This window comes from Periplaneta americana, chromosome 5 (genome assembly GCF_040183065.1).
Source record: "Periplaneta americana isolate PAMFEO1 chromosome 5, P.americana_PAMFEO1_priV1, whole genome shotgun sequence".
In the NCBI taxonomy this organism is placed as follows: domain Eukaryota; kingdom Metazoa; phylum Arthropoda; class Insecta; order Blattodea; family Blattidae; genus Periplaneta; species Periplaneta americana.
In genome coordinates this window covers 62,508,266-62,580,354 of record NC_091121.1, presented here as the reverse complement: position 1 = coordinate 62,580,354, position 72,089 = coordinate 62,508,266, and the positions used below count along the sequence as shown (strand labels likewise).

General features: G+C 36.1%; 3 protein-coding genes across 4 annotated transcripts; 2 read left to right on the top strand and 1 right to left on the bottom strand.

The window, feature by feature from the left end:
* Positions 1–24,262: 24,262 nt before the first annotated feature.
* LOC138699751 (claspin-like) lies at positions 24,263–61,371 on the bottom strand. 2 transcript variants are annotated; one of them, XM_069825866.1, is made up of 17 exons: positions 61,204–61,371; positions 58,685–59,364; positions 55,024–55,199; positions 53,365–54,741; positions 48,976–49,202; positions 46,064–46,474; positions 43,749–43,844; positions 40,301–40,464; positions 39,276–39,420; positions 37,516–37,690; positions 37,017–37,108; positions 35,264–35,558; positions 30,459–30,580; positions 29,015–29,145; positions 28,013–28,198; positions 26,819–27,001; positions 24,263–24,567 (listed from the first exon to the last, which is right to left on the bottom strand). In XM_069825866.1, exons 2-17 carry the CDS (start codon positions 59,336–59,338, stop codon positions 24,460–24,462), a joined length of 4,542 nt encoding a protein of 1,513 aa, XP_069681967.1. In that variant the 5' UTR covers positions 59,339–59,364; positions 61,204–61,371; the 3' UTR covers positions 24,263–24,459. The 2 variants fall into 2 exon arrangements, with proteins under 2 accessions (XP_069681967.1, XP_069681968.1); XM_069825867.1 differs by having other exon boundaries at positions 61,250–61,370.
* Positions 32,102–34,879, top strand: LOC138699752 (tigger transposable element-derived protein 4-like). The gene is made up of 2 exons (XM_069825868.1): positions 32,102–32,320; positions 32,546–34,879. Exon 2 carries the CDS (start codon positions 32,547–32,549, stop codon positions 34,491–34,493), a length of 1,947 nt encoding a protein of 648 aa, XP_069681969.1. The 5' UTR covers positions 32,102–32,320; position 32,546; the 3' UTR covers positions 34,494–34,879.
* Positions 61,372–65,211: 3,840 nt separating the features above from the next.
* LOC138699750 (lysophospholipase-like protein 1) lies at positions 65,212–71,714 on the top strand. Its single transcript, XM_069825864.1, has 5 exons — positions 65,212–65,391; positions 67,542–67,666; positions 68,829–68,976; positions 69,732–69,847; positions 71,221–71,714. The coding sequence occupies exons 1-5, from the start codon at positions 65,307–65,309 to the stop codon at positions 71,452–71,454; spliced, it is 708 nt and encodes a 235-aa protein (XP_069681965.1). The 5' UTR covers positions 65,212–65,306; the 3' UTR covers positions 71,455–71,714.
* Positions 71,715–72,089: the final 375 nt, after the last annotated feature.

The following is a 72,089-nucleotide window of genomic DNA, read 5'->3' as shown; positions in this document are numbered from 1 at the left end:
TTCTCTATATTATTATTATTATTATTATTATTATTATTATTATTATTATTATTATTATTACTGCTGCTACTGATAAAGCTATCAGTATTGTTATTAATATTATTATTACTATTATTATTATTATTATTACTATTATTATTATTATTATTATTATTATTATTAAGTCAATAACTAGTAAATAACTGATAATATTCATCAAAAGATTAAAAAAAGAAATTAAAATGGAGTTAGAGTAGTAATTATTTTATAATTCAAGGAAAAATGTAGGCCTAAGCCTATATATTGAGGCACGTATATAAGAATTATGGTAACACTTGCGGATTAAAAATAATAATAATAATAATAATAATAATAATAATAATAATAATAATAATAATAATAACTGTTAGCCCTGTGTATTCAGCGTAATACTCTGTAATGTCGCTTTTATACAGTGTTTCAAAAATACGGGGCATAATTTCAGATATGCATTTCCCACATGTAGACAATCAAAATAGTTCATTACAACATGTGTCCGGAAATGCTTTATTTCCGAGTTATGGCCTTCACAACATTGAAATTCACCGGAACGTTTTTCTTTCCGCAGGTCGTTGCCGTCAAAGGAGACATTAAGAGGGCACTCTGACAGTTCATTCCGAAGCGAAGGTTACATTCAGTGTTGTGTAAGCGTTAGACTGTGCGACATGTATTCAAATCAAGAGCTGGCATAGATACACTTCATGTACGGTAAGGCGGACGGCAATGCTGCGCTGGCTCGTCGTTTGTACCAGGAGAGGTACCCACAGCGACAATGTCCAGATCGGAAGACATTTGTACGTCTCCATTACCGTCTGTGCGAGTATGGAACATTTAACTCTCCTGGTTTGGGAAGGGGACGACCAAGATCTACAACTCCAGAAGTACAGGAGGAGATTCTGGAGGCTATGAACATGACTCCTTCTATCAGCACACGAAGGGTAGCGTTGCAAGTCAATGTTCTTCATACGACTGTCTGGAGACTGTTGAAAGAGTATCAATTGTATCCTTATCATTTGCAACGTGCACAGGCCCTGTCACCAGCAGATTACCCTGCACGAGTTAGGTTCTGTCAGTGGTTCTTGCAGCAGTGTGGTGTAAATCCGAACTTAGTATTATTTACAGATGAAGCACAGTTCACACGAGATGGCATAACAAATTTCCACAATCAGCATGTATGGGCGTATGAAAACCCACGTGCAACTGTTCCATCTCATCACCAGGTGCGGTTCTCCCTCAACATGTGGGCCGTTATCATTGGTGATCGATTAGTTGGACCCCATGTACTTGTAAACAGACTTACGGGGCAGGCGTACACAAACTTCCTGGAAAACACCATACCTCATGTTTTAGAAGACACTCCACTGATCAATCGTCAACACATTCACTTCTTGCATGATGGCGCTCCTGCACATTTCAGTCGTACGGCTCGCCGGTACTTGGATCGAAGGTTTCCTGATCGATGGATAGGTAGAGGTGGCCCAATTGCTTGGCCTCCATGCTCACCTGATCTGAACCCTCTCGATTTCTACTTGTGGGGCCATTTAAAATCATTGGTTTATTCGTCTCCGGTGCCTGATTTGGAATCCCTTCTGAATCGAATTGTGGCATGTTCTGAGGACATACGCAATACTCCTGGAGTTTGGGATCGTGTTCGCAGGTCAATGAGACATCGATGTGAGGTCTGTATTCAAGCAGGAGGTGGACATTTTGAACATCTTCTGTAATGACAACGACCTGCGGAAAGAAAAACGTTCCGGTGAATTTCAATGTTGTGAAGGCCATAACTCGGAAATGAAGCATTTCCGGACACATGTTGTAATGAACTATTTTGATTGTCTACATGTGGGAAATACATACCTGAAATTATGCCCCGTATGTTTTAAACATCCTGTATAATGCTACTAATTCAGCGGAAGACAGTTTCAGACTGTGTGACGTTCGTGGAGGAAGAACACATCCTTCAATTCGTGTGACGTCAGGTGAGAGCAGCGTAATGCAAAGTTGCCTACATAAACGGCGTTTCTTTGAGTTAAGAGAAGAAATGGGATTATTCATGACTAGTCTAAATCAGCCTGTCCCAGAGTTGCAAGAAAAAACCTGAATTTGTGACTGGCTTTCCATGCGGATTTAACAGATCACTTAAACGATTTAAATACCTCACTTCAGGGCAAGGGTCTCATCGTAACAGATATATACTATAAAGTTGAAGCGTTAAAATTGTCATTGGCTCTATGGATAAATCAACTGCTGGCTGAAAACTGCATTTTTCAAAGTTACCGCAAGTGCGTGATCCGGACATTAGTCTCCTTGAAGAATATGTGCAAATTCTACAAGATCTTCTTCGCCAGTTGAGTCAAAGTTTCAAGATGTATTCAGCTCTTTGCAACCCCTTATTCCCCAGATGTCAAAGATGTTCCTAGCAGATACCAATTGGAACTGTTAAATGTACAATGTGACGATTTGTTGAAGGACAAATATAAACACAACAAGGACTTGGTTGACTTTAACAGGAATTTCTACCAAGCCAGATTCCCGAGATTGTATGCATTTGCTGCACAGTTATTAATGTTATTATGTATGTTTGGTTCGTATAGTTGTATGCGAACAATTTTTTTCTGTTATGAAACTTGCTAAACCTAAGTCAAGAAGTACCTTGTCAGATCACAACCTAACATGCAGCCTTAATTATATATTGTCCAGTCATTATGTCCCAATATTATAAATTAGTTAAAGAAAAAAGAAACAAAAAATGCAGAAAAATGTCAACATGATTAATCGTTCTGTGCCTTCTTCCAAATTACAGAGAAACGAAAATGTAGTTTGTATGTATTTTTTCATAAAATACAGCAAAGGTTTCATTATTTCTAATCATTTTTAAACACGTTGTGTGATTGCAGTCATTATAAATAAAGCATATCTTGACGTACAAATGAACGTGCATAATAAAAACTTGTATTATTTTACTATACATTTGTTTCGCCAAATTAACTGAAATGAAATACTACGTGACTATTAGAAACAGAAAAGTGTCCTGCTTATGAGACTGTCTTTGCTATAGATTGATTTTCGCATAATAGAGCAGAAATTGAATTATTTATAATCAGTACACAAGATGTGCAACTGAGTTAACATTACCATTGGGATATCCAGGCATTAAACTGTGTTATGAACGCAGATCACTTTTATTTATCGCCTAAATCACTGCTACCTGCACGCCAAATACCCTCTCCACCCTCCCTGCAAACTGCTGTCCACATTTCACAGAACCTGCACAGACGTCGAATGCGAGACGGCAGAGCGGAGAGAGGTGACGTCACAGTGCTGTATCCTGTCCTGGTCTGTTGAACCGTTGAGCAAAGCAACATATTACATTTTCTCCGACAGAACAGCAAATAAATTCCTCTTCCCATTCTGTACGAAACCTTCTGTTCCTGCTCGTAGAGACAGAGGGTTTGTAGAGCGACATGGTACCGACACTGCTTACCATCAGTACGTTAGCGAGACAGAGTGCAATGTACAGAAAACTCCCCTTACTAGTATAAATGTCTTTGATTACACGATGTAATCACGATACCCACGATAATCACGATACTTTAGACCATAATATCTTTTCTTCCTTGAGTGAAAAATAATCATATCGGAACTCTTTTATTGGCGGCATTTTAATATATCTTCACAGTACCTACCTTCACTAGTTCACAACTGAACTGACGAAAGGATTACTTTTTAAGCTATTAGAATGCAATAAACAATACGAAACCCGCACCCATTAAACTCTGAATGAACAGAGCTCCCTTTACGTGACGTCTTTCATTTTCAATACGTGCGTCATTAAAGTAAACAGATAATATCATCCTATACCCTGTGTTCCTTAAACCCGTAGCCGCCTTTAGGCAATGTTTTGCTGTCTTAACTTCGTTCCCTCAGAATTTTCAACATAATTATCCCGTTTAATTTTAATAAAACACTTACATGTAGAAGTACAGCAAGCCCATCGTTGATGTCCACCACTAGAAGTCTCATGGAATCGGATCTTATAACCATTCACTGCAAACAGATTTGTTTCTCTCACTTGCCATGACTTCCCCCTTCCCAGTACGTACCTAGTACCGGTACCTTTCCTTCGGTTTAACTCTAAGCCTGACCTGACGGGGCGCGTACTAGCTTATCCAGTGACATCAGCTGAGAAGAGAGCGCTCTATTGGATTTAAGCGAAAGCAGACTATATTTTGATATATGTAGCCTAATCACATTATTTTCATATTTTCAACATTCGTATGTTTATGCACAAACTAAGCGAACACGATATTTTTCGCTATATTCATCGAATTAGTTCAATAATGACCAGGGCAAGGGATTTGGAGCACTATAGTAATATATAGCCAAAGATTAGTGAATTTGATCCGAGCTATTGCACTGATCAAGCAGTAGTATATTACAGTTCAGTCAATGAAAATTACACGAACCTTCTTGTAAAATTATTTCAGAAGAAATTAATGTAACAGTTCAAAGAAATACCTAGGCATACACACGTAATATACTTTTCATTTTGAACTAAACAATAACGTGTGGGTGAAGAAAGAATGATGCTGAAACTGATCAGGAAGAGAAAAATGAATTGGTTGGGTCACTACCTGAGAAGAAACTGCTCTTGCAGGAATAGCAAACGGGAGAAGAGTTCGGAGCAGAAGAAGATATCAGATGATAAACGACATTAAGATATATGGATCATAGCCTATTCGGAGATAAAGAGGAAGGCAGAAAGTAGGAACGATTGGAGAATGCCGAGTTTACAGTGAAGAACCTGCCACTTGGCAGAACACTATGTATGTAATGTATGTATGTATGTATGTATGTATGTATGTACGTACGTATGTATGTATGTATGTATGTACTGTATGTATGTATGTATGTAGGTATGTATGTAGGTAGGTAGGTAGGTATGTATGTATGTAGGTATGTATGTATATATGTATGTATGTATGTATATTTTATTGAACAACATGCTCCATTACAGAGTAATACCACAGTCTAGTATATACAGTCACGAAGCTTGAGTTGTGAGGGTGCTAGGAACAATAGACTGTGCCGGTACTATTTCGCATTATCTGTAATGAGATGATATTAGCGATCCTAGTGCTTAGCAACTATCTATGGATGCATATTTACTACGTACTGAGCTTCGTGACTGCATATACTAGACTGTGGTAATACTACATGTTTTTAAAGTTTTGCCTTTCCTACAATAAATATACATTTAGATTTGAATTGTTTAATTCGCCTAATTTAGTATGTATGTACGGGTATGTTTATTTCGTTTCCCAATGTTAATTAAATTGCAATTTGAGTTTTACAAAAAAATTAACAAAGTAGCGTGTGTAAAGTGACTATTGCGCCATTCTATTTAAGAGACTTTATAGGAAAAGAAAACTTGAAGAGAAAGATAATTCCTAGTTTAGTAACAATGTACCCAAACGAAGAAAGACTAATGTCGAATAAGTATGTGATTAAACTATAAACAACGCAAAGTTCAAGCACAATCATTACAAATACCTATGTAAACTTTTCCTGCACCTACTCCAATCATGTCCACACCTGTGGAGTAACGGTTAGCGCGTCTGGCCGCGAAACCAGGTGGCCCGGGGTCGAATCCCGGTCGGGGCAAGTTACCTGGTTGAGGTTTTTTCCGGGGTTTTCCCTCAACCCAATACGAGCAAATGCTGGGTAACTTTCGGTGCTGGACCCCGGACTCATTTCACCGGCATTATTACCTTCATTTCATTCAGACGCTAAATAACCTAGATGTTGATACAGCATCGTAAAATAACCTAATAAAACAAAAAAAAATAAAAATAAATACTTCAATCATAAGCAATAACAATAAAATTATAATCAACTAATTAATCATTTCAAAAGAACTTTACTGATATCCATTTGTTCTGCATGCAATATGATGCAACAGATTACGGTTTATGAATGCCAGGTAAAGTTATTTTAATACAAAACCTAATATTTAACGTTATCAACGTTAATCCTGAACCAAGGTTCCCTAACTACTTTTTTTTTTTACTTCCAGTTGGAATGGAATGGAATGGAATTTACGGGAGAGGCCCACTATGACCCAGCACTACGACCTGTTACGATACATTGCGCTAATTCTGAAGTTAGGCGCATTCCCAAACCCGCACAGGCTGACTACACTAAGGTTCGCTGCGCACCCAGGTTTCGAGCAGACAATCCCCCTCGTCCCTAGGCGAGTCCCCTCCGTGCGTCGCCATCCGGCGATCGGGAAATGCTATGGAATGATGATGAAATGGAGAAATGGTGACGAATTATGTAGATGCCTAATATGGGGAAAAACGGGAGAATCCCGAGAAAAATCCCGACTGCAATATTGTTCACCACAAATGTCACTATGGATTGTTCAATGAAAAATTCCAGATCTGACCGGGACTCGAACCTGGGCCACCTGTGTCACAGGCTGGGGGTCTGACCACTCAGCTACCGCAGGGGTTTTACTTCCAGTTACTTTTATTCTTCTTAAATATATTACTGTATTACCTTTCTGGCTATCGTTAGAGTTGTGAAACACGGGAGAAATTGAAACTTAATATTGTTCTTAAAAAACTATCGAAAAAGTATAAGAAAGTATGAAGACATCAGGTAATGAAACAACATGTTGCGTGACAGTTACGGGGACTGGGACGCCTCTGAAATATGCAGCGAAATTGTATCGACTAATATCGACTGCGTTGGTCTTTGCTCAACACCTGCTTCACGTAATTGTAACTGCGCTGGAAATCCGGTATTATTACTGCACTGCATTGTGATTGTGATTTCATTACAAATGGAAGATAATTTGACAGTTCTAACACAATTCAGAGACGTAATTGTGGTCTTTCAAAGAGAGACAAGACTATGAATTTATTATAATTATTATTCAACTTATAAATAAATTAAATATAACTGTGTTATGCCCCAGGGCTTAAGCAAGCCCTGTAGCACGATTTCTATTTGGACATTAATTTCGAGACAATCCAGGAAAACTTTCACGAAAGGTGAATGCATCCTATTTGTATTAAGCAAGAAACGCAAGGCAGTCCCAGCTTTTCTCTCCTGGGCACCAAGAGAGCAGCGAACTGCTTACTCGATAAAAGTTATGTCGCGCGTGCATTTGATCACCGACTATGATAAAAGTATTCTTATGCCACGAATCATAGCTGGACTAATCACATTGATCCAGTGAAATTAATCATGCATTTTAATTGGTTAAATTAAAACTCATTGTTCGAACTTTTTTCTTACGTGTAGTCCCTAAAAACCGACTTATTACAGTAATGCACAGAATCGATTTAATTTTAATAGATGATTGATTAAGATGGCATCCTAAAGTACGTATAAACGAAAAGATCCTAAAGCCCATCTCACCTGCTGGGTAGCGTGAGTGATGCCACGGCCGGGAAGCCGGTAAGAGAACATAAAAAGCGTTTTGTTAGAAGATTAGAGAACAGTCATAGTGGTGAAAAAGGCTGAAGGAAGGAAACTGATCGTGATGGCGTCAGCTCCGTCTAAAAATATATCATGTAAGCTTAAGTAATCCATCATGTTAGTTTGTAAATTTAATAAATCAAATATAGTTTTGTTCATAATTAATTCAATCTTGAACCTGAGTTTAGAAACCAAGTAGTTTTCCTATAATATCCTGAGAGAACCAGCTGATTCAATACAATCGTTCCTTTTTTATCCGTTATACAAAAATGGTGGTGTCAGAAATTATTTATTTATTTATTTATTTATTTATTTATTTATTTATTTATTTATTTATTTATTTATTTATTTATTTATTTATTTATTTATTTATTTATTTATTTATTTATTTATTTATTTATGTATGTATTTATTTATTTATTTATTAGGCGGCCGGGTAGCTCAGTTGGTAGAGCAGTTGGCTACGGACTGAAAGGTCCGGGGTTCGATCCCAGGTGGTGATAGGATTTTTTCTAGTTGCCAAACTTTCAGAACGGCCCCAAGGTTCACTCAGCCTCCTATAAAATTGAGTGCCGGGTCTTTCCCGGGGGTAAAAGGCGGTCAAAGCGTGGTGCCGACCACACCACCTCATTCTAGTGCCGAGGTCATGGAAAGCATGGGGCTCTACCTCCATGCCCCCCAAGTGCCTTCATGGCATGTTAAGGGGATACCTTTACCTTTTACCTTTTTTTTGTATTTATTTATTTATTTATTTATTTATTTATTTATTTATTTATTTATTTATTTATTTATTTATTTATTTATTTATTTAATTTATTTATTTATTTATTTTATATACTTGCTTATTTATTTATTTATTTATTTATTTATTTATTTATTTATTTATTTATTTATTTATTTATTTATTTATTTATTTATTTATTTATTCCTTTTCATTTATTAGTTATATATTTGTTAGTCTATATATTTATTCATTTATTAATGCAGTTTTCAACATTTTCACTCTTTTAAGTCACTTGAGGCGAATGAAATGGAGTGACTATAAATTGAGTGGATGGCGAACCAATTGACAGTATCATTCTGTCACCAACCAGAACACTGTGAAACCCTCTCCCATTAAGCAATAATCATTGCTTCCCTTTACAAAGTATCAATAACCTCTAAACGGAAATGCGACATTTTGGGAGGAATAAATAAGGACGATTCAAACTTGAATGACTGATCTGAGTTAGCGTGACTCAGTGATGTTAGTAATGCCACAAAGTAACTCACAAGTTACTTCACTTCAGCTTGTATAATGTTCATTAACAACATGAATGTTGTAACAAACTCCACAACTCACCACATCTGAACTATTCATAGAGCGACATCTGCGTATCTTTCACACTTGAATAAATTGTGTGCAGTTTAAAATTGAGAATATGTATGTATGTATGTATGTATGTATTTTTTATTTTATTGGGTTATTTTACGACGCTGTATCAACATCTAGGTTATTCAGCGTCTGAATGATATGAAGGTGATAATGCCGGTGAAATGAGTCCGGGGTTCAGCACCGAAAGTTACCCAGCATTTGCTCGTATTGGGTTGAGGGAAAACCCCGGAAAAAACCTCAACCAGGTAACTTGCCCCGACCGGGATTGGAACCCGGGCCACCTGGTTTCGCTTCCAGACGCGCTGTCCGTTACTCCATAGGTGTGGACTGTATGTATGTATGTATGTATGTATGTATGTATGTATGTATGTATGTATGTATGTATGTATGTATGTATGTATGTATGTATGTATGTATGTATGTATGTATGTATGTGCTTACGAATCACGCGTGAATGTATTGGTAATTGTAATTTATTGGTTGAGACATGGAACATTTCTAAGCACTGAGCCCAAGATGAGATGAATACCTCATAGATGAATATGAGTCGTCATTTCCCGTCAGAAGTGAAATTCTGAGGTGGAGGGGGAGGACACCTGTTTCTCTATACAAATCTATGAGTCTTGTAGAATTCAGCATTACTGCCACCTATCAATCTCTGAACAAACTGCGAAAACACACCACGACGGACGGCCGATTCGGAACAGAACAAACGCAAGTGGTGCCCTGTTTTCGAAACGAAGATCATAATGAAATGGGGAAACTCCGAAGAAAAACCCCACTGCCTTCGTTTTGACTACCACAAATACAACTTCAACGTCGTCAGGATTTTAACTCGAGTCCGTGGTTGTCGATAAGGTAGGTTCTGCCAACTGACTTACCAAGACGAGTTTTATACATATGTATGCAAGCATATACTCTGTCAGTATATATCGATGCATGCATATTTATAATCGGTCATTTAACGACTCTATCAATTGCTCTAACGACAATGGAATTGGCGACAGCGAGATATTTTGTCCTGAAGAATCTGATGATTCATGACATTTAGTGACCCGTGTGTAATCTGTGCATTAGTCTTACAAGTGGGAAAGCCTTAAGAAAAAAACCCAACCGAGTAATTAGCTCAAGTGGAAATCGAACTCACGCCCGGGCACAGTCTCGGAACACGAGTTCCGCTCGTTACACCTCGAGCACCAGAACAGGTTAGCATGTTAATAAAGAGAATGGATAATCCACTGGAATGCATAAGAAAGTTTGTAAAGCCGAAAGGTTATTTATTTATTCTTTGGTAAGAAATGGTTTAACAAATATAAGGACGAGGCAGAGAGAATATTCAATACCAGATCGCGTGATGAACTAGGGTTTCTTTTAATAAATGCAGTTATTTCTCCTTGCCGTGTTTCACTAATTTTAAGAACAGGATGGTCGCCGAAGGAATTGTCAATTTCAAATAGTGGATCCGTTTTCGATGTTAAATATCCGGATGTAAATCTTCAAGGGTCCCGCGCCGTGGCGTCGTGGTCTACGGCATCTTGCCTCGGACTCGCGTTACGGAATGCGTGCTGGTTCGAGTCCTCATGAGGGAAAAAATTTTCTCATGAAATTTCGGCCAGTGTATGGGACCGGTCCCCACCCAGCATCGTAATGCACTTGGGGAGCTACGATGGGTAGCCAAATCCGGTTGCGAATGCCAGCTATAACGGCTGGGGGATCACCGTGCTAACCACACGATACCTCCATTCTGGTTGGATGATCGTCCACCTCTACTTCGGCATGTGAGTCTGAGGCCAGCAGCCGGCTGGTCGGTCTAGGCCCTACACGGGTTGTATCGCCACTGATTTTAAATCCTGAAGGATTAAGTGGATCTTGCCGTGTACAAATGTGATGTTGGATTGGGGTCTTCTAGGAGAATTTCTTCTTCCCTTCACAGTTTTCTGCCATTTATCTATTCATCATTGTTCATACCATAAATACAGATTGTGAAATATGAACAAAGGGGAGAGATGAGAATTCACGCTTTTAAAATGCAGTTTCGAAGATACCGTGTTGAATTTTCAACATAAAGTCAATAAATACCCAAGAAGTTCTTTCAAAAACAATCGGATTATACCTTGTCGGACTACTACTAGTACGAGAAAAAATAATTTTTCCACTCCCACTGCCGTAAGTATGCTGTTATTAGATTGTTTTTAGGGAAGAAAGTGACTTAAGTCACATTACTTCTCTAGGGAATTAAGTGAGAATATGTTTCGTTCTACAGTCGCACAGGAACAAACAAAATAATACTCAAAATTCGAAGACCCTTCCAATACTTCTCATATTAAATCATGTAAAATGAAGAAATATATTTTTATTGCTGAAAATGTGGGAGTGGAAAATTCATTATATGCAATTCGTGAGTTATGTAGAATTTGCTAGTTTGGATTACTTAATTGCAGTCCTCGCTATCGCTCGACGCAAACTCGTCCTCGACTAATAAAAACTACTTAGGCTACCTCCTTCAATATATAAATAACTATTAGAGACTTGGGGTGCTATGCATAGACATTTCGCTAGCCCACGCTACGAGCGTGCTAAACTAGCCCCGGGTATCGACTGATTACTTGTACAGCATTCATATCATATAATATCGCTAACACTGGTTTATGAATACGAGAAACGTTAGGTCGCTGATCATCCACCGGAAGCCCGCGCTAAGAATGTCTATGAATATGGCCCTTGATGTTTTAGATCATTCGGTATCTCGTGAAACCTACCTGCGCGTGAGGAGAAGTGGACTGAGAAGCTTTCCTCTCTCGCTACGCTTCGACTTGCAAGTTGGCTAACTCACTTACCCCCATCATAAGGTTCTTACTATGAGCTACGGTGCACAAATGCATTTGGTTTTACGAGATAACGAATGACCTGTACCTCCCTTCTAGAGGAAATTGGTAAATATTAGAGAAACTAGCTACAAAAAATTTCAAGAATAAAAATATACTATTTATTACAAGACTTAAACATACTACATAAACATAAATTCGTGAATCCTGATAATGACATCGAATGAGAAAAGGGAACACTGCAGAATAAAATGCACATATTTAAACTCAACAGAAGAAAAAAAAGTGAGATCCAAGTTGAGCACTTATCTACATAGAAGACAGCAGAACTATACGTTGAGTGAATTTTAGATCATGGAGGCTATTTAAGAAGTAGATCTATGAGTAAGATCAGAATGAGATATGCTGAGGAATTAGTACCAAACATAATATCTACTGAAGGATGCACTGGAAGGAATGGTGAACGGAAGAAGAGTTCGGGGCAGAAGAAGATATCAGATGATAGACGACATTAAGATATGTGGACCATATGCGAAGACAAAGAGGAAGGTAGAAAATAGGAAAAATTGGGTAAAGCTGGGTTTGAGTGAAAGACCTGCCCTTGAACAGAACACTATGAACGAATGAATATATTTTAACAGGCTATGAGCTCTTCTAATCTTTAGAAAAAGCGATAAGTTTTATTTGCAATTTTGCATGGTTAATAGTGTTAAATTTAATTATATATTCTAGGCTATGATATAAAATTTCACAATACGAGTATTGTGAAGCAATACAGTAAGTAGCAGTAGATTTAAGTAAGCACTACAAAAAAGAATGTATTAAGATTTCGCGTGCATATGTACATCAGTATGTCAATAGAAATTACACATAGGACCGTATTCGAGATGGAGTCTGGTTCCCAAAATCACTATTAAGGTTTCGCGTGCATGTGTACATCAGTATGTCAATAGAAATTACACGTAGGACCGCATTCGAGATGGAGTTTGGTTCCCAAAATCACTATTAAGGTTTCGCGTGCATGTGTTCATCAGTATGTCAATAGAAATTACACGTAGGACCGCATTCGAGATGGAGTTTGGTTCCCAAAATCACTATTAAGGTTTCGCGTGCATGTGTTCATCAGTATGTCAATAGAAATTACACATAGGACCGTATTCGAGATGGAGTCTGGTTCCCAAAATCACTATTAAGGTTTCGCGTGCATGTGTTCATCAGTATGTCAATAGAAATTACACGTAGGACCGTATTCGAGATGGAGTCTGGTTCCCAAAATCACTATTAAAGTTTCGTGTGCATGTGTTCATCAGTATGTCAATAGAAATTACACATAGGACCGTATTCGAGATGGAGTCTGGTTCCCAAAATCACTATTAAGGTTTCGCGTGCATGTGTTCATCAGTATGTCAATAGAAATTACACATAGGACCGTATTCGAGATGGAGTCTGGTTCCCAAAATCACTATTAAGGTTTCGCGTGCATGTGTTCATCAGTATGTCAATAGAAATTACACATAGGACCGTATTCGAGATGGAGTCTGGTTCCCAAAATCACTATTAAAGTTTCGTGTGCATGTGTTCATCAGTATGTCAATAGAAATTACACATAGGACCGTATTCGAGATGGAGTCTGGTTCCCAAAATCACTATTAAGGTTTCGCGTGCATGTGTTCATCAGTATGTCAATAGAAATTACACATAGGACCGTATTCGAAATAGAGTCTTGTTCCCCAAATCACTATTTCTGTCCACAACAACTGTTATTTCAGAACATGGTGTTCCGATTATCTGTTCTTTTCCGAAAGTATGAAACTTTTCGGAACTTTTCCAAAAGAAAATGAAGTTGTTTTTACTACTATCATAATAATATTAACACAGAAGAACTGAAATCGTAGTAGCTTTAGACAAAGATTATTTATAGCCTATATTTTTTTTAATCCTGTCGAATCATGATTAATCACATGGTGCCACATTAATAGCAATTGTAATTATCTATATTTACATATGTATATATATTTTTTTAGGATATATTGAATCCGTAAGGACTGCCGTCAATGGGGGGCAGTTTGTAATCAATTAATTAATTTGGATTCTATAATTGCTTATTAATCTATTTAGTATTTTTCTCAAATGTCGCCGTTACTCTGATGATGTCATACACCCATTTTATAGTTCTTCACCACAAAGCACATAATGTGGTTTCGCATCACCGTACATTTTAAGCACAGAAAATCGCATTTGCATATAGAATGGTAAATATTTGCTTTAGAGACAGGAAATCTTCAATATTAATAAAACACTGTTGTATATCATTAGAATTTTCATGTAAATTGCTTTTTATCGAATGGGCTGTAACCATCGATTCATATTAAAAAAACGCTAATTATGAAAAAAAAAAAAAAACTAAAAAAACACAGAATTTTATATTTCTACTCGGAACGTCTGTTTTTCCGAACAGTTGTCCACGGCGGCGGTCGCTTGCATACCATAAGTACTAGTCGTTGTTCCCAAGGTTTGCATGTTCAAATCCGGTCGAGAACGATGCATTTTCAAATGGACAATAAAATTACTAGCATGGCTTCCTCTGAGAGCGAAGTGAAGCTGTAGATCACGTATTATAGATTTACGGAACGCAAAAGAACCCTGTTTTTTATAGAAGTCTCCAGTCCACGTACCGTTCAAGATGTCGTTAAATAAAATAATGATGATATTGATTATGAATGTCCAATTCGTACTGTCACTGCAATGCTGCAATTACACTCTATACCAGATGTCTTTGGAACAGATATAAGCAACGGAACGAAATGCAAGAGAGCGCGGTTCACACGATACTAAATATCTGTGTATGAATTAAGTCACCGATTACGTTCATATAACGAAAAGTGAAAATTAAAGTAATGTGCCTTTGAACATACCTTCTTGGGTTAGTCACTAGTTGTATTGCTGTCGTCTGCTCATACACCGCACAGATGCTAGACGCAATAGAACTGTAGTAGTGGACGCGTCTCTGAATACCGTCTCGTAATCAGGATATGCACATGCTAGTGTCTACAACACTCTCAGCTAAGTAATGACTCGCCAACCAATGGGAGCGAAGCGATAACATGAGATGCATCGAGACCCTTGTTATGGTCTGCTCCAAAGACATGTGGTATAAAGTGTAGAATTTCCAGATTTCCCGATTTTTGCGGGATTTCCTGAAATTTAGAGAACGTATATTATCATTTCCCGCTTTTCGATTCAAGATATTAATTTTCCGTATTTTCTCCTTTAAATTGAAAACTTTGCAAAAGTTAAATTTCAACAGTTTTAATTTTGCACGTTTGGTACCATCATTGTAATATTGTAAGTCAGTTCTTTGCATTGAATTCTGTGGTACGAGTAATCACTGGATCTTGATCATTCATCGAATATTCGCTTTGATTGGAAATGTGTCTTTGTCGTGTTTTTGTGTTTCTGTTGTGTGGTCCAAGTAATAAATAGTAGATCTAAAGTAATAGGTGTTTTGATTATGCTGTCTAAATATCCAGGGAAGAGAAATTCTGATCATGAGGATCCTCCATAAAAAAACATGTTACAAGTATTTAAAGCGGTGAGGAGACGATTGTATAATTGGCTTGTATCCACGTGGAATATCCCGCTTAAGCTCACAATTAACTAGAAATGATCAAATAGCAGGAACAGATGCGCCACTGTTTTAATGAAATCAAAATTGCTAGTTTGTGCCAATTCAAAATTGGACTCTAAGGATTTTCATAATGTTGTAAAAAATGTGTCACTGTTAAGAGATGCTAGATCTTCAGAGAAAAATAAACAATCAAACTGAGGTAAAACTTGAAAACATGCTTTCTTTATGAAACTTAACATTAAGTATCTTTTTTTTTTTTAGTTAGTTAGTAGAATATTAAATTATTAATAGCGTTATTTAGTTTAATAAACAGTGCGGTGAATTAAAAATGTGTAAAAATTGTTAAAGTAAAATCAAGAATTTCTCTAATTTTTACAAAACCTATCTGGCAACCCTAACCGCAATAGAGATGGGCATTGGATACGATACAACTGAGCTGGCACACTTATTGCTGCTCGTTGTGCTTTGGCTTTGCTTGGGAATTGCAGCGTTAATTACTTGAGTCGGTTGTCACGGTGAGGTTAGCTGCCACATCCTTTCCCTTTCATCTGGGGAGCGCACAATAGGCCCGTCTGCGGCAGTCGTGTGGAAGGACACGGGCTCGCCCCCTATTTGAATAACACAATGCAATGCGACTCGAGGGAGGGCACGCGGCACTGCGAATGTTTACCGACTCGCCGGGTCACCGGGACCAGACCAGAACAGATTTCGAAGCTCTTATCCTTTGAACACTACGCTCGCTTCCCCATTGAAACCAGAGCATCTCGCCTAGCGATAGGAGAGCGTGTGACATTCCAGTAAGCAACTAATGGTTAACAAGAGACAGATATCCATGTATTATTTTGCAGAAATGAAACAATCGACAATACATGAACTAAGGAAAACGCTGTTAAATTTTAATCTCAATTTAAAAAGTTTTTCTCCAAGGTTAGTATTCATATTAAACATTATTATCAAAACAATGCAATTCCCCAAAGAGAGAGAAGTTCAACATATGGGATACAGAAAAACGAATTGTAATGGTTTGCTCAATTTTTTCGGCTCTCTTGATTGATTCTATTCTGTAAAATAACGGGAGCTTATTACGCTGTGGAACGGAACGCGTATGCAAGGCAGACGCTGATAAGCTACCGGCGAATGCAGCTCGAGTTGCGGAGTGGAGTCCAGCAGTATAATAATCTCCCTGTATAATCTGTCGTTTACTATGTTTTAACAGATAGTTGAGCAGTATGTTTCTGCTAGCTGAATATTTCTGCCATTAATACAAGACATCTGACACTCATTCATTCATAGTTTTCTGCCCAATGGCAGGTCTTTCACTGCAAATCCAGCATTCTTCAATCTTTCCTATTTTCCACCTTCTTTTCAGTCTCCGCATATGATCCACATATCTTCATGTCTATCATCTGATGTCTTCTTCTGCCCCGAAATTTTTCTCCCGTTCATCATTCCTTCCAATGCATTCGTCAGTAGGCAGTTTCTTCTTAGACAGTGACCATCCAATTCCTTTTTATATTCCTGATCAGTTTCAGCATCATTCTTCATCCACTCTTATTAGCACAGCTTCATTTTCTATTCTGTCTGTACATTTCACACGCTCCGTTCTTCTCCATATTCACATTTCAAATCCTTCTAGTCGCTTCTCTTCACTTCGTCGTAATATACATGTTTCTGCACCATACAATGCCACACTCCGCACAAAGCACTTCATTAGTCTCTTAGTTCTTTTTTCAGAGGTCCGCAGAAGATGCTCCTTTTTCTATTTAAAGCTTCCTTTAACATTGCTACCTTTCTTTTGACTTCCTGGCAGCAGCTCATATTACTGCTTATAGCACATCCCAAGTATTTGAAGCTGTCCACTTGTTCTACTGCCTCATTTAAAATTCGCAAGTTTACCTCCTTTATTTTCTTCCGGTAATCGTGGTCTTCATCTTGTTTGCATTTATTTTTATCCCATACTCCTCACAGCTGACATTTAGCTCCAGTACCATATCCCAATTTGTAAATCATTTAATGCGCAAATTTAAAATAAGTTACCTACTAAAAACCACGTAAAAATGAAATATGTATAGTGAGTTGAAATGATTACAGGCCAAGGACAGTCTCCTCTTGAAACAGGTTTGATAGACTACATAACCGCCCTCACTGCTGCGGAGATGAGGTGTTTCCATGCGTCAAGAGAGATGTACTGCCCGAATCGTACGCTTTTACGTCTTATAGACTCTTATTATCATAGCAATCACTCTAATGCGGTATGATCAACTTACAGACATTAGAACAGCAACGGTAAGTATAACGTACCGCACCATCGTGCAAAAAGGAATATATTACACTACATGTAGGCCTATATATTTTAAAGATAAATGAACTCTTAAAAATAACAAAATAAAACAATATTCTCAATGCTTTAGTAGAAAGTTCTACATAAAGACAGACAGGGAGACATAAAGACAGATAAATTGTTTGGTGTCGTGGGTAGTTGCTGAAAATGTACATTTGCATTAGTCTCAATATCATTTTGCAACATAAAAGATACTACATATGACCAAGGGCGCCCGCAGGATCCAATCTCAGTGGTAGCAAGATGGTTAGAAAATTAGAGGAAACGGATGGACGAAGAGAGAGAAAATTGAGCATAAAAAATAGCCAGTTCTGAAATCTAAATTACCCTGCGCAGGCATTCATAATTTGAAGGACTCGCTTTTGTTGAATTGTTTACTGAGGGCTTGAGAAAACATGTATAGAACTCATAAAGAAAAATAAAATTTAAAAAAAAATCGTAGAAAATAAAAATCTCAGTGGTAGCAATTGCTACTACTGGCTACTCCCTGCGGGCGCCCTTACATATGACAAGACAATCGTCATCTTTATCAGTATTTTCATGAAGAACGCCATCAATTTAGCGAAATAAAGTCCTCAATTTGTTCATGTCTCAATTTAGAAAGTAAAAGCTAATTTGTGTGCAAAACATTCATACAACAGCTGGACTCTTCATGTTTAAAACACTTTACTGTAACTCTTGAAATTGGCCGTGTGGAAACAAGTGATATGCGGGCATGAACAATGACCTTGCTGTACCCGCATGAATATCGAGTGCGCACTTATTTCAAACTTTTAAATACCCATAGTACCCGGGCCACTACTTCGAGAGCTACCTACAGTGTGGGCCTACCTATACAAAAGAAATTGTACTCTTCAGAGTTTACAAACTGATTGAAATACAGAATACAACTGATATAGTTGACAACTTTGGCTAAAATTAAATGTGAGCAACATGAATAGGCCTATACTTCGTTTACAATAAATGATACATGAGACACATAATATTATTGCGAAGTATAACGCGTGATTAGCGTTGCTTCAACAGCAGATGTTCAGCGTCAATCAGATAATAAGATGCCGGTAATGAATTGGGAGGAGGGCGTACAAAGTAGACATCGCGATACCCCAAATAACTGAATCTTAATCATTTTTTCCAGAAATACAAAGCGCTCAAAGTGATTGTTAATTTTTATTATTTTTATTTCACACTGTAAAATCGGTAAAAAAAAAAAACCGTTGATATTCTTGAATATGCAACTGAGGACTTACACACAAAACAAATACAACGCCAACTTGGGAGCACCATGAAATTCAGATTTAATTTACTCAAGGCTTTTTGCATACATGAAAGAAAAAGTAAATATTTCATATTAATGGCTTCAGATACTGTTGTAGTATAACAATTTGAAAATATATTTTTGCTAGCAAGTTAATTTTATAATCATAATAATAATAATAATAATAATAATAATAATAATAATAATAATAATAATTAATAATAATAATAATCTGTGGCGCTACAGCCCGTGAAGGGCCTAGACCGACCAGCCGGCTGCTGGCCTCACGGCCACATGCCGAAGCAGAGGTGGACGATCATCCAACCAGAATGGAGGTGTCGTGTGGTTAGCATGATGATCCCCCCAACCGTTATAGCTGGTATTTGCAACCGGATTTCGCTACCTATCGTAGCTTCCCAAGTGCATCACGATTCTGGGTGGGCACCGGTCCCATACACTGGCCGAAATTTCATGAGAAAATGTCTTCCCCCACGAGGACCCGAACAAGTGCGCATTCCGTAACGCGAGTCCTAGGCGGGATACCTTAGACCGCGACGCCACGGCGCGGGACAAGTTAATTTTATACTTTACTATAATTTTATAATCGTAGGTGAACTTTAAGGACTATTGTATTAATTTAGTAATTACGTTTTAAAAGCAATACATTGAAAGTTTAATAAATAAGTGTTGGAATAGTAAAATAACATCACACAGATCAGTTTACAATAATTTATAAAACTACTTACTTTCAACTTGAAAGTTTCAAGTGTATATGTAGGCCTACAGAAAAGCCTAAAATGTGCACACGATGGTTTCAAGGCCGGGTTGAGAGGTGGGGGGAAGTATTTCTAAGTAAAAGCATTAGATTTGTTTACATTTTATGGCTCCAAATTCAACTTAAACGATTATAATTTTGGTGTGCGTGTTATTAGATTGTATACACATAATTGCACTAAATGCCTGGCGGATTTTTTACTCATTATAAATCTACAAAATATATTTTCACACACTCGCTATTCTGTAAGGCACTGCCATCTGTTGTTCAGTCACCTCAACAACAAAAACGCATTGGTGGCGTGCTCTCTTATTCGCTGACTAAACTATAGCAAGTCAAAGTTGGCTACGAAAATGTATTTCAAATCTATAAACATGAGTAATAAAACAATGTGTGACAGTCATGACTTAAATCATCCTCTTATTGTATCCTCCTTTCGGAAGATCGATTCCAAGTATGTCGTCATTCGGCTGTCTTCCCAAGCTTTTTTCTTGTTTATTTTATCCCACTTGTATCACTTGTATCCCCATTCTTGTAAGTTTTCTGAATTTGATCTATCCACCTTTCGCGTGGTCTTCCCATTGGTCGTCTTCCTTTCACTTTTAAATTTAATATTCTCTTTGACAGTCTTTCCCTCTCATTCTGTTAAGGTGCCCAAACCATTGTAATCTACTATTTTCCAATTGTGTTGTTGCCTCCCAAAGTCTGACCCCATGTCCACGTCATGGGAGGTGGGTAGCTCTATTAAGGTATTGCTTGCTGGGGTGATGCACAACTGGGATTATGTCCCTGGCACTTCCAAAGTAGATGAAAAGGCACAACAAGAAACCTGAACGAGTGAGCTAAAGGGGCTCCAGTGAAGTTATGTCAGGCCTAGCAAGCCGGTGGATAAAAGTTTGCTTTCGAGAAACAAGTATGCCTCATGACTTAAATTGTCTATTAAATTAGTGAAAAATGCAATAATCATGACGTAAATATTTAGTGAAACACACATTTAAGAACTAGAGAAAATTAATTAAAATGAAACAAATCAAAGCCAGGTAAATAACTTCGGATATTCTTAACAGAATAAAAAAAAAAATTGAAAATTTGTCATTGAAGTACTGAAATGTTATAAAGTTCTAACTTAATACGTGTTGTTTTTGCAGGAAGTATAAGAACTCTATGCAGAATGACCTGTGGGAAGCACTGATGTCTTAAGATCATATGAAATGGTTTGACCTTAATGTAACAGTAAAATATATCATGGACATGACAGGATTCCTTGTAGCCACCATAACAAGAGATTACATACCACTGACTTAGTTTATCTGCAGCAGATGAGATTGGGGGGGGGGGGGGGGGAGAAAAAATTGAGAGTTTAAAAAAACCAAGGCCAATTCTAATTGTATATATATTATTTTAATGTACCGAAGTACATATGATATTTCCATGCAGATATTCTGCGTCATCATACAATGAAAGAGTAATGGAACGGAGAAAAATTCTCTCCGGCACCGGGATTTGAACCCGGGTTTTCAGCTCTCCGTGCTGATGCTTTATCCACTAAGCCACACCGGATACCACCCCGGCATTGGACAGAATTGTCTCTGATTAAGTTCCAACTCTTGGGTTCCCTCTAGTGGCCGCCCTCTGTACTACGTCATAGACGTCTATGAATGTAGGACTGAAGCCGGAGAGAATTTTTCTCCGTTCCATTACTCTTTCATCGTATGATGACGCAGAATATCTGCATGGAAATATCATATGTACTTCGGTACATTAAAATAATATATATGATATGCGTAAATCACTCTGTGATTTAAGACGGCGCTTATTCCGTCAGATCCCGGCCAACTAGTCACTCATAACGAGTGCACCTCAGCACATGTGTGGACTTCGGTCCTACATTAATAGACGTCTATGACATAGTGCAGAGGGCGGCCACTAGAGGGAACCCAAGAGTTGGAACTTAATCAGAGACAATTCTGTCCGACGCCGGGGTGGTATCCGGTTTGGCTTAGTGGATAAAGCATCAGCACGTAGAGCTGAAAACCCGGGTTCAAATCCCGGCACCGGAGAGAATTTTTCTCCGTTCCATTACTCTTTCATCGCAATTCTAATTGGTTGAAAAATATAATTTCAATTTAAATATAACCACTTTAAGATCCTGTCAGAACGTAATTTCTTACTTACTACAACTATCTAAAGCTTGCTGAAGTATATCCTCCCAGTTAAAAATCTCTGAAAAAAACTGTAAATATACCATGTAACTACCAGTTTACAGTGTGTCCATAAAGTGCCTATCTGTTATATAGAAATAAGCGAAAAATTAAATAAAACACATGAGGACATAATTTCAAGAAGACAATGACGAACAAGCATAAATTCTTGCACAGATTTACTGCCTGTGTCTCGTTTCCTGACCTTTCTTTGCAGACCGAGATGCAGAGGTCTTACATACTGTATGTACAGTTAGTAGCCTACTACCCTATGTTCAACACATCAGCCTTTTCAGGATTCCTTTCGTCAGCTATGGAGCAAGATCTTTCATCAACAAGCAAAAGTATAAGCTATCCCCTCACAAAACAAATTATGTCCTTCTCATCAGTTCCTGTAACTAAACACTAATACCAGTGGTAGACTACAATCTCTACTCGAGATTATCTACCTAATCACGATCACGGTTGTCACACAGTCTAGTATATATAGTCACGAAGCCTGAGTTGTGAGGGTGCTAGGAACAATAGATTGTGCCAGTACTATTCACATTGTCTGTGATGAGGCGATAGTAGCGAACCTAGTAGTTAGCAACTATCTATGGATATATATTCCCTACATATTGAGCTTCGTGACTGTGTGTGTATGTATGTATGTATGTATGTATGTATGTATGTATGTATGTATGTATGTATGTATGTATGTATATATATATATATATATACTGTGGTTGTAGTCTCATTTCTACTTCCGCATTTTGTCTCTTTCGGTATTTTGTTTTAGTGGACACATACGTATGGAATCCAGTGATGAAAGTGGTATTATATAATTTCCGTTTTTCCGAGATGTTTAATAATAATAATAATAATAATAATAATAATAATAATAATGATGATGATGATAATAATTATTATTATTTATTTATTATTAATATTTGTGTGCTGAACAACAGCCATAGGCCAATTATAGTTCAGCACAATACACAAACAGAAGATACAAAGGTGCAAAAACAAATAAATAATATCTTAAATAAAGAAAAACATACATAAATAAAATTGAGAACAAGAACAGTAAATACTAATAATCAAAACGAAACTATACCTTAAAAGGATCTAAATTGTGCCCATGCAAATTGGCATATTTTATGCATCTACAGACTGGAGAAAGTGATTTTGAATTTCTGTTATAAAAATTTTTTTGAAATCTTAAACCTTTTGCAGGAATACAAAGGCTGATCTTGTTTATGATAGACTCACAATCAATATCACCCGTAATAATAATAATAATAATAATAATAATAATAATAATAATAATAATAATAATAATAATGATAATAATAATAATAATAATTTTTATTTATTTATTTATTTATTATTAATATTTGTGTGCTGAACAACAACCAGAGGCCAATTACAGTCCAGCACAATACACAAACAGATGATGATAATAATAATAATAATAATAATAATAATAATAATAATAATAATAATAATAATATCATCATCATCATAATCATCGGTGGTTTCATGTTATTATGGGTTCATATTTTCGTAATATTTATATATTTTTATAGTATCCACTACATATAAAATAGCCACCAATGCAGCTCAGTCGGCTAAGACACTTGCCTACCGATCCAGAGTTGCACTCGGACGCGGGTTCGATTCTGATTATCTGGTTGGGTTTTTCCGAGGTTTTCCCCAACGTAAGGCGAATTTCAGATAATCTATGGTGAATCCCCGGCCTCATCTCACCAAATACCATTTTGCTATCACCAATCTCATTGACGCTAAATAACCTTGTAATTATAGTGTCGTTAAATAACCAAGTTAAAAAAAAAGTATAAAATAAAATTTAAAATCACGGAACCCCAGCAACATACTTTGAGAAATGCTGCCTAGTGTAGACATACATTTTCGGAAATCGTCATGAGAGATAATAGTGATAGTGATAATCACGATTAGTCTCTCCAGTATTATAAACAGTAAAGACCCCTGCAATGCCATAGGATAATGTTTTCAGAACATGTAATATGCTAGTGTGCTGCACACTGCAGCTACCATGATGATCCAAGCAGACCTAAGAGGCATGGCTATCAGCACTAGAGAGTTCTCAGCTCAGGAAATGAGACACGGGTAGTAGGTTAAACTCAAAATTTTCGGGGAAACCCCAAACTGGCATTCACTCTTATCATCAGAGCTAATGAATAAAATTCTCCCTTCCCTGTCAGAAAGATAATTCGACTCTGTGGCAGACCAATAGAGTTAAGAAAATCTCAGTTGGCCATTTCCATATATGCTTACTTAATGACTGGAAGAATAAAGATCATACAACTGATAAAGGAGAAAAGTGAAGTGACATCTCACTGTTGCTTAACTTTATTCAACATCACAGAAACCAAACTATTGTCTTTTATTATATTTCATTCTATAAACACTATACAGCAATTTTAACAAGTTTCGTTATAAAATAGCTACTTTCCAATGATATTTTCAATTCGAAAGTGAAAAATATGAATATAATTAAACAAATTTGTAGATGATAGAGCTTAATCAAGTCAAGAGGTCGAGCAACCTCCGCCCTCTTGAATGTTCATCTGAGAGACGGAGCTTCTTGACAATGGGTGGCGTCACTCCTAGGTCTTGCTTTCTTTTCTTGACCTGCAATACAAAAAGTTACTTTCATACTTCCTCTTTCCATCTGCTACATAAAAAAGTATATTAAATGGGATTAATGTGCAAAAAGAAAGCATATTACAGATGAATTTAAATTTATAGTTTTATAATAATCACAAATGACGTACAGGTACTTAAAGGATAACATTTCAGAACATATGTTGTAGTGTCGCACTGGCAGAGGTAGATTTACCAATAAGCTAAGAAGGCCATGGTTTGTGCCATGTTTAAAATGTCTTTGCCTATAATCAACAACTCTAGATATTAATAATAGAGGATGTGCTTAAGATAACAAAATCATCAACATTCTCAGAGTACAAGAAATTCATACAGTAAAACCCCGTTTTAACATTTCCATTTTTAAGGAATACTCTGTGAAGTCCCAGTCAAATTATCATAAGAATAATGTAATTAAATCGCGCTTTTAAGGAACCCAGTTTCAGGAAAATTCTGCTTTTAAAGAATACTTTTCAAGTGGATTTTGTGATAATGAAGCCCGAAATATTGAATCGACTTTCAATAATCAATAGTACTAGCATATTCAATAGTGCATCTCAATTGATAGTAAAGCAGCACCACATGGCAGCATTATTCTATATAGTTCTTTATGGTCTTGCTTTGCGTTACTTTCAGAGTGGTTGCTTTGCTTGCTTTGTTCTCGCGAGTTGTGGGGATCCTGCTTCCAAGTTTTGTTTATTATTATTATTATTATTATTATTATTATTATTATTATTATTATTATTATTATTATTAATTTTTATATATATAATGGCGACTAAACAGAAGAAATTAATTATCAGACAGAAAGTGAAAATAATAAGGAATGTCGAGGTTAATCCTCAAATAACACTATCGCATATGGCATGGTTTGTCAACTACTTCATTATGGGAAATAATGAAGAAGAAAGAAGAAATTTTCAATGCCGAGTTTGTGTGGTTTGGGTTCAACTAAACGAAAAAACATTCGTGCCTCACCATTTGAACAGTTAAAAAACATTACAATGAAATGTATTGTAAATAATAATTATTGTAGGCCTAATTATATATAATTATAATGTTTCGTATATAACACACATGTTAATACTAGTTATTTTAGCCTTTCCTTCCCATTTTATGAAAATCCCCAATTTAAGGAAAAAAAAAAGTAATCCACAGATTCGTTAAAAGAGGATTCTATTGTACATTGTAATTCACTGTGGGTGAATACAATTTAAAACCTCCCTGGAAAACGATATAATATCAAAATAATGAAATACGAGTATATTACTTAGGGAGGAAAAAGTATTTTGAAGCTTTTATTTATAATAAATGATAGCATCCAATAGCCGAATAAACTTGTATCCATGATTAGTCAAATGATTCTGCTAGTAAATATAGGTCTAACGAAATGTGCCCCTGAAATTATTTTCTTCTCTCACGAAACTTGTATTGTAGATTTGTTGCTATACCCTTATTCCGGTAAGGTCTTCAATTGACTGTAGGTATAGTGTCTCTTCAAGTAATATGACGTTGCCACTTCTTATCAATAACTGTAACATCAGTCTTATATGAGCTTTGGAAAGGAACCATACAAAATAATTATAGTGACGATATTATCAAATCGAGACATTGTTTTCAGAACTTATTGTAATCCATGTATGATGGAGTTTTCGACTCAGAAATGTTATTTTTCTCTGACGAAACTGCAACATGTAAACAGTCATAACAGGTGCTGAAAATTCACAAGCCCTCTTCCTTTCTATAAACTATCAAATCTGACCGGTATGTAAATTTTCGAAGAGCTAATACTAAAAAAGAAGACGTACAATTATTTTACATAAGATAATCTGATTGCGCATACTATCAATATTTTTATGTGCAAACTAAGAAGAGTTATCAATGATCATGTGATTGAGTAGCCTCCATGGTTTTCAGACTTCAAATTCTTGAAAGATTTACATATTTGACAAGTTAAAGGACAAAGTACCTGCAAACAATTCCTACACACTCAACTGCCAGAGCTACAATTTCGAGAACTTCGTCAAGTGTTTACAAAGAGTCTGTTCATTTCACTCACCTTTATAGAGACTTCCTCTACTACAGTCCATTGTTGTACCACCTTCTCTGGACTCAGTGTGTTTACAAAGAATCTGTTCATTTCACTCACCTTTATAGAGACTTCCTCTACTACAGTGCATTTTTCTACCACCTTTTCTGGACTCAGTGTGTTTACAAAGAGTCTGTTCATTTCACTCACCTTTATAGAGACTTCCTCTACTACAGTGCATTTTTCTACCACCTTCTCTGGACTCAGTGTTGCAAATACAAAATTGCGAGTGTTCTTTGGACCCACAACAGGGCCTCCAGAAGAATTCTGGGTGATCTCAGCAATCCTTGCTAATGCATTCTCACCTCGAGCTAAGAAGGAGCCACGTTTTGTCTATTTAAAAAAATTCAACAGCGAAACTGCGTTAGTCTTGTATAACATTTTATGAGATATAAAAAATTATGCGAAATGTTCAAACATAAACAAAAGTTTATAGTTTCCATACTGTAAATCTTAAAAGAGGCTCCAAGAGATATAGGACTGGAAATTAATATTAATAAAACACAATCTATGATTCAGACCAGTACAAAAATTAAGTAGACAATCAAATAATCATTGGCGAACCTGGGATTAAGATGATTAACAATTTTATCTATCCAGGCTCATGTATTATTAACAACAATGTTTAAAAAATTGAAATTCATAGAAGACTAACATTAGCGAATAAAGCATACTATTCATTATATAAATATATAAATTAATGAAAAGTAAAGATGTTTATACCTTAGTCAAACTAAAGCTTTACAAGATATTAGTACGAACAGTCCTCTCCTATGGATGCGAAACATGGTGCCTCACTAAAGAGTTAGAGGAAATTCTACTCAGATTTGAGCGGAAAATACTGAGAAAAATATTTGGACCGGTAAACACCAATGGTCAATGGAGGATAAGTCACAATACTGAATTGTACGAAATGTAAAAAGAGTCCAATAATCACTTATATAAAACTTAAACTGTAGGACTTGACCGTATTCCAAAGAAAACATTGAGAGCAATTTTTTTTGGAACCTGTAGAGCTGGTAGGCCAATAAAGAAAGATGCTGCCAGCCTGCTTCATATTAGAAACTGAAAACTGGCGCGCAAAATAGAGCAGCATGGAGGCAAAAGCTTTGGGAGGCCAAGACTCAAGAATGAGATGTAGTGCCATTGGCTTGGATAGTGTAAATCTGATAAACTTCAGTTTCAACAAGTAAAAGCATGGATAAGCATTTCCATGATGTTCACCCATAGAAACGTTACTCTTCTATGTAGAACATGATTAACAAACTGTTGAGAACTATGTAGATCATGCTCTATTCCACAGGTTGGAACAAAATAGTGCAGTAGTGAATGTGTGTAACTCACCAGTAATTTGAATGGATGTTTAGGATCAGGTGACACTAGGGGATCTGAGACTGTTCGCTTGACAGGGGGTAGTCGTTCAGACTTGTCTTGTGAATTAATCCTTTTGAGGGCAGCTCGGCCCAGTTTGATCAGTTGGCTGTCTGACGTCTCACTCAAAACATCCTCAGTCTCAGTTCCAGCTTTCATCTGCAAATTTCATTCATTTATAGTAAATCCGGTTGTTCTATAATTGCTAATTGCATATAAAATTATTCCAAATATTATTTTTCACTTAATTAACAATTTATTGTAACAATTTTCTTTGGGACATTACGAAATCAACCACCACAGAACAGGAACATTACAGTGCAGCAAAATTAATAAAATAAAAGCAAAAGAAGTTGAATTAGCAATAATGAATTAAGAAGCCTGATCATAAATGGCATCAAGTCAAGTAATACCAGACTATTATTATTGCTAGCAATATCAAAGGAAGCTTTCAATGGAAAAAGGAGCATCTTCTGCGAACCTCTGGAGAAAGAACTAAGAGAGAGATTAGTGAAGAGCTTTATGTGGAGTGTAGCATTGTATGGGACAGAAACATGGGCGTTACGATGAAGTGAAGAGAAGTGACTAGAGGCATTTGAAATGTGGATATGGAGAAGGATGGAGCATGTGAGATGGACAGACAGAATAAGAAATGAAGCTGTGTTGGAAAGAGTGGATAAAGAAAGAATAATGATGAAACTGATCAGAAAGAGGAAAAAGAATTATTGGCTGGATCACTGCCTTCTGAAGGATGCACATTAAGATATGGATCATATGCGGAGATTAAGAGGATGGCAGAAAATAGAGAAGACTGGAGAATGCTGGGTTTGCAGTGAAAGAGCTACCCTTAGGCAGAACACTATGAATGAATATTACTACTGTACATTGTAAAATAATTTTCATCCTTGGAAATGAAAATAAGTAGCAAAAAGTTGAAGAATACATGCTGTTCTGCAACCAAACAAGAACATGAACCTTATGTTGTTGCAGGAACATTTCACGTTCGTGTCTCAGACGACGCCAGGTCTCCTCATCTTCATTCTCAACGTCCTCATTGCCTTCATTATCTGAATCACGACGTTGCAGATCATTATCATCTACATTATCTGGAAGACAAAACAATAATGCAGGGTACAGGACATAAAGCTTGCAGAATTAAAAAGAAAAAAAAAAAATGTAATCAAGTTCAACTATTTAACTAATGCAGTCCTAGGAACAGGCCTTGGTTATACTGGGCGTTTCAAAATTCAACTGAAGAAATTTAAGGGGTTGTGGAGAAGTCCTAGGTAAGTAATAGGAAGCTATGGATTTGCGGAATCAAACTTGCACATTATGGCATGAAGTATTTTTTGGGTCAGTACGTCACTGATTGAGGTATTTGGATTAAAAATCTCGAATGTATTACCTTTTGGCTTGAGATCCATTGGCATATTGTCCCTTTGTAAGGCGACAATTTTACAGATTCTGTGAAAGCTAAATTTTTAAATCACGGTTTATTAGTTCTTAACAGGCTTCATCCAATCTCTAATAAGGTTCGAAACCATCCCATATCATTCAATATCCCTATTTCATTTTCATGCTGGATTATGAGTATCAAATGTAATCAATTTTAACAACTGATAACTCAGATATTTTTCTTCAGAGACCCCTGGCTTTCCTATCTAAAATTGCTTGTCTACTACCCCTTTATAACCAGATAAATTTCTTCAGTTGAGTTCTGAAACATCCTGTATAATATCATAGTATACAGAAATGAATAAAATCTATTATAGTTTTAATGGGAAGCAGATGCGTTTTCATTGTACTATGTCCAATTTATACATCTGAACAAAAGTACACCATACTAGTAACTTTTCCATGCTTCTCATTAATACAATATAATCTATCATAATCCTTTTTATGTGGAATTTTTAAATAATGATCAGATAACATATTGGCACAACCAGTTTCAATGGTTTCATTGAGTAGGTTCAACTCTCTGACATGAAGAATGTTGAAAAAATGTTATGTTTTATTTAACGACACTCGCAACTGCAGAGGTTATATCAGCGTCGCCGGATGTGCCAGAATTTTGTCACGCAGGAGTTCTTTTACATGCCAGTAAATCTACTGACATGAGCCTGTCGCATTTAAGCACACTTTAATGCCATCGACCTGGCCTGGGATCGAACCCGCAACCTTGGGCATAGAAGGCCAGCACTATACCAACTCGCCAACCAGGTTGACTCTGACATGATGATGATCTAAGACAACCCTAATCCTCAAAACACTGTGTTGTTGAAACACATTATCAGCAATAGAAGTAATACAAAGAAAACCAGTTATTAAATGTCTGTTATATTGTAGTTCTTCAGACATCTCCTATTATATTGTAAGAGGGAAGATAAATACAAGTGAATATAAAACAATGGAAACTTACTGATATTTTTCCAACGAAATTTTCGCTCCCGTCCTCCACCTTCTGAGTGCAGCTCCCCATCCTCCAGCAGTAACTCCTGCAGCATGCGTACTTCACGTCGGTCTTCATCAAGCAGTCGACGCCTGATGCATCAATCCATGTTAGGCATTATATTACATTTGAAATGAGGTACAGCTATCTATATGCATTCAGTCTGTCAGAATTTTTACGTCCCTAGACATGTAACTTAGTTCTACATTTTCAATATAAGTTCTAATGATCTTACAGAAGTCTTTCAGAACTTAGGCAAAAAAGCTAGGATCTCATCCCTGTTTTTCTGATCTGAACATTTGAAACCTTTGCAGTCTCACAGCTCTACCTAAACATTTGTCCATAAAAAACAGGACACTTGGTTCAGGAACTATCAGCCAGTAACTTTACTTAGAGCCCTTTTAACTCAAGGATCTTCTTTGGAGGTTCTAAATTAGAAAATAAAGTATTGGATTCATGTAACGGATTCACTGCACGTGAAAGTTTATTGCATATGCAATAAGATGAATAAACGAAAAAAATTTATAATAAGGCCTAACAATACTCTGCTAGAAACATTTGGTAATAGATGACACAATAATAGCAATTGTGGTCCACAGCATTCTATGTGCAAGAATATTAACCAACATACATGCATGAGATGAACGGTTCAAAACTGATATCTACAAAGCAGAGACTATCGAGAAGAGTCACTTACGTCAAACACTTAGCAATGAGAATCAATCAAATTGTTTATTCAGGGATAAATCTCTTTCAATGCCATAAATCTTTAATAAAAACTTCACAGCTTTATTTTCCTTAATAAGAAAATGACTTTCTTTATCATTGTTAAAATTCATCAACCTCAGGTGAGTGTGAATTAGTGTCCATCACATTCAACAGTACAGTGCCTTCTAGACGACCGTTTTCAAAATGCAGCCTCCCAAAATTATTCAATATGTGACATAATCTATAACTGTGGAGGTTGCAAACAAAACCGGCCATTTCCACCGAAAACAAAAAATGAGTTTACGGTTTCAGTATGTTTAGAGAGGCATCTTTCTGAGTATGTTACTATTTTTATTCTAACTCGGCCATTTCCATGAGTAACAGTATGGTAAAATCAGTATTTTCAATCAAAATCGGATAATTTCATATCATACTAATGCCAATATTTTCATGGTCTTTTCTTGTATCAAAAACAGACATTTCTAACATTTTAAGTGTTGCAATTACCAATCCATTCAAAATCGGTCATTTCCACTTCTATGTGCAAGAGTGATAATATTTTACTGCTAATTAAAATTATTGTAGAAATGTTGTACTATATTCATTTTTCCATGATATAGTTGAATGAAAGTGAGGGATATCTAGGGAGATGTGTATGTTTTGCTGTCATAAATGTCAAATAGCTTTTTTTGAATAAAAATGAACATTTTCCTCTTATTTCCAAACAAAACCGGATATTTCCTAAATACTTTTGTCTGTAAAATGCACAGAAAATGACTAAGATCATGATTATTGAAACCATTACAACAACGGACGTAACATGTACAACACAAAATCGTCGTTCACTTTGGGGTAAAGTGAAGGTTCGATACAGTTTTTTGTAATTCCTGATAAATAAGGGAGACTGGGGAGGTTTGACCATAGGGGAGGTTTGACCCATCTCTATAATTTGAAATCCCGCCATTTTTATCTCTGCTATTTGTCATGGTTCTCTTTGCTTTTAATGTCAGAGGTAATATTTATGCTCATCAAGGCAGTGAAACCAAGAACAGCTGAGATTCTACTTCCTGTTTGATTTGTTGCTTGCTGATGTTGGTTTGATGCTCTTGTTTATAAGAATCCAAGTAAGTAATTGCAATCTTAATGGTAATAGTGATAGTTACATTTGATTCTACATCCTTTTAGGTTCAATTTCATATATTTATTGTGTAGTTTTCTTTATTATTAAGTATATAAATATTTTAGTATATACAAAAAGTCCCATGAGGGAGGTTTGACCCAAAATTGCAGGGAGGTGTGACCCATGTTATGGTGTGTGATTTCATAACATTTTTTTTATTTCTTAATAGGATGCCTTTCAAGTGGAAACCTACTGAAAATCCAAGGAAGAAAGTAGATCCAGGAGTAATGAAAGCTGCTGTAAAGCGTGTCCTCGATGATAATGTGAGCATTCGAGCAGCTGCAGTTGAATATGAAGTTGATAGGAAGACTTTAGGGAGGTATGTTACTAAAGTAAAGGAAGGAAATGAAACAGCTTTCAAGGCAGACCACAACAGCTCTCAGATTTTTAGTTCAGAAGAGGAAAATGATTTAGAAAAGTACCTTCTAACAGCAGCTAGGTTGAATTATGGTCTTACTCCTAAAGAGTTGCGAAGATTTGCTTATGAATATGCAGTCGCTAGAGGTAAACCAATCGGTGATAATTGGAAGAGAAACAATCAAGCCAGTTATGATTGGGAGAGAGGATTCATGCATCGTCACCCAAGACTGTCACTGCGGAATCCCCAGGGAAAAAGTCTAGGGAGAGGGACAGCCTTTAACCCAACAAGTGTAGGCGAGTTCTTCCAGAATCTTCGTTCTGTGTATCACACCAATAAATTTGGCCCAGAATCAATTTACAATCTGGATGAAACTGGGGTAACAAATGTACAGAAACCTGGCAAGGTAATTGCACCAAAAGGGGAAAAACAGGTCTCAAAAATGACATCCGCTGAGAGGGGGACACTTGTTACACTTTGCTGTGCAGTAAGTGCAACAGGAAATGCTGTTCCACCATTCTTTGTCTATCCAAGACAGAGATTAAATGATAAAATGATTGATGGTGCTCCTGTGGGTTCTTGTGCTGGTGTTAGTCCAAGTGGGTGGATGACTGGAGAGACCTTTGTTCATTACTGGGAACACTTTATCAAACACACAAAGTGCTCTAAAGAACGTCCTGTGCTTGTCATCTTAGACAACCATGAATCTCACGTAACACCACAGACACTTCAGATCGCTAAGGACAATGGTATCACACTAATAACATTGCCACCCCACACAAGCCATAAAACTCAACCACTTGATAGAACTGTATTTGGGCCCTTCAAAACTGTTTACAATCAAGCTATTGATGACTTCATGACCACTCATCCAGGAGAGACTGCAACTATCTACCAGATCCCAAAATTTGTTGGAAATGCATTTCCTGTTTCTTTCACTCCTGCCAATATAATCAGTGGCTTTAAATGCACTGGGATCTGGCCATTTGATTCCACTATTTTCAATTCTACTGATTTTATGAGCTCATATGTAACTTATCGACCAAGTCCTGCCAGTGAAGATGCAGCAGCCATAAGCAAAGAACCCCATCCAACACTGATTACCCAGCCAAGTTGTAGTGGAATTTCACCAGAACAAGTAAGACCTTTCCCGAAAGCTGGTCCAAAGAAAAGTAAAAATGGCCGCAAAAGGGTTGTTAGTCGTGTGTTGACAGACACACCTGTCAAAGCAGCTATTGAGAAAGAGTACGAAGAACGCGTCAATAGGAAGAGAAATCAGGCTACCCTTCCTTCCAAAACTATTAGGAAAATATTTCCTAATGACTGTGAGGACTCTGTATCAATTGAAAAGGAGAGGAAAAAGAGAAGAGAATCTCACTTTACTCCTACGGCTGATGAGGACGAGGCTTCTGAAAATATAACTGATGATGACGACTGCGAGGAGGTGAATAATGAAGATTGGGGAGTGATGTCTGCTAAAAGTGGTGATTTCGTCTTGGTTAAGTTCTGCACCAAGTCGACAGCATGCCATTATGTTGGAAAAGTTATACAGATCAGAGAATATGAGTGTAAAGTGAAATTCATGCGGCGCTACCGATTCGGGTCAGACTGCTTTGTGTATCCTGATGTTGAAGACACTAGTTATGTGCCATTTGAAGATATGAAAATTCTTCCAAAACCAGTTTTTCAAGATGGAACTGAAAGAATGTCTTCAAAACTTAGGTTCTCAGTGAGATTTATTAATTTAAATGTGCGTTAAGTGAAAACAGTGCTATTTCTCAGTGGAACTTTCACTATTTTCTATATTTTTATAATATTTGTGTTTGGTACTTTTGTTAGAAATAGTGTTCTTTGTATTCATGTTCCTAATTTATTTAAATATTGCAGACTTGTACTGTTTTGTAGGCTTGGGTCAAACCTCCCAACATGTGGGCCAAACCTCCCTTATGCGGGGAGGTTTGACCCAGAAAGTAGTATAATTAAAAAACATATATGAAATTTAATACATTAAGAATAGGCTGTTCTGTAATTTACCATATATGTCTGAGATCTTAGTCTATCTAATGGTATGTTTTCATCACCTCTAAGGAAATTTATTTTTGGAAATAAAAATAAAATAAAAATAATGGGTCAAACCTCCCCAGGCTCCCTTATACTATTTTGGAAATGACCAGTTCTTTTCGAAACCTCCACAACTGTAATATATAATCACAGTTTCTTGATAATTTCACTCTTTTTTCACTAGCCTAGTTGACTACCTTAGTAACTAGAAGATAAATGCTTATTAATATTTTACAAGCTTCCTTTTATTTATTTTTTAGTGAAAATGCTTTATATTCCTTCAAGATATCTTTCACTATTATGGGGTCTTGGTATCAATTATGAAGTTCAGACAGTTGATTAAACAAACAGCCACCTCTATCTACATGTGGCTGAAGATTAGTAGGCCATCGAGCAAGGACAGCATTAATCCATGTTACATACATAAGCAATACATGCAAGCAGAAGATGAACATGCAACTCTCTCACATATGTATTTTGTCGAGCTGTGCCTTCACTTTGCGTTGGTCCAGATTCTCAGCATCACCTTCCTCGAACTCTAGAGTATCAAGGTCCTGCTCATCCTCGTCTTCACTGCCCCACTCAGATTCTGAGAGCTCTGCCTCATCTTCGAAGAACTCTGCTGCTGACCGTTTCTTTGGCTCATGTGCTGGCTTAATTATCTCATTCTCCTCTGAGTCATAATCCACGAGCTTTGGTTCTTCATCTTCATCTTCAACTTCGGCAGTCACATCACTTCCAGCATCTTCGTCATCTGATTCATCTAGGAGAACATAATCTAAGTGACTAACATATTGCTTGTGACAGTACAAAACTGACACGAGATCATACATAATAATGTGCACAAAGACATTTCACATGCTTTTTTCAGACACAATACACGAATATTTCGCCATCTTTTAATCTTGCCTATTCCTGTCACAGCTAACAGGAGTATATAAAATACGAACACCCCACTTGTTTGCCAGGTTTTCAGCATTGAGACAGATTGTGCCTATCAAGTCAATGGAACAGTAACATTCCAATTACCATATTTTCTCAAATATCTAGCGCACTTTTCTTTCGAAATATACAAGTAAAAAATACGGGTGTGCGGCTTATTCAAAATGAAGTTGGCGACATTGTCCAATTTTCCTCTTGTGCAACTCCTAAGGTGGCAGCACAAGTCATCATCTTTCCGCGTGGATATTTCAATTGTTAACATTGTTAAATGACGTTTCAATTAGCAGTACATGTGTCAGAATCAAGTTCAAGTGTGATAAGTGTATAGTTTGTGCGTCTTATATTTTCAATTCTGAAAATGAGTACCGTTGAAGGTATAAGATTGTGATTCTTTACTTGTACCGAAAAACTTAAAATTGTCAAAGATGTGGAGGAACACGGAAACCAATAGCAACAAACAAAATGAAGGTAGTTAATTTACTGATATATGCTATTAATGTTGCAGGATATTGTGTAAACAGTCGATTAAGCAAGACAACTGACGTGAGTGCAGTGAATGTGCACAGGATGGGTTTGAAATGCATCCTGTTCCAAGATATAATTTTATAATTTATTGTTAAATGAACTGAAATTCACAAAGTAGTTAACCATATAATGCAAATTATTTCAAATTTTCTATAGGACAAATTTCATACTGACCTAATTATTTCATATGAAACAGTTTCAGATATTTTTAACATTTAGCATATTGTCAATTGTATCACAACTTTATGATAAGTTGTTAATTTAAAAGGTTCATACTCATATGTAACATTTTATTTCGCAAATATTTTAAAACAAAGAACCTGTTAAAGCAGAGTACTTAAGTATTGGCCAAGAGTAAAATTTAAATAACCATAGACACCATTTCAGATCATTTTTAAATGCAGTAAAGATGCATTATTTTCTGAATTTCAATCTTGTTTTGTTTAAAATATGCATCTATCAGCAGCCACCACGAAAGACATTATCTATTAAATAAATTTTCTAGATCTTACGAGATAAAATAGTGAAAATGCTTTCTCCAGAGGAGAAAACATTTTTCAAGATGTCTTCCTGCATCATTATACAATAATACTTCTTGGCAGAACAATGTATGAGCATATGTGAAACAGAATTAATGAAGACAGGAAACAAAGTGAATAGTACAAAATACAATCCACAGCACCAGATCGAATCCCTCTCCTCTAGTGTTTTTCCCTTTGTGGTCTTTACATAGATTTTTGCAGTAGTTGTTTACCTGAGAAGTCCAGTCTTTTGTGCCTCTTCTGAACTCTGGTTTCCACCACTTCATCTTCCTCATCATCTGTAAAAGGCTGCACTTGTTTTGATCTGTAAACAGTACATACATAGAGAATCTCAAGAGTATGAAAATGTAAATAAGTCAAAAGATGAAACAATTTTACTTTACAATAAAACAGAAAAAGAGAAATATTAATTTTCATAGCGCACGCGCGCGCACGCACACACACACACACACACACACACACACACAAAACGGTATTAATGATATACATATCTTAAAAAAAAAAGACTATGAGTTTAAAATAATAGCTAGAGCAAGTAGAGGATTTTAAATAAGTTGGTACCGCTTCACTTTCAAACACTTTTCTTATTTACTCTCCTAAAATTAGGGTGTATGGATTATTTGATGGCGCAGAGTATTTGCGTATTTATTATGGTACTGTAGATTGAGACAGTACTGTGCAGGCCTTTTTAGTACAAAAACTGATACTAACTTTGATGGGCTCTCTGTATGTTGTGTGTTTGGCTGAGTCAGCCCTTCATCCTGCTCGAGGCTGTGCAAATTCACAGGCTGGGTGTTGAACTTTCCCGAGCAAAGACCTAGTAATTCATCTTCCAAGCCTTTGTGATTCACATCCATTGAAGGGTCCACTAGGCGACCAATACTTCCTGTATGAGAAGGAAAAGGTGGAAGACAGATAAACGAGACAGTACTGATAAGTTCTTAGCCCAAAACAGAAAAACATTACTGTATCTCAAAACAAATTTTTATTTTCATTAAGAGTACTGAATTAATGCAAATTTATGACAAAAAAATAGTAGATTAATGAGAAAACTGTGGTATGGATCATGACCCAGTATTTATAAGAATCCAAGTAACATACATGAAGCAGCATGAATTAGAATCAATATTTCAACTCATTATATTTCATAAACAAGAAAAAGCAAAACAAATGAATCACCACATTTCTTAATAATCCAAAATTAATTAAAATATGTATTATCATTAAAATCCAGTTACCTGACCTTGAATGGTTCTCATGTAAGTGAACTAATATCCAAGTTTGAAGATTCGCTTGCTATTGATCCCAATAGCTCTATATTGTTATTTGTTTGCTAATCCTCTTGGCTTTAATGCCATCTTACATTCCAATAATATTGTCCATCTTGGATACGGAACAACAAGTTTTGATGGAGAAATCATTGCAATAAGTGAAAGTCTCAGGAATCTTCTATGCCACATCAATAAATTTAAGAATGCAGTTATATTGTCAGACTCCAAAGCAGCTATTCTATCAATAGTCTCTAAACACACACCTTCATCTCAAACAGCAGAAATAACTAAAATGTTCTCTCAATTAATATCACTCAATAAAAGAATTGTATTCCAATGGATACCATCCCATTGTGGAATCCTGGGAAATGAGAATGCGGATGCTTTAGCAAAGAAGGGCAGCACTGCTACTTACAGACCTGTTACTAAATCTACGTATTACTCTGTGAAAAGATTTATTAAATCTACATACTTAAACTTCAACAAACAAAATTTGATAATACAATCTCAAGGGAAAAAATGGAACTCTCTGCATCATAATCCACAGTTAATTCCCGATTTACCACGAAAATCGTCTGTAGCTGCATTTAGATTGGCAACAGGCCATGATTGTTTAGCCAAATACCTGCATAGAATTGGAATATATCAGTCCCCTAACTGCCCATTGTGCAACTCAAACCAAGAAATGGATTCGGAACACCTCAAAATCTGTGCTTCAGTGGCTGACCAGGATAATATCTTTGAAAAATATTGGAGTGCAAGAGGTCAAATGACTTTATTGTCAAACGCCTGGCATTAGAAAACAACAACAACATAACTCTATTAAAAAGTTAAAATGGTCTCGGAAATGAAGACGTACAAAAGGAAGATTTTGAATGCTAGGTAACAGGTATCCAGACTTTGTAACAACATGAATTTAAAACTTCAGAAATGAGACTTGGAAGAAACGAAGACTGGAGATACAGGCCGGAGAGAGACCATTCAGGAGGGATTATAGAGGCAATCTTAAGCTACAATGTGACAACTGACTTTTGCATATTGTACAAAATAGAAAATTACCGAGTGAATTAAAATCAGATATCAATTTAAAATTAACATATAGCTTGTTGAATACAGAATAAGCTTAACTTGCTTCAGAAATTTTATACAGCATTATCAACAGATGCATCAGTTTGCAAAACTAATACAACTGACACTAACCTGTGAACTGTCCTGAGCAGAGTCCCAGAAGTTCGTCCATGTTGTCTTGTGTGTTCATTGGCTCTGCTTCAGTAAACAATTTTTTAGCCGTACTGCTGGACGTGCCATTCAGTGTACGAGCCGTCAGAGGGGATGGGTATTCAGACTGCAGCATAATATAAAATTTACAACTACTAGTACGTCTAAACAATTAACATTTGGAATCAATCAATGGAAAATCAAGCGGATTATTATTATTATTATTATTATTATTATTATTATTATTATTATTATTATTATTATTATTATTATTGTTGTTGTTGTTGTTGTTACTATTATTAGTATTATTATTATTATTATTATTATTATTATTATTATTATTATTATTATTATTTTAGTGGTAAGTTCTTGTGACTTTCATCAGTAGTACAAGGGTCAATATCTCTTATAAAATTTTTAATTTCATCACTGCAGCTATTTTTACAGTAAATATAGTAACAACCAACAAAATTACAAACGCACATGATTATGTCATGAAGGATACCTACGAAAGTTCATAGGGATATAAGCTGTACATTTTCATTATTAACATACGGCAACAAAGTGAGTAGATTCCTTTCTTAGTTCAGATGTTAACCTTATTCATTCCACAGAGGAAATGGTAAAGCAGCACTGTATTGGCCAATCAAAACAAATATTCAACTAATCAGTAATCTCTTCCTCTTCCTTGACAGCCCACTGTCATGTCTGCATGTAGTCTTTATTTGTAGGCTATGTTGCAATTTACCCTCTTAGTTCGGTCTCATCAGAAAAAAAAAAAAGTAAAGGTGCTAAATGCGACAACACTGCAAAAGTAGGACTAATGTGAAAGTTGCTTTGTATTTCGAAGTTTCATAATGTTCTGTGTCGAATTATCAATATTGCACTGTGTATCACTGATAGCAAGTTCTCTGTGCAACCAATCTGCAAGTGGATTAACTGAGAGCAGGGATGCCATGTTCGGGTTTCTCTACAATCTATTCACACAATAGATAGACAATCCTAACCTGTGTAGAAGGCGTGCTTCTCAGAGATGGCAAGTTGGAAACTGGAGAGATGAGGTCCAGAATACGTGACTTGCGGTTGTCTTCTGCATCCACACTAGGAGTCGCTTGCCTCTTTCTCATGTCAAAGGGCTGGTATGGTGGGATCATTGCCAAGTCCAGCTCACCTGGGTAAAAAAAATATAATAAGCTGTTATAAATAAAATATACAATTATGACATAAAATTTGGCTTGTAAGAATCTATATGAAAAAAAAAAAAAATAATTACAACAAAAAAACTATTCTGATTGCAGTAAAGTTACTTCACTATTCTGCCCGACTTCCAGCTGAATCTATTTTTAACTCCAGAGAACATTCTCAAAACAGCTCGTTATTCTGTGACTACTGAAGGCTATATAGGCCTACTCATCATTTAACAGTAAGCATACAATATCGAAATTAAATGTCATTTCTCCTGGGGAAAAAAGCAATGATTTGAAACAATCCATAAAATATTACAGAAATATCACATTTTTATTATCCTGAAAATAGATTGACGACTCATAAGGCATATTTTTCCTAATAATAAAACTCATCCTACAGATGCAACTTACTATGAGTTTATGTTACTGATACATACATCAGCTACTGCCCATGTCTCACGTCCTGAACTGAGAGCTCCCTAGTGCTTATAACCACGCCTCTTAGGTCTGCTCAGACCGGCACGGCAGTTGCAGCATGTGGCACAGCAGCATATTACATGTGCTGAAAACATTATCCTATGCCATTGCAGGGGTCTTTACTGGTTATAATAATGGAGACTCTAATCGTGGTTACCAGTATCGCTATTATCTCTGATGGTGATGGCTATGTAAGTACACACTAGACCATTCTTCGTTCAGTCTGGACAATTGCTGAATTGCCATAGAGCAGCATTTCTCAAAGTATGTTCCGCGGTTCCGTGAGCCCTAGGCTATATGATTTTAAATTTTATTTTATACTTTTTTTTTACTTGGTTATATCAACTACTAGGTTATTTTGCATCGATGGGATTGATGATAGCCAAATGGTATTTGGCGAGATGAGGTCGGGGATTCGCCAAAAATTACATAACATTCGCCTTACGGTTGGGGAAAACCTCGGGAAAAAAAATCGAACCAGGTAATCAGCCCAAGAGGGAATCGAACCCGCGCCCGAGCGCAATTCTGGATCGATAGGCAAGCCGCCTTAGCCGACTGGGCTGCTCCGGTGGCTATTTTATACTTAGTGGATACAAGTTTTGATGGAGAAATCGTTGCAATAAGTGAAAGTCTCAGGAATCTTCTATGCCACATCAATAAATTTAAGAATGCAGTTATATTGTCAGACTCCAAAGCAGCTATTCTATCAATCATCTCTAAACACACACCTTCATCTCAAACAGCAGAAATAACTAAAATGCTCTCTCAATTAATATCACTCAATAAAAGAATTTTATTCCAATGGATACCATCCCATTGTGGAATGCTGAGAAACGAGAATGCGGATGCTTTAGCAAAGAAGGGCAGCACTGCTACTTACAGACCTGTTACTAAATCTACATATTACTCTGTGAAAAGATTTATTAAATCTACATAATTAGACTTCAACAAACAAAATTTGATAGCACAATCTCAAAGGAAAAAATGGAACTCTCTGCATCATAATCCACAGTTAATTCCCGATTTACCACGAAAATCGTCTGTAGCTGCATTTAGATTGGCAACAGGCCATGATTGTTTGGCCAAACACCTGCATAGAATTGGAATATATCAGTCCCCTAACTGCCCATTGTGCAACTCAAACCAAGAAATGGATTCGGAATACCTCAAAATCTGTGCTTCAGTGGCTGATCATGATAATATCTTTGAAAAATATTGGAGTGCAAGAGGTCAAATGACTTCATTGTCAAACGCCTGGCATTAGAAAACAACAACAACATACTTAGCGGATACTATAAAAATATATAAATGTTACGAAAATATGAATCAATAATAACATGAAACCACCGATGATAATAATAATAATAATAATAATAATAATAATAACAATAATAATAATAATAATAATATTCCAAGAATATGCGTAATAACAATATGTTTAGGCGTAATGAACATCTAAAACAGAAAATACCCATAATACTTATCACTTTCATCACTGGATTCTCTGCGTATGTGTCCACTAAAACAAAATACCGAAAAGACAAAATGCAGAAGTATAGCATAAATGAGACTGCAACTTTCCGCCATAAAACCAGACTGCAGGCTTAAAAAGCAAATACATTCGTCCCATTGAACAGAATTATTGAGATACTTGCTCTCACTTGTCTGTTAACTATTAAATACTAATAAAATATTACCAGGATTCCGCAGTTACACTTTAGATTAAAAGGGGTTTTGCGGTGGAAAAACGTTTGAGGAACACTGCCATAGAGGAAAGAGTTTACGGATGTGTACACGTGACAACCGTAATCGGCATTAGGTCGATAAGTAGAGACTGTAGTCTACAACTGGTATTAGTGTTTAGTTACAGGAATTGATAAGTAGGACATAATTTGTTTTGTGAGGGGACAGCCTATACATTCGCTTGTCCATGGCTGATCTTGCTCCATAGCTGATGAAAGGAATTCAGAAAAGACCGATGTGTTGAACGTAGGGTAGTAGGCACATGCAGTACCCAGGACCTCCCACTCACCCCCTCTGCGTCTCGCCCCGCAAAGAAACAGCTCAGAAAGTGAGGCACGGGCAGTAATTCAATTTTAATCGGTTTATTTTACAATACTTTATCAACTGCTATGGTTATCTAACATGAGTGAAATGAAGGTGATAATGCCAGCGAAATGAGTCCAGAATCCAGCGCTGAAAGTTAGCTAGCATTTGCTCTTAATTGGTTGAGAAATAACTCCGGAAAAAACCTCAACCAGGTAACATGTCCCAACCAGGATTTGAACCTGGGCCTGCTCGTTTCACGATCAGACAGGTAACCATTACTCCACAGTGGTGGATGTCAGCTAATTAAAGGCTAAGGCTAAGTTAAAAAATTGAATTGAAAATTGATGCAAAAAAGATTAAACCTATGGAAACACACTATTCTTCAATCCACATTGCTTATTTACTTCAGCCATGACTGCTTAGCTCCAAAGGATTAGTTAGAACTGTTACAAGTCTAGCTAGACTGTTCTCTTTGTGATATCATATATTAATGCACACTATCAATCTACATCATAACTAAGTATACTAAAAAGTACTCTCCTGTATGAATAACAATGAGAAGTTGCGAGGTATATGTTTTAACTTCCTTTTTAGTCATGTGTTTAAGTCATAACTCATAACAGTACTAAGTTTCTTAAACTGAACTGCAAAACGAAAATGTTGTTGCTATGAATTTCTTCTATGCATGTAACATATTAAAGCGCAATGAAGCTTTCAAAAAGTAAGATTCTCACTCACATACCTTGAGTAAAATCCTCTTGAGAAGCAAACATGTCAAGAGTCTTTGCTCGTTCCAATTTCGTTTTCTTTGGTGAAGCAGTAGAAAAAGCAGTTTCACCTAGTAAGACAAAGAATAACTTCTACTTATGAATATACTAATTTTACAGAGTTCCTGTAATAAATGACAATAATAACTCTAGTTCCACGCAACTACCAATTGCCACAGAACTTCGTGCTCTAAAAGCAATTCTATAATATCTCATGGTCTAGTGGTCAGAGCTTCTGGCTATAGTTCATGAGGTCCCGGGTTCGATTCCCGATTAGAGCACAGGAATTTTTCCTTAAAGGGGATTATTCCTGTGTTCGTCCATGGTCTGGAATTTAGGTTAAGTTTAGATTTAAGACCTCTCCTGGCACCACATAATCATCCTATCACATCATCGGGGTAATGTAACTCCGCCTTCCAGGCGCCCCAACCTCAGAAGTGGGTTACAACTAAGCCATGGCCAGGAGAGAAGACCAGAAATGTCGAAAAGTCAACCTGGTGGCATTGGATAAAAAATAAAATAAAAAAAAATAATATCTCTAAGATCCAAACAAAATAAGTTGTATCTTCGCAGATAGCAAATCATCAATGGTAACAATTATAAACTATAAAACAAGGCAATATTTTCACCAGACTGTTTATATAAATCAAAATCTCCTCAACGTCCAACCTCAAAAAAAAATTATATTTCAGTGGGTCCCTGGCCATATTGGTATTGGTGGTAATGAAAGGACTAACATTTTGGCAAAAAAGGTTTCATGTCCAAATTCGAAACAAATGATTCCTCTTATTCACGCTTATAACGTGGTATAAAAACATGCAACAAAAGCCTGGAAATGTCAGTGGTAATCAGGAACATCAGGAAAAACATTGCGATAAGTTAAAAAAACTCCAAATGATATTATCTATACAAATTTCCATGTTCAGTGCAGAACTTTGAGGAAAGATCCTGCACCAGATGATAAATCACAGAAGAATATCTTTACAGATTCAATTTAACAGTCATCCATTTGCAAAGTATGGCATACTGAACCCGAATATCTTAAAATATATGCTTCTTATTTTGAATGTACAGAATAAAGAATATAATTACAAACAAGAGAAATAGAAATAAAATAATGCAATCAATATATATAAAAAGAAAATTCTAAATTGTACTTTTGAACAAGACTGAAGAGCTAAAGTAATTTCAAATTTGGACAGTAATTCCATATAAGAAATAAACATTTTTGGCTAACTACAATCAATTTTTAGTCACTGGCTGCAAAAATTTCAAAGAGACATGATAACATCAGCAGAGTTGGACTCATATATTTTTGCCCAACTTTAAGACTTTCTAGGTCTAAGTGGAATTGAAAGAAAAATTAATTATTAACACATTTCTCTGGCCTCATGATGAAAAAAATACAACAAAAAAGTAAATCGTCTGTAGCTGCATTTAGATTGGCAACAGGCCATGATTGTTTGGCCAAACACCTGCATAGAATTGGAATATATCAGTCCCCTAACTGCCCATTGTGCAACTCAAACCAAGAAATGGATTCGGAACACCTCAAAATCTGTGCTTCAGTGGCTGATCATGATAATATCTTTGAAAAATATTGGAGTGCAAGAGGTCAAATGACTTTATTGTCAAACGCCTGGCATTAGAAAACAACAACAACATATATTTTGAAATAAATAGTAGGTTAAAAGCTCTAAATCATTTAAGATCCTCTGTAAATTTAACGAACTATTACAATGAAATCCCAATAATAATAATAAGCATAGATTAATGGAGTCATTACAATGAACCAAGGGCATGACGTCCATATAAATACTGTAATCGCTGCTTCCAGTTCAAAACAGCTAAAATAATGCAATTTTCATCAAGTACAGAACAGTAACTGTGCCACTGTTTAATATGCCTCAAATATTGGGAATATTGAAGTTTGCATGTTTGAGTTGTAAACAGACTTGAAATGTGTTTACAAGTGGTCAATACTCTCACTATGTGCATGTGTAAGTGGGTGGTCAGCTGGGAGCAGAATGGAACATGTGCTTGCTTATCACTCTCTATGTAAGCATTTAGCAAGAATGTTTCTGTAAATTTATACCAGGTTTGCTCTATTCACTGCATCAATGGAGAAGTGGAGAGCACACCATACATCACAACAGAGAAAATACAGTGAATGATCATTGCTGAAGGAAGGATAAAAGCACTGGCACATCATGATGTGATACACTTAAGAGTTTTCCATGTACTGTAATAACTTACTGTAGTTCAAGTAATTATAAAGCAATCACTATACCTGACACTTGTTGCAACTCAGATGTGAGCTGTCCCTCTTCAGAAGATTTCTCAATCCCATTCACAACTTCTCCTGATGTAGCTACTTGGTCATCCTCTCCGATATACTCTTCATTTTCATCTACATCATCGTCATTTTTGTCATCATCTGACTGAAGCTCGTTCAGTTTACTTTCTTGCAGTTTGCTATTAGAAATTTCTGCAGATTCTAACTCATCATCTTCATCACTTGATTCATCAATATCGTCAGACACGTCAGCCTCATCATCTAAAAATGCACTCTTTACTCTCTTCTTTTCTTTGAGTGGTGCTTCCTCTTCTTCTTCTTCTTCACTCTCGGTTTCAGTCTCTGTCATTTCTGCTTCAGGCTCGTTCTCATCTCCCATGAAACCTCCACAGTCTGACAATTCCCCTGGAATTAAGCATATGGATAACAGGACATCAGATTATGCTCTTAGTTGCCTTTGTTACTTAAGAAATCAAATCTTGAGCTGACACAATCCAGCAATACTAGGGACACTACACAGTGTAGCTTATTTTGTTAGTACAGTGGACTGACGCCAGAGAAAATGTGAGAAAGAGATGTCACAAAGTGATCTGCAGGTAGTAATAATGATCTTCGAAATAATCTGTCAGCATAATATTTACACCAATTAATGATTTCAAACATATTTTTATCCAGTGGAAAGTACTTGACTTTATGTCATTCAACCAAGTATCCCCATCTATGAGTGATGTACCAAAGCTGTAATTCTTTTTGCTGCTATAGGCACTGCCCTCAGTGCAACACAAGAAGTGAACTACAATACACAGCACCACATGATAATAATGATTAATGGAGCAATGGTGGAATGTTAGTAGAGAAAACGGGAGTAACCCACAGACACCTACCACCAAGCACAGTTTTGTCTACCACAAATTCTACTTGGATTCAAAGGGATTCGAACCCGGATTACAGCATGGAAAGCTGATACTATAGCCATTCAGCTAATAGTGCGCCTACGATATGAAATAGTATACAAGCCACTATATTTTGGTACGATATATGCACCCAGTAACTTCAAAAACTTTCGCAAACCAGAACTGCCACATATAGCAAACTAAATTTTAAATCAGTATAATGTAATATGGCCATGTATGGAAGATGGAACACGGACAACTGCTGAAAAAAGTAATAAGTTGGATACCAATGGAAAAAAACATGGAAGATCTAGGCATATATGGGAGGAAGATATAAAGAGAGCTGTGCAGGAATAAGGTCTAAAAGAAGAAGACTGGACAGAGGTGAGATTATGGATGCTGAGAATCGGAAAATGTCGAAAGGCATTATGAAACCAGATGAGAAGTAGTTGTTTCATATCAGAAGTTAATGTCACTGTTTATGTTAATAACACTTCACAGTTTCATATTTATAAGTTTATAAATTCAGCTTAAAAATGAATACCTACAAGAAATGTTAATTTCTCACCAATTCAACACACAAATGCTAATTTCTTTCTGCGTAATGTGAAAGAAACATAAGGTTATTTAATGTCAGGTGTTAATGACATAATGACAAAACCAGCCGGCATTCTTTCAGTCAGAAGATTGTAATATTTAGACACAACCATGTATTTATAGTACAAAAAGAAGCAGTGTAGATTGAGTACATTGCTATATTAACTCATTTTGAAACAAAACAGAAATACATAGAAAGTACTAACAGTTATCTAGAGATGTGGCATATACTAAATACTGAATCACAACCCTTAAAAGTTAAACAGTTGTAACAAGAACAATGGAAACACTTTTTGTTTAATAGTGTCAGGTGTTGGCACAACTGCTTTGGAGAAGTCCTGTATTTTGACAGTTCTTCGAAACATGTCACTGAGCTGATGCAAATGCTTCATAACATTAAAATGGATCACTTTCTTCCAGCCTAGTACACAGTAAGTATGTCAAGAGCTGGCCTATTGTGCAAAGAAAATTTCGGCAATAACTATACATATTCTAACGTCTTTCGTTTGAAATCCATGATTTATGTGCAATTTCAGTTTTGATTACGTATACCTCAACTGGCTAGAGAATATATCTAACAGTTACCACACACATCAGTTACGGTTAGCTGACTTAACAAAAACTGATGCATTATTAACAGAAAGGTGCCGAAAATGCTACCGGTATATCATCCTAAAACTGTGCACTTCATGGAATGATTAAGGAAATAAGATCATTCCCCGGCCATTTAATCATTTAAGTTGGGGAAGAAGTTGACACAAGTTTGCCAACATTATAAATGTTTCAAGAGGTATTCTCTGGCCAGCTGCCTTGATGAGGACTTAAAATTGAGAGGAAGGGGATGTTAAGAGTAACTGACATCAGAAATCACCACAAATGACACTAAAATATTATCTATGGCAGTAATAAAGAGTCCCTTATAAAGAAAGATGGTGTCTGATTTGGTATTACCTGATTATTTCATAAACTTGAGAGATCACTAAGAACGTTTTCAAAATCAATTAATGGGAGGGAAATCAATACTTTTTACACGTATTGGAATGGCTGTTGCTTAACATCAACACTGGTAGTACACAGTGAATTGATAATAACTGGCAGGTCTCATTTTGTGATTTTCAGTAGCCTGTCTTCACAAAGTGAAGTGATATACAGGTAAATGTTTAATTAAATTCACCAACAGAATTAATTTGTATGAATGTGAGTGTGATTGTGAGTGTGCCGGGTTAATATTAATTAACCAATTATCACAAATATAAAAATACATCAGGACTGTCGCTGGGCAGTAACACACGTTTCAGCGTCACATTGTTGACAAGTAACTCCATCTGTGAGCACAACCATAAAGCATCTAATAGATGCTACAGAGTTACCAACAACGAAAAAATTGAATCATGATAATCTCGAACACAGAGTTACCTTCCAACTCTTCATTATCCAATTTATTTTCCTGCAGACGTTTTCCCCACTCTTCTGCTCTGCGTTGTGCCATCTGATGTTGCAGCTCTTTCTTCAGTCTCTGCAGCTTAGCTCCAGGCTTGGCCATAAGAGGATCGTCCTCAGGTTCATCTCCACCTAGTATTACTGTCACCAGTTCCTTGTGCACCTCTTGTTCACCATCTGGTCCTTTCTCAGCAGTCACCACTCTACAGCACAGACGTTTTAAATAATTTGTGTAAAGGTTGGTTACACAAAAATTGATGATACATATTTACATCTTGAAAACATCATAAAACTATAGTAGGTTACCAGTGCAGTTATATTTAAAAAGGATACAATCACAAACAACTGAAATTCAAAGTGTGGTAAGTTTCTAAAATCTATATATGGACCATGGGCATTAATTTTATTGATTTTGTTCTGAAGGCCATTACAATATTAGAATTTCGCTAATCTGGCCCTCAGCAATCCTGTCCCCCTTCTAGTGGAAGGGGGGGAGGGGGGAAACCGCGCGCGCGCGCGCACACACACACACACACACACACTCTTTATCCAAATTTGAAGCATATTATCTGCCTTCCCCATGCACTGCACCATGAATAATAATAATAATAATAATAATAATAATAATAATAATAATGATTTATTTAACCTGGCAGAGTTAAGGCCATACAGCCTTCTCTAACACTCAACTAGAAGTAAAAACTGTGTTACAAAAACACTACAAATTTACAAAGTATACTACAATTTTACACACGAAACTGAATACGATAATAATAATAAAATGTAAACAACAAGTAAGAAGAAATCAGACATAATATATAACATACAGAAAGAAAGAAAAAAGCATAATAAAATGTGAACAGCAGGTCAAAATAAATGAGGCATACAAAGTATAAAAAAAAATAAGACAATTATTGATGATAATAATAATAATAATAATAATAATAATAATAATAATAATAATGATAAAAAATAAGATTAGTAATAATAATAGTAATAATAATAATAATAATAATAATAATAATAATAATAATAGGCCTAATAGTAATAATGATACTAATAGTAGTAATAAAATAGTGCAGTACCAAGCATACAATGAATACAATATTTTTAAGTATACACAGTAAGGAAAATTATGATTATATATATATATATATTATATGATTATATATATGTTTCGATTATCCAACTAAATTAATTTATTCTGAATTTAATGTATTTAATATTGAACAAATTTATAAGTATACGCTGTTAAAATTTTATCATAAAAATCGTAATAAGTTTGTATTACAGACACACAATTATGACACAAGACGAAATATTAATTCAACATTAGTAGAACCTAAATGTCTCACATCTGCTGGTCTAAAGCATAGCATAAATTTTGGCCCTCGGTTGTACAATGCTTTAACTAAATTACACCCAGAACTTCTAACATGTAACCCAATAACATATAACAAGAAAATTAGAAACGTGTTAATATCTTCAATTTGATTAAATAAATTTATAGCCTATGTGTATGAATTAATCAACCTATATTATATTTGTATTCTATAATTTTGAAATATATATTAGTCCTACTTTTCACGTGCGATATTATTCTTCTCTAGTGTTAATATTATATTATATAATTCCATTGCCGCTGTAATTATATTTTAGTTCCTATTTTATTTTACTTATTTATTTTTATTATTATTATTATTATTATTATTATTATTATTATTATTATTATTTATTTTAATATTATATCTGAACTGCGACCGAGCACGAGCACTGCTCATTCGGTCTCAAATTTTGTTAATACTACTGTATCTTCTTTTTATATTGCTTGTATTATTTTATTTGTATTTCTCTTTGTTTCTTTTGTAATTATATTTCTTTATTCTGTATATTTGAATTTAAATAAATAAATAAATATAGCTCAACTTATCACATTAGAGATAAACCACTATCGGAAAATATGAAAACAAAAATATAAAATAAGTTAAATATCACTAGAACATAAAAAAAAAAAAATGTGAATACGTGGAAACATGAAATACAACACTTGTCATAATAGTAAGTTAGTTTGCAACTCGTCATAAGATAATTTTCTAACTTGGATTTGAAAGATTTCAATGTTCGGCAGCCCTTGACTTCAGGCGGCAGAGAGTTCCAGTGACGAGAGGTAGCAACAGTGAAAGATGAGGAATACAGAGATGATGTGTGAAGTGGAATTTCTAGCGTGTTATCACGTTGTGATTGAGTATTAATATTATGATAGAAAGAGAGAGTATGAAAACGAGCGAATAAATAATAGGGGGATGAAGTGTACATAATTCGATATAAGAGAGAAAGTGAGTGCAGATTTCTCCTCTCATGTAACCTAAGCCATGAGAACTTCTCGAAAGAAGGTGAGATATGATCATAGTATCGAACATTACAAATGAAGCGGATGCACGCGTTATGAACACACTGTAGTTTCTGAGCGGAATCAATCCTGAGATCACTGAACAAAACGTCGCAATAATCGAAGTGAGGTAGAATGAGTGTCTGTACCAGCGTCTGTTTTCATTTAGATGGATAATGATACAATCTTTTTAGTGAATGGAGAATAGAGAATGCCTTCTTATATGTATATTTAATATGCGTATCCCAATTGAGATTAGATTCGAAATGCACTCCAAGATTTTTTACGGTAGGGCTAAACGGGATGATTGTTTTATTCAGTTTCACAGGTGGAATATTCAGGTCATTGACTTCAGGAATTAATCTACGGTTCGCGAACAGAATAGCCTGTGATTTAAATGCTTTTAGGTTAAGACCAAATTGTTGAGACCAGGAAGAGATGGAATCAAGATCTTCATTAAGACTATTAATGCTATCATTTAGTGCATCAGGACGGGCTGAGTCCACACCTGTGGAGTAACGGTCAGTGCGTCTGGCTGCGAAACCAGGTGGCCCGTGTTCGAATCCCGGTCGGGGCAAGTTACCTGGTTGAGGTTTTTTCCGGGGTTTTTCCTCAACCCAATACGAGCAAATGCTGGGTAACTTCCGGTGCTGGACCCCGGACTCATTTCACCGGCATTATCACCTTCATATCATTCAGACGCTAAATAACCTAGATGTTGATACAGCGTCATAAAATAACCTAATAAAATAAATAAAAAAAGGACGGGCTGAAACATACAATTGAACGTCGTCTGCATATATTTGATATCTGCAGTGCTTAAATGATTTAGACATTCCATTTATATAAATAAAGAAGAGCAAGGGGCCTAATACTGATCCCTGAGGAACTCCTGTGTCTACAGTACGCCAGGATGAGAAACGATTATTAGATATGACACGCTGCTGGTGGCCAGTAAGGTAAGGAGTACATCCAGGTGATAGCACTATCAGAAAGGAGTAGGGTTTGTAGTTTAGTCAATAGTAGATCAAAGTCAACAGAATCAAAGCCTTTGCTATAGTCCAATAAAACTAGTACAGTAGCCTGTCATTTATCCATGGCTGCGCGTATGTCCTCAGTAACATTCAACAAAGCAGTAGAAGTGCTATGGCCATTTCTGAATCCTGACTGTAAAGGGTCTAAAAGATTAAATTCTATTAGGTAGTCTGACAACTGCTTATGAATGATGCATTCCAGGGCTTTAGATAAAACGGGAAGAATGGAGATTGGCCTATAGTCTTTTGCAAAAGTAGGTGAATTTACTTTAGGTGGGCGTACCAAAGCTGTTTTCCAGAGTTGTGGATAAACAGACGTGATAATTGAAGAATTGAAAATATGGGTTATTACAGGAAGCACGACATCGACAAACTTATTGATAAAGACTATGCTTATGTTATCAGTGCCTTGTGCTTTAGATTTAATGCTTTTAAGAGCCCTTCTTACTTCAGAATCAGTAATGTGCGAGAAGAAAAATTTTTCGCGAGGAGGAGGATTAGCTAGGAGAGTATTAATTGTATTTAGTTTTGACTGTTTTTCAGGTCATATAGTGGGAGGTGAGGTAAAGTAGTCATTGAGTTTATCAAGTGGTATGTTTATAACTTCAGCTTCTGATGCTTTCTTCCCTACTCCCATATCATGTAAGTTATTGCAAAGACACCGCGGGGGAATGGACGGGTCGACGAGACTCAGGGCGTGACAGTGTTTGGCATTCCTAATTCCTTCTTTCAAATTTCTGAATAGAATTAATTACATTTACATAAACATTAACTTTTATTAAAGGTCTCCTTGAAAGCACCTGCTCATGTTGCTGCGTATAGAGGACGCCTACCAGATCTAGCTCTGCCACCACAGCCTATACTAACGAGATGGGTTATGCCAAAATGTGCCAGCTATATTACCAAAAGAGAAAAACATTGCACCAAAAGTGAAAACTGTACCCAATTTCTACAGGATGCTTCTTCTCAACAGGTCGCTTTGCTGCAGAATGCTTCAAGAAGCGCTCGACCAACTTCACCACTCCTCCACGTCCAGTCTCTTCATCATCTAGCTCAATCACCTCATTGGGACCACCACTGAGACGAGGCTTTATCTTTGTGATGTCACCCAGACCAGGAAGTGTCCTGCGTGCCAAACGCTGCAACACTGTTTTAGTCTTAGTTTCATATTCCTTTTCCGTTGATGGTGGTTGCAATATTATTTCCTTCTCATCTTCATCATCTTCTGGGGATGGTGGCTGTAGATTCTCCCACCATGGTTCCTTTTTCTGCTCCTTGTGCTCTTCACAATTATCTACTTTGTCACAAACTTGAACCATGGGGGAGGATTCCTCATCTTGGGTCTCTGTATAATGAAGGTGCAGATCTTCTGTGTTTGCTTCTTCTCTCTCTGAGGATGTCTCTACATTTGTGACATTCCTGTTTTCAGTCGTCTCCTGGGAGGATAATCTCTCCAGACGAATGTCCATTGCATTACTCTCATCGTCATGAAAAGAAGAGCGAGCCAAAATGTTGGGGCAACTGTCCATACTCTCTGATTCACTGTAATGCAAATGGAAGTCACAACTGTCTGCCAGTTCAGTTGCACAGTTGCTATCCTCCACATTAACGTTCGAAACACTCCTGGGAGTTTTAAATGCATATGAAACACTGTTTGAATCACCAATCTCACTGCTAATTCTGGTAATATCACTTGCTGAAATATCGGTTTCACTATTATGTACAGCTGTATCTCTCAATGGAAGACTGTTGCTTACTTCACGAGATATGTCAACACTACACACACCTGTATCACTAATTAAAATGTTGGTACCACTACTAGAAACAAGAACATCTTCAGTAGGATTTTTACTTTCACTGGCAACATTACTAGGGCTCTGGTTACTTCCATCATCTTTATCATGAATACTGCTTCTTTCATTGACATCATTACTAGAAACATTTTCTTCACTGGTATCATTATTAGAACTATTGCTTTCATTTCCATCTTTATTAGGACTAATACTTCTTTCATTTCCATCTTTATTAGGACTAATACTTCTTTCATTTCCATCTTTATTAGGACTAATACTTCTTTCATTTACATCTTTATTAGGACTAATGCTTCTTTCATTTACATTTGTACTAGGATTATTGTTTTCTTCATTTATAACAAAGTGGTCATTATTACTAGTGGTTTCATTATCAGGTTTAGTGGCGTCACTATATGGAAAACCATTATAGCTTTCATTCTTAGTAGTGTCGCCATCATTATCTGATTCATCTGATTCAGACTTATAAAATTCTTCAACTTCCTTTTCTTTTTCCTCTAGTTGCTTCCTGTAACATATACAAAAAATCACTTACCTTCTATTATTAATAACTATACAAATTACACATTTCCCCCCTTAAAAAAACAAATATCATTCTAATTTTGCCAAACAAAGGAAAATGTTGAATACATTTTCAGATAAAAATCTACTCTGTGTATACTCACAGTTTGAAATTTCTCTAAGACTATTAGTCACTCAAATTGCAGAATAATGTAAAATAAATATTATGCTTGTATAATCTCTCCAAAATTGTGTAGATGGCAAAAAACAGAACTACCAAACCACCTACCAAACTCGACGAAGGTCCTCTGAGGACATCTTGAGTGATGTAGTACTTGGTGTTGTACTTCGACGTTGCAAGAATTCTGTAAGGCTGCGTTGTCGTGGTTTGTGATATGGAAGAGATACGCGTGACTCCCTAACCAACCGCTGTGTTTCACTGTGAATCTGCTGCACTGCATTAGACTGTAAAACAATAGAAATCTTGAAACTAGGTAAGATTTATACGTAGAAATTAAGGAATACATCACATGGAAAGAAAATACATGGAGACAATCTTCAATCAAGGTTTCTTAATAATGACTATAATGTAAAATGGAGTAAATTTGTGTGTCACGAAGTTGAAACAAATTTTCGCATTATATGTTTATGCATTTCACAACAATTCAGTTCGTTTGTCAATTTCAAATGATATTACTGTTTGTAGCTTATTTTCTTAAATAAAATCATTTAAATACACCCAAATAAGATGAATTTTCGTTTTCTGGCTTGCACATCAGGCATTATTCATAACACTAAATGTAAGACATTTTTCTTTGTACATTTTAAGTAAATACATGTAATTGATTTTGAATGTACTGTACAAAATAGCTGCATGTAAACTGTAATAATTTTTAATATTACTTTTCTAGTTATGAATATCGGCATTTAACAGTCATATTAGTGTTATAATATACAGAATCATAAGTAACTGACAGGGATGGTTTTCAGTCATGTTATGTATCTTTGAATCACAGTATTCCTAATCTCAAATCAGGCAGCTACTTTTCTTCTTTGTAGCAGAGCTGAACATCTGCGTGGTATTTTGCTCATTTATTCTATGCCAACAGGATGCCAACTCACCAGATATACCAACAGCAAATGCACACTACGAATGAAAAAGTGGCACTTTCTAGTGGGCACATTTGTGACTAGACTGGCTGTATGGCATCAAATATTTTTATTGACAAGAATATATAATATGTCCGAGAATCATCTCTGTCAGCAAAGTTATATTGGAACAAAACCGGAATTAATCCGAACATTACGATCAAAAGGCATAGTACAATCTGTAATGTACCGAGCACAAATCTTCATTTTCAGACCCAAACTATTATTTCTAACTGGTGACCAGTGATGTTCACATATTCCATAACATTCGATTATTGAGATTTTATAGAAATCAGTTATGGGCTATAAATTAGCACTGTATTTAATCAAAATATTTCAATGTTTTCCATCACACGCCAATAAATGTGTATAGCTCTTCTATGGCTTGAATTGATATATCGGAGCATGTCTTATTTATATCAACAAAAGTGATTAGCAGGATGAGTAGCCTATACTAAAAACAAAATACAACTCTGATCTGTCTTATCGTGATGCGTGGGGTCGTATATTCGCCCAAGAATGTTTCCGAAAGCGAGATATTCATGGAAGAATATACTGCGTGAGTCGTAGCTTCTGTATCAAAGAGTTGCCAATGTTGACCTCTGGTCTAAAATGTGATAATTAACTAGATCCCAGATAAGTTGTCCTTCTGACTAGCAGTTGTCTGAACACTGGAGCTGTCATATAAACTCGTACATACACTGGTGTTCAAAGATACCCGACCCCTACAAATTGATAGTGTTTGATAATTTGTTCATCTAAGTGTAGCTGCTTTGGTTATTTCTTGGTGCAAAACATGGATTAATGAAGCTGAACTTTTGTTTATTTTCTTAGGAAGTTAAATTTTGATTGTTACTCCATAAAAAGATTTATGTTGCATAAAACTGCAATAAGCGTATTTGATATGTACAGTATTATTTATGCTGGGCTGGGTTGTATCAAGATGGCGGTGTGCGCATTGGCGCTAGCTTCAGCTGTCTAATGTTGTGTAGTATGGATGGGCCACTCTATTTTATTCTATGCTAATTGGTAAGAACACTCAGCACGCCAAGCTGAGGAATCCTGGGTTCGATTCATGGTGCCGAAACGAATTTTTCTCCAATAATAGTATATTTGTGATGACTGCATAAGTAATGTATTACACAATATTCAATTATAAGAAAATATATGTGTGTTAACAGTATAACAAACTGTTGTTGAAATCGCTAATATGTTTTCGCGGGATATCAGCCGAGTTAAGATTTTGGAATGCTCCAAGCTTTCGACTGCTATCTCTGCAGCCATCTTCAGGGAAGTGATGTCCGAACAGAAAGTCGAAAGGTTATATAGATGTGGCTGTCTCAGGTGAAACGGGATTGGTTGGCGGATCGGCCAATCCGGGGCCGGGAATTGTCATCGCTCGTAAGCTCCGCCCCTCCCGGGATTACTGCGTGAAGTTTGGCGGGCGGCGAGCCCTGTTCCGCCGGTTGGAATCGGTTGCCGTCCTCGGTCCGTGATCTTCATGACCTTGATTGTAAGAGGGCCTGAGTTGGTCTAAGGCCGGTGTCCATGCCTGACTGAGCTGGAGTCCACTGTCTCTGTTAAAGTTGTTTTTCTCCAGCTTGATCTCTATGGCCTCCTTGATTGTACGATCCCAGTAGTGGCTTGATTTGTTAATGACCTTGGTGTGGTCAAACAGTATTTTATGCTCCTTTTTCTATGCTGTGTTGCGCCACTGCAGATTTTTCCGGGTAATACAGCCTCAGGTTCCTGAAGATGGCTGCAGAGATAGCAGTCGAAAGCTTGGAGCATTCCAAAATCTTAACTCGGCTGATATCCCGCGAAAACATATTAGCGAACCAACGCCGAGAAAGCCTCAAATCATACATGTTGTTGAAATGGCTACAAAGTCATTTAAATATGTGCTCCAGTAAATATGACATCTGTCTGAATGCAGGAGTAGACCTTAGAAGATACTAAAAGGAGGAGAGTGCGGGTCAGAGCTGTGGCTAGGGTCCTGGCATAGCTCAGTTGGTAAGAGTACTCAGCACAACGAGCTGAGAGTCCTGGGTTAAAAACTGATGACGTCCAATTTATCTAATCTAAAGTTATATTATAGATTAATTAATTTGTCCTACAGAATAATATATGTAATATTGACAATTAATATTTGAGGAGAAAAATTCAAATTCAAAGGAGAAAGATTCGATCCGGTGCTGTAGATTGAATTCGGCGTAGCTCAGTGGTCAGAGCGCTTGGTACATAGAACCAAGGACCCGGGTTCGATCCCTGGTGCCGGAGCGAATTTTTTTCCTCAAATATTAATTGATCTAAAGTTGTTAACTAATGCTGTGTTCTTAGCAATAAAGTCATCAATTCTCTTGTTTTCCAATATAGGAGAGTGCTGTAGTAAAAAAGTGTAACAGTTTTAATGTAGGCACCACATTTTTATGTTATGGCAGTTATGCCATTGGTTAGAAGGTCCATTATGACCTAGCATGGAAGACTGACAGACAACTCCACTGACCATATCCCTGCTTCACCACTTAGAGGACACTTATGTATGCCATGACTGGTCCGCATGCTGAAAAGATATTTCCTTCATTTTTATGTAACAGTTATACCAGAAAAGAATCTTGCACAATGTGGAGGTGAGAATGGGATTTGAGTAGGAGAGGTTATGGAATGCATTTCACTGCCCCTTGCAACCCATCTGATCTAAAGTTCTAAAGTTGTTACATACAGATGAAGCAAAGTCTTTATAATGACATAAACATACTTAAATGTGGATTAAAGTCCATCACTTTTTCTAGGATACTCACCTTACTCTTTCTTTCAGTCTGTGACCTGCGCTTTGAACTAACTTTCGGCTTGCTTTTAGTAGGAGCATCATCTTCAGAACCTTCTGCATCATACAAATCATTGTTCTGTGACAAGTTGAAGTGTGACTTAGAACTCTGTTCAGAATTGTAACTTGGCACCTCATCTTCAGAACCTTCTGCATCATACAGATCTCTGTTCTGTGATAAGGTGAAGTGTGACTTAGAACTCTGTTCAGAATTGTATCTTGGCACCTCATCTTCAGACACCTTTTCATCATACAAGGCACCTTTCACCTGCGTATCGTCAAGTACTTCATAGTCATTTATACGAGGTTCCTCATCCGAGCTGCAATCACTATCCATTAAAATCTTCCACCTTTTTTTCTTGTTTCCATCAGTCTCTGATTTAGGAATTTCAGGTTCGGCTGAATGCAAGGGTGTTCTGGAAAGAGTCTTGCCACCCTCAGAAAATACGAAAAGAGATTCAGAATCACTCTCAAGTACACGAGGCTCTTTTACAACTGCACTTGAGTTTTCACTGATGCTAGAAGTCTCATCATCACTATCCACGACATTTTTTCTGATAGATCTCCTCTTCACAATCACCTCTTCGTCATCAGAAGAATTCTGTCCCACAGAAATGCCAGTCACCATTGTGTAAAAGATACAACCAGAAGAAACTGAAATTACAGAATAATCATATTATGGATATCCACAACATAGGAGAAATTTCAGAGACAACCCTCCCTTTACATCAATTTGTCACCATACATACACCATTTATTGGATCATGTAAAAGAGAAAAGCAATTATGAATAACTTACTACTCACTCAGTTATAAGATTTACTTAAATATGTGAATATTCCATTTAAAACTACTTGTAAAATACAAAATCAAATTAAGTACAGTGAAGTTAAACACAATACAAGAGCAAAACAAAATCAAGGTCATCTAAACACTTAAACTTCTTGTAAAAATTAAATACTATAACAGCAATCTTGTCAATAAATTAACTTTTTTTAACTTTCGTATATAATCTAAGCCTTAACATTGTTTTAAAATGTAAATAGAACTAAAAATGTTGTTTCAAATAAAAATCATTTACTGTACTATCTCCATAAAATGTAAACTATTTGGTCTACAACTCATTATAAAAGTAACTACTCAGTTATACATCTTGATTACACACTTTTTTGTATCACTAATGATCTGGTGAATTTGTTATAAGCTTAGGCCTATAAACAACTTCCCTGTGTTAATTGAAACTATTACGGTATTTTACCTTAGTAAATTACAATTTTCGGCTTTATATTCTGAAGATGGCAATATCAAGCCGAAATTAGTCACTAAAGTAAAATACCGTAATAGTTTCAATTTACCACAAGGAAGTTGTTTATATAAGATATTCACCAAATTACTACGTGGTTGCTGATTAATAGTACTTAGCCTACTTTAAAATAGCATACAATAATAATAACCCACCAGCCTACGTCAAGGATGTCCTTTATCACCTACCCTGTTTAACATCTACTTGAAGAATTTAGTGAAGAACTGTTTTCAGAACATGGGAGGAGTGATAGTAGGAGGAAGAAGAATAAAGTGCATAAGATTTGCTGATGATATGGCGTGTTAGCAGAAGAGATGATACTAAAGGATATGCTACTGCTGCTAAATGACAGCTGTTAACAGTATGTGATGAAAATAAATCTAAATAAGATGAAGAGCATTGTCATAGGAAGAAAAATACAGAAGATAAACTTGCGAATTCTAAATGAGGCAGTAGAGCAAGTGGACAGCAGCTTCAAATACTTGGGGTGTACTATAAGCAGTAACATGAGCTACTGTCAGGAAGTCAGAAGGAGGATAGCCAAGAAAGCTTTTAATAGAAAAAGGAGCATCTTCTGCGGACCTCTAACGCTGTTGTAATTTTTTTAGTAAGTTATTTTACGACTCTTTTGTCCACATCTTACGTTATTTAGCATCTGAATGAGATGAAGGTGATAATGCCGGTGAAATGAGTCCGGGGTCCAGCACCGAAAGTTACTCAGCATCTTGCTCATATTGGGTTGAGGAAAAAACCCGGAAAAAACATCAACCAGGTAACAGACCGGGAATCGAACCGGGTCACTTGGTTTCGCGGTCAGACGCATTAACCGTTATTCCACAGGTGTGGACCGCTGCTGTAAAGATTTACCACTTTTCTAAACTTAAAATCTTGCTAATTTAATATAAACTTGGGTAATTAGCAAGGGACCGCCAGTCTTTTACAAGGTATGTGACAAGGTTAGTGGTTAGTTGAGGAGATATCTAAGTGACGCGAGGCCGAGGATCTTGAATCATTGAAATCTTTTCACATATTCCTCGGCCTCATGTCACTTAGATATCACCTCAACTAACCCATTAACCGTATCACACCTACCTTGTAAACGACCAGCGGTCACTTGCTAATTACCAAAACTTGAAACATTATTCCAGAGTTTAATTACACACATAATGACAAATTACACAATATTCTTACTTGTAATTTCAGTCAATGCATTAAATTACATAAAATGACGACATACGATTCTAGTAATAATTACACGTCTTCTTTTGTTAAATGAAATCCACTTAACACTTTTTTGCCAATTCAAGTTATTCTTTCAACACTTAAAAAACAAACACTCCAACATCCACATGAAAGTAAACGGCGGTAAAATTGAAAGTTAACACAATGAAACGTTAGATGGCAATAGTTGGCAGTCTGCGGCAGAGTTGCCAATTCAGCGATATTTTCGCTAGATCTGGTATATTTCCGTGTATATAATTATCATCTTTCCACCTACTACTTTTCAGTCCATCTATACCTTCCCCAACACCCAATTGAAAACCTATCCTTTTACCCTTACTATCTTCTCTCTTTCTCTTTCCCTCCCTCTATCTCTCTCGTACAGCCTCAAGGTTATTATGCTTACCATACTGTTCTTCCATTTTTCATTCGACTTAACGTGATGACCCGTTCCTTTTTCTTTTTTGAATCCAATGCGATACCAGTATTCAGTCTATTTTCAAATTTTGTCTTATTTTTACGCCTCTGACTTGATTTATTTGCTCTTGAAGCCTTAATCTCATATGTTTTTGAAAAGAAAAGATCTTGTTTCAATTGTATCTGACCCTGTTTCAGCTATGTTTAAAAATAACTCTTCTAATAATTGATTTGTGGGATGTAATGTAAACCGCCTCACCCTGGGTCACGCTTAATAGTTTTATTACCTTATTTCACTTAAGGCGGGTGACCATTTTTGCTATTTTCGGACTCATTAAAAAAAAAAAAAGGCTTCTCTATCAGATCACAAAAGCTGACAGTTCAACTCCCAATAGTTACGAGAATCTGTTCGTACAAAGTTGGAAATCAAAATCATTGTTGGGGCACTAAGGGCGAATGTGTATTTCAAACTTCACAATTCACAATAATATTTTCATGGGCAGCCACCTTTATGGTTAACAGTTTTCTTCGTGTTCACAAGGCGGTAGTTCACAATCAATTTCATTTCGTTTTTTCGCTTTCCTGGCAACCTCAGACTTGTGACAACCGTCCTTAGTGAAGTAAGGTAGGTACTTACTTACTTACTTACAAATGGCTTTTAAGGAACCCGAAGGTTCATTGCCGCCCTCACATAAGCCCGCCAGCGGTCCCTATCCTGTGCAAGATTAATCCAGTCTCTATCATCATACCGCACCTCCCTCAAATCCATTTTAATATTATTCTTCCCATCTACGTCTCGGCCTCCCTAAAGGTCTTTTTCCCTCCGGTCTCCCAACTAACACTCTATATGCATTTCTGGATTCGCCCATACGTGCTACATGCCCTGCCCATCTCAAACGTCTGGATTTAATGTTCCTAATTATGTTAGGTGAAGAATACAATGCGTGCAGTTCTGTGTTGTGTAACTTTCTCCATTCTCCTGTAACTTCATCCCGCTTAGCCCCAAATATTTTCCTAAGCACCTTATTCTCAAACACCCTTAACCTATGTTCCTCTCTCAGAGTGAGAGTCCAAGTTTCACAACCATACAGAAGAACCGGTAATATAACTGTTTTATAAATTCTAACTTTGGACAGCAGACTGGATGATAAGAGCTTCTCAACCGAATAATAACACGCATTTCCCATATTTATTCTGCGTTTAATTTCCTCCCGAGTGTCATTTATATTTGTTACTGTTGCTCCAAGATATTTGAATTTTTCCACCTCTTCGAAGGATAAATCTCCAATTTTTATATTTCCATTTCGTACAATATTCTGGTCACGAGACATAATCATATACTTTGTCTTTTCGGGATTTACTTCCAAACCGATCGCTCTACTTGCTTCAAGTGAAATTTCCGTGTTTTCCCTAATCGTTTGTGTATTTTCTCCTAACATATTCACGTCATCCGCATAGACAAGAAGCTGATGTAACCCGTTCAATTCCAAACCCTGCCTGTTATCCTGAACTTTCCTAATGGCATATTCTAGCGCGAAGTTAAAAAGTAAAGGTGATAGTGCATCTCCCTGCTTTAGCCCGCAGTGAATTGGAAAAGCATCAGATAGAAACTGACCTATACGGACTCTGCTGTATGTTTCACTGAGACACATTTTAATTAATCGAACTAGTTTCTTGGGAATACCAAATTCAATAAGAATATCATATAATACTTCCCTCTTAACCGAGTCATATGCCTTTTTGAAATCTATGAATAACTGATGTACTGTACCCTTATACTCCCATTTTTTCTCCATTATCTGTCGAATACAAAAAATCTGATCAATAGTCGATCTATTACGCCGAAAACCGCACTGATGATCCCCAATAATTTCATCTACGTACGGAGTTAATCTTCTCAAAAGAATATTGGACAAAATTTTGTACGACGTCAACAAAAGTGATATTCCTCGAAAGTTACCACAGTTGGTTTTGTCCCCCTTTTTAAAAATAGGTACAATTATGGACTCCTTCCATTGTTCTGGTACAATTTCCTTTTCCCAAATAGCAAGTACAAGTTTATAAATTTCGCTATATAATGCGCTTCCGCCCTCTTGTATTAATTCTGCTGGAATTTGATCGATACCTGGAGACTTGTACTTTTTCAGATTTTCTATCGCAATTTCGACTTCTGAAAGCGTGGGTTCGGGTATAAATGGCTCAGCAGTTTGTATTTCAATTTCGTCCCGATCATTTCTATTTGGCCTATGTACATTTAGTAGTTGCGCAAAATAGTTTTTCCATCTGTTTAGGATTGATGGAGAGTCTGCAAGCAAGTCACCATTCTCATCCTTGATCACGTTTACCCTTGGCTGATATCCATTCTTAAATTCCTTTATACCCTTACATAAATCTCGAATGTTTTTATTCTTACTATTTGTTTCTACCTCATTCAGTTTTTCCTTCAAGTAACCTCTCTTTTTATTCCTAAGTGTACGACTTGCTTCCCGTCTTTCATTGAAATAATTATCTCTCTTCTCCTCAACTGGATCCTGTAAGAATTTCAATTTTGCCTGTTTCCTTCTTTCTACTACCATGCAACAATCTTCATCAAACCACGGTTTCTTTTTCTTAGTTTCATAATAACCTATGCTCTGCTCAGCTGCAATTTTGATACTATCTCTGATATTTTCCCACACGCTATTAACATCTAATTCTTTCTCAACTTCGTCGGAACTTTCTAAAGTGGCAAACCTATTCGAAATTTCGACCTGATAATTTTGCTTAGCTTCCTCGTCCTTTAATTTCAAAATATTGAATTTAGTAATATTAACTTGTTGCTCTACTCGCTTGGCTACTGATAATCTTTCTCTTAATTCTCCAATCACCAAATAATGGTCAGAATTACAGTCTGCACCCCTGAAAGTTCGAATATCTACTATACTAGTATGTCTCCGTTTATCTATCAAGATGTGATCTATTTGGTTGTGTGTCAATCCATCTGGAGAAGTCCAAGTATATTTATGTAAAAAAGGTCGAATTTATCAGTGACAGGTTATCATATTTAGTACTTAAGGGTAGATGGTGCGACATCATAGTTATAAATGCTCACGCCCCTACAGAAGAGAAAGACGACCATATAAAGAATAGCTTCTATGAGGAATTGGAACATACTTTTGATCAGTTCCCTAGATATCACATGAAGGTAGGTACAGTAATAATAAATTGATGGCTATTTTATAAAACATGTAGGAATGGTATCTTCATCTGCTGTCTCCAATGAAAACTATATTGCTTCTAAATACTGGAAGGTTCAACTGCTAATTCATCGCTAAATGCAATGTGATGGATGAATAATGTACTTAATAATTCATCCACGACAGTGCATTGAAAAACAATTGATTTGTGTATTCTTAGGTACTTTTTCATCATACTTTAAATGTTTATTTTTCCAATTCTTTCTCTTAAACAATCTATATTTTATATATTATATAAATGTCCTATTATCACTTTGTCTTCAGAACGGTTTTATAGCGGATTTTCAAGGATTGAGTTTGTGACACTGACAAGCAGACAGCAGACGCAGAGTACATAGTACATACTGTAAAGTACACGTGGGGTTGGATGGACTTCGTTGGAATTATTTATATTATGCTTTAAGTCGTTTATTTGTAGCCATGAGCGGAAAGTTCCTACCATTGCGAATTATAAACCAAACTAACAGGCAACATAATGGAACAGTTATTTTTTTCCATGGCTCTGGTAAAATTTTCTTTGCACTTTATAGGCCTGTTACGTAAAATATGTTATCTAGATTTTACATAGGGCTGCATAGAGTGAAAATGCTGACCAAATAACGTAAATGAATGCACAGATATACATTATACGGCATGCCTATTATATTTGCCTTTTATTTACCGGTATGCTCTTTTATATTTTCCACAGATCAAATTACCGGTATCAGTAGTTTCTTCCCCTTGAGATTCTTGCGTAAGCTGAGTTCAAGAGTTCTTGGGCTATCTCATCCTAGTGTGTTATTCATTCAAATTAAAGAAAAAGCACTAGAGCAGCCGTGGCGAAAATGTGATCATGCGCCGAGCCACTGTGTAACCTGCAACGTGCATAGCACCTATGGAGGGAGGCGAACACCCGAAGGGGAAGTGAAGCAACTGTCTGACTTACTAACGGATTTTCATTTTCCTTACGTCAAGCACTTAAATACAATTTTATACAGTACAAGACTGCAAACTAATGTTTAGTACGTGAAACGAAGAAATAAATGAACAATATCACAACCTAAAATTAACTGTCTTCAGAATGGCTCTGCGACAGAGTTTCAAAATCAGGAATTATGTCACTTACTGCCAGTCGTAGTGGACCACGAAGGTATTTGTCTGTCAGTCGTGATCTAAATTTGGTTTTTACTATTTTCATTGTTGAAAATAATTGTTCACAAACGTAAGTTGTAGCAAGCGAAAGAACGAAGCTTCGGATATTTATTTTTTGGCAAAGATTTGAAAAGTTAAACATTTGTCAGGTCCTTACATCTAGCTTTCATTTAACATCACATTGTAAATCTGTGAGTTTAAATTGAAGATCTAACCGCATTATTCGTACATCTGCTGAAAAAGGATCGACGTACAGAGATAATAATAATAATAATAATAATAATAATAATAATAATAAGCTTAATAATAATAATAATAATACTTAACCTTTTAATGTTTCAAGAGTGACATGTAGTATAATGTCGCTTTATGTTATACTACCGTTTTCCTCGTAATACTTGTGAAAAAATCATACATTTAATATTCTCATCGTATTGGCAGCAAAAAATGCGTCCTCCCATCCTACTTGAAACTGTCGTTTTTGTTGCGGTACATGGTTTCGAGAGAGACATTGCGACGATATGCCACTCGCAGGTCAGAGACAAATGCAAATGGAACTGAGTTTGACTCCAGCAAGTGAGAGGGTGGGGGCTGGAGGAGATAGGAACCAAGAGAAATACATAGCTATCATTGCGAGCCACAATGTGCTCACGAGTCACATTTTCGCTGCGGCTGCACTAGAGAGAGGGAAACTTCTAATTTCCATTTTAGGGTTTTTGGACTAATATGACATGTTGAAACAAACCCTGTGCTATTCAATCTTTACTGACTTCAGTGAAATGCAAAAATCTCTCCTATCTTGTCTTCTCTTCAGTGAAGTCAAATATAGCACTAATTGTAGATTAGTTTCCCACATTTGGTGTTTAGGAACTCAGCTTTAAGTATTTTATTCTGTTGTATGTTACACATTCGTAACTTCTCTGGTACAATGGGTAAAATAGATATTGGCTGGTAATTACAGTATTTTTGTATTTCTTATGATTTTTTTTGTATTACTTTTTCTATTTTTAATATACATTATCTGGAAAGATGCCTCTTTCTAGACACATGTTTATTATGAATTAAAACGGCTTTATATTCCTATACAACATACTTTTAATGTGTTTACGTCTATGTTAATAACAGTTAAATTGGTAATGGTATTGTTTACCTGGACAGTTGGCAATTTTAGTAGGCCTACTTGGTAATTCTTTTATTTAGGAAATATCGGTAATCTAGTAATCTCTCTTATTTTGAACTGTGGCTTCTCGAGATAGTTAATGGACAATATAATATGTTGACATAATAATTCAGAGATATCATGGAATTTGTGTAGTTTGTTATTCAGGTCCTGTTAATGATGTTAAGCAGTTATGCCCCTCCTTATGTATTTTTCACTTTTGTAGAAAGTAGTACTTCCATTGCGAATTTACAGTAGACTATAAGCCTGAAACAAGGTGGTGATTAGAGGCAAAAAATTATTTCTATACCATGTGATTTAATATTACACAATTAGAAATGATTTCTTGTTTTTTCCGTCTTCAGGTGACACTGGAGAAGGAGCTAGTGAGTATATCAAGTTCTTGCTCAGAAAGGATTTCCAATTTCCGCATCTGCAAGTTCTCTTTCCCACAGCTCCACTTCGACCATACACACCACTTGATGGAGAGGTGAATAAAGGCCATAATTTTAAGTCTAAATGTATTTAATCTTCCACAAACAGAGAAAATTTCCTGTCACTCGTAAGTTTCTTAAATGCCATGTCTTTTGTTGCCATGAAGTAACAACACTTACCATCTTATATTACAAATTCGAACAGTATGAGAATTTTTATGGTCATATACAAAGTGTAAACGATATAAATTGACAAAAATACTGATGGTAGAGCATAAATAACTGAAGAAAAAAGTCAAATAACGTTTTCTTTAACTATCTGGATTTTCCCAGAAAAAAAAAAGTGTTTTCTGAGTTCCCCCCCCCCCCTCGAAAATGAGAATATTTACTTTGCGTAATATGTACCCTGAGGCAGTCGTTTGTTTACTCTGTTGTATATTGGTATGAGTTTGGAGCAAGATCATTGGCAATAGCATTCACATTCAGTCGAAAGTATAAACAAATAATTAAACTACTGTCACTCTTAAAAACATAGTATTTTACAAATTAAAAATAAAATTATAATAAATAATTACATTTCACTAGACCAATATGTACTATCTATATAATTTTGGCAGTTTATATCGTTTATATTCTGTATAATATTTAAAGATTTATGTATTTTTGTGATACTTTTTCTGTGCTTCATTAGGTTATATAGGTTAATTATAACTGAAATGAGTGCTTAAGAGCTCACCAATGTGACAATTTTCCTTAAATCTTTACATTTTGTATACGAGCACATACTTTAATTTCAGTGTTCATTGTCACTCATCATATTATAAATATTTCTGTGCGAGAAAGATTCAAAATGTGCTATGAAAAGTTTGCCACATTTATTTGTAAGAAAATTAATTTCTTAATTTTTTATACACAGCATATAAAGGTTATCCCCAATTAAGAGATGCCATTCCACCTGTCTCTCAACTTTTTTTATTAAAATGTGAGATTCATTCTAATACGCTATAATATGTTTCATTTATACAGTTTTGATTCAGTACTTTGGAAGAAAAAGGCTTGGGTTCTATATAAAATTCAACTTAGGTTATCAATAAAAAAAGTTTCAAGCTAAGCAAAAATTATACAATCTGATACCTACACAATTAAATATATTGTGTCATCAAAGTTATGAAGCAAGCATTTCTGACGTGATAATGTAGCAGTATGTACTTTGTGCAGCTAAGTCATGTGTGGTTCAATCGCTTGAGCCTCTCTCCTGATGCACCAGAACACACAGAGACACTGGAGTCTGTTGGCAGAGATGTAACCAGCTTCATCCAACACAACATAATAAAATGTGGCATCCCCGAGAACAGAATCATAGTTGGTATGTAAGCTCATAAAAGAACAAATTATTCACAGGTAAGAGTTGTTTTCAACTACAGAGGTTATTCAGCATCAAAATTCAATATGGGCAGAAAATGTCTAGCAAAAATTTCCTGGAGGCCTTTTTACCTGCTGTAAATCTTCGACACAACCTTACAACCTCACTTCCCTTCCAGAGGAAGTCATTCTGAAGATTTTATCACCAATGGCCAAATTTGAAACTGTAAATCTTGGATCTAACAGCTAGCATGGTATCTGTTAGACCACCAGGGACAACAAAATTCTTCACCATTAGGGATTTATTTTAAAAAAAAACGTCATAACAAGAATTCTATAGTTAACATTATGTCAAACAGAAAAAACTTGCACAAAAAAACTTTTGTGAGAAAGAACCTCCTTTTTTTTTTTCCAATGGAAAGGTATTTTAATAGTGTCTTGATTATTGGCTAATGTTTTCGACTTAAAAAAAAATTAGAGGTACTAAAGGTAGTGGGATCCTGTAGGCAAGTAAATATGGTATTAATTGTTATTATATCCTAATTCCCAATTTTTTATCCTTCACACATTCCAGTGATGTGCACTTATTCTAGAGCTAAATGATTTTTTTTTTTAATTACACCCACTTTCATACCCAAATTTCAACAAGTTAATCCAAATAATAAATATAAATGTTTTCATTTCTGTACTGTTTCCTTATTTTTCATTTAATCCTAGACGACAGTCATCAACACTTCCACATATCAACTTTTATTTCAGGAGGATTTTCAATGGGAGGAGCACTGGCAATGCATGTTGGATTCAGATTAATGCCAAAGATCGCAGGAGTGTTTGCCCTGTCTTCGTTTCTGAGTCACAGCTCATCTATATACAAAGTAAGTAATATCTACAAAAACACGATATTTTGAGTGCTCATCCACTATCCTGTAACAAGTTTGTTGCAGCCTATCAACTTGCAATGCCTATTCTCATATTTTCTACTTTTTTCTGCTTTGTCCACCAGTCTCTGCTAACATAGTGTGCAGTACAGTGAATGTGAATGAAATAACCATCTTCAACATACGATATGACTATATTGTTGCAAAATAATACTTTAAAAAACTTGCCAGCCCCAAATGTGAAGTAATGATTTCTTACTTAATAGAATTTATATATGCTATGATGTACCGAAGTACATATGATACTTCCGTGCAGAAATTCTGCATCATCATATGATGAAAGATGAGTGAAACAGAGAAAAATTCTCTATGGCAAATCCCGATGCCAGAGAGAATTTTTCTCCATGAATAACAAATAGTAACTTAAAATAAGTTCTGTCTGCACTGATACTGAATAGCATGTATCGTGATATGTTCTCAGCTTATTTTCCTACCATGGCAGTTTCAGAGTGAAGATTATGTCCAACATTAGTTAACATTGGCACTGAAAGAAGCTTTCTACATCATTCTTCCATGCAGTGACAGCTTCATTTACCAATTCAGCCTGTACACTAATCTATCAATAAACTATTCTAGGACACAACTTGAACCAATTGATCAGTCTATAAAGTACTGCAGTATAATATGCAAAATGCTGCAGTTTTCATAGCCTTATCTTAAATAAGAGAAATTGACATGGACCTTTCCTGTTGAATTTACAATAATAAAACACAACCTAGACGCATAAATTCCTCTGTTTTCACTTTCTGGCACTTCATATCTTCTTTACAAAAAGCTCTTCAATGTTCTTAAGTTTACTGACAATAACCTCGCAATATTTAAGATGGTATTCCAAAGAATTTATAAAATTTGAGTCATATTTTCATAATACATCCTTCAGAAGCACATTGCTGACTAATTTGTTACAATTAGATATTAAATTAAATACCGTTAATATTTGTCATAAAGCAATTAAAATAATTTACAACTGCAGTGGCCATGTTGTTGCCAGAACAAAATGCATACTTTTCTTTGACCAGTAGTTTTACTGAAAGTTTTGGATTTTGCATGTAAAACATGTTGGTTAACGAGAATTCAATCGTTGTTGGAAACCACAGGCAACTAAAATCATTCAAAGCGAGTCTCAAACGAGATTAATTTATGTTTGCGTGAGTTGTGAAATGTTCACACATTATGCAGGAGAGTGTACCATCTTTGAATTGAAGTATAATTTATAAAATGTAATAACATGAGTTTGTTTCTTATCTACGGAGCATAGAATTCATGACTTCATAATATATTTATATATATATATTTTTTTCTTTTTGCAGATGTTGCAAGACATGCCGCGAGAAAGTATAAATTTGCCGCCTCTTTTCATGTGTCATGGTGACAGAGACACACTTGTTTCACATGAATGGGGTGAGGAAACATTCAAGATGCTCACGCAACTAGGAGTACATGGGGAGTTCCACACTATTTCTAATGCACTCCATGAACTGAAACGAAAGGAAATGCTTCAGCTGTACGAATGGATAACTCAGAAACTACCACCCTCCACGTGAAGGGTTCAGATTCACATGCTACTTGGTTGGTTCTCTAATAGAACTGTACTGTATACTGCATGAAGTTATACTGTGTGCCCTTAAGCAAACTCCTGTCACAGGCTGGAATTTCAAGACAGGGAGGATCAAGTAAAAATTTGTTACATATTTCACGGGTATAGAAATAGTCAATATGATATTAATGTAGTGGAGAATGAATTTTTATCCATATTTTCGTTACTGTATAACTCTACAGAATTAAATGATTTTATTTATTTATATATATTTTCTTTATTAAAAACTACTATGTTAAGTAAGAATGAAATAGGAAAGATATAGAATGGCATATGTAACAGTACATTTGCACTGTAAGTTGAATTCAAAGTCTAATGCTATAATGAACCACTCTTATTCCTGCAGAGTCATTTGAATCATCACGAAACAGCCTTAGAAAGTGAATTCAAATTCAAATGCTAAATATTGTTTGCCACTATGGTTCAGTGCTTCCCAGCCAAAAGTCCACTGTTTGATTTCCAGCATAGGCAGAGATTTATCTCCATTCCACAGAACTGGATGTGTGTCTTTTGTCTTGTACTTTACCTGTAGTGACCTGGTATGTTCAGTGTTGAATCCAGCCAATTTCCTCCAAAGGGAAT

Bases quoted from the DNA above. Each gene is read 5' to 3' on its own strand.
- LOC138699752 (XM_069825868.1), top strand. From the start codon at position 32,547: ATGCCTTTCAAGTGGAAACCTACTGAAAATCCAAGGAAGAAAGTAGAT.
- LOC138699750 (XM_069825864.1), top strand. From the start codon at position 65,307: ATGAGCGGAAAGTTCCTACCATTGCGAATTATAAACCAAACTAACAGG. The intron at 67,667-68,828 runs GTGAATAAAGGC...TACTTTGTGCAG, and splicing joins ACACACCACTTGATGGAGAG to CTAAGTCATGTGTGGTTCAA. The intron at 68,977-69,731 runs GTATGTAAGCTC...CTTTTATTTCAG, and splicing joins CGAGAACAGAATCATAGTTG to GAGGATTTTCAATGGGAGGA.
- LOC138699751 (XM_069825866.1), bottom strand. From the start codon at position 59,338: ATGGTGACTGGCATTTCTGTGGGACAGAATTCTTCTGATGACGAAGAG. The intron at 54,742-55,023 runs GTAGGTGGTTTG...TATATGTTACAG, and splicing joins GAGGACCTTCGTCGAGTTTG to GAAGCAACTAGAGGAAAAAG. The intron at 29,146-30,458 runs GTAAGTTTCCAT...TTTGTCTTCCAG, and splicing joins ATTTCGTTGGAAAAATATCA to ATAATGTAGATGATAATGAT.